The following is a 72,089-nucleotide window of genomic DNA, read 5'->3' as shown; positions in this document are numbered from 1 at the left end:
GAGAAATTAAGGTCCAGTAAGAATATAATCAGCACATCACCTCGTCTGGTTAATGTGACGAGACCTGTGACTGGGGGTGTTATTGGAGATATTACCTCAGCAGGAAAGTTTCAGTTGTCACTCCTCGAGGACGTCACACAGAAATAATCCACATCGCACAAAAACACCAAACTGTAGACATCTCCCAGTGTGGAATGAGTTGCAATGCCAAATGCGTCTGGGTTGTTTCACCAAACATTTTATACTAATTGTAATTCTACTGCGTGTTGATGATATCAACGTCTTTGTTTCTTAATCTTGCGCAGCGGCAACAGTGGCAACGCGATGCACATGGACCAATATTGACGAATTGTCCGGAAATGGATGATGGTCCATAGATAGATATGTACTAATACTTACATACGTAACGTGGATTATGTATTTGGGTAGGGCTACCGTTATATTCGATTAGCTAACTAATGGCGTTTAAATAACAGTTCTTCGCTCTGAACAATGTCCACCGGGTGGACTCACGTTCCAAGTAAGCAGGATACACTTACAAAAGAAACACCTTTAACACCAACTATGTGGATGACAACTTCTCCACTTCTCCGATGAGTGACAATCAACGACGTCGAGATTCCATATCTGTAAGCCACATACAAATCATCTAAGGCACCGCATTTCGCTGTGCAGAGTTGCATCCCTTGAGCACCCCAGACACCTGTGATCATGGGTTCGAATCCCGGTTCGCCCCGACCATGTTTCTAGGTTTGTCAGCATATCCGATGTATATTAATGCATATATTCGTTGTCTAAAATACTGGTTTAAAATTTTAGAAATGTACGGAGACTAAATTTGTATTCATGAATCTCTGTTGAACTCTAATGATGGAAAATAATTTTCTCAGGTTAGCACTATTTGTTCATCATGCACTTTCTCGGCGAGAGAGTTTGAAAGTATCGTGAAGCCACTTCTTTAAATCTCTGTGTACATCCACTTTGTAACATTATCTGCACAGATGTATTGTATGCAGCACGTCTCTATTGCCGTGTTGTACTCACTGATATTATCTCTTTGTACTCTCGTTTTGTATATGGGACAGAGGCCTTAAGTACATCTTGATCAGCACCATACCCGTGCTCATGGGTTTCACCGAAGGGGTAAACGTCTGAGACCAGCATCACTTCGGGCTTTCCGCTCACATAAGGTGACAAGCCGTGATATAACTGGAATACTGTTTAAAGCTGCGTGAACATCAACTCACTCACTCAGTGACAAATCTTACATTCTTGTGAGTTGTAATTACCATTTAGTTGTCAGGGACGTGTTGGCCGTGGAAACTGCAACAGTCCCGACGTCACCGACGATTCAGCTATGTTTATACTCAAATAACTCCTTACCACGCTCAGACCAGAACATTTCAGGGCTCTACACAACTTCCGGTGCTTTGAGCAGGAAGACGACCTTGGCGCTACACAAGTCGTAACTCTGCAACACTCCATCCGAGGCTTGCTGAGGTCGTGCACTAATGTCATTTTATGGAACAAGATCCGCCCATGAACGACTTGGCTCGCGATACAGACTAACGACGAGACAGCAAAAGCAGTTTGTCTTGGAAAGTAAATTTTCACACTTTCCAATTTATCCATAGCAAAGAAGATCTGTTGTAAATGTCAAGCAGGGTCCGCCATCCTACATCTTGTACTTGACACACTGTATTTAACCTACAGTATTGTGAACCACTAACCACCCATGCCAGCATTCCCTCTAGTGAATGAAGAACGTACTCTGAATTCATTTGAACGAAACAAAGAGTAAGGTTTAGTTGCAATACTTGTCACTTGACATTTCTGAACAGTTGACGAACTTGAAGACGTCCATGATTTCGTCATATGTGCCATTGCAGACACGTACATCGCAGCACGCAAGACTCTTAGTGCTCAGTGGTCAAAGATGTGGGTCACAGACGAACAGGAACAGTATCCCAAAAAAGGAGAAACTATTTTGCTTACCCCATACCTAAATTATACCATTGTGTTCAACTAAACGGAATATGACAGTGAGTGAGTGAGTTTGGTTTAACGCCGCTTTTAACAATATTCCAGTTATATCATGGCGTGTCAGCTAAATGTGGGAGGAAAGCTCGAAGTGATGTCTCAGACGTTTACCACTTCGGTGAATCCCACGAGCACGGGTAGGGTGCTGACAAACCTAGAAACATAATCGAGGCTAACCGGGATTCGAACCCACAATCATTGGTTTCCGGCGTGCCCAAGGTTACGACAGTGGTGTGATCAAAATAATATTATTCATCAGACACAAGCAGGATTCAGATCAAATCATTCCACTGCTGATCATATATTTTCACTCCATGCAATGATCCAGAAATATGCCTGCAAAAAGAAAGGTAGATTCTACTGTTTGTTTATTGATTTTTCAAATTAAAGCTTTTGATACTGTTAAACATGATGCATTACTGTCAAGTCTTAAAATGTTGGTATAAATGGAAAAATCTTCAATATTCTTTCATCAATGTATTCACAGCTATCAGCCTGTATAAGAACATCAAATGGATTGTCTCGTTACTTCCATTGTAATGTTGATACTTGTCAAGGGTGCATCCTGAGTCCCCAGATGTTTATAATTTTTATCAATCAACTTATTAGTATGATTGAAAATATGGTGGACAAGGTATACATATATATCTCCCGATGCAAATAATCTATTTGCACTCATGTTTGCTGATGATGTTTCTGCTGTCGCTGATACTGCATTACAGTTACAAGATAATTGGTTTGGAAAAACAATTGTGAATAAACTGGTATTACATTAAATTTGAAAAAGACTAAGGTTATGGTGTTTCGTAACAACGGCCCACTGCGACACTATGAGAATTGGTCTCTTCGCGGCCAGAAGCTTGAGGTGGTGTCACTTTATAGATATTTAGGTATAGTATTTACACCCAGACTAGTTTGGACTAAAGCACAGTCCTGTCTTGCATCACAAGGAAATAAAGCCATAATAGTAATATACAGGTATCAAAAGGGAGTATGTAATATTAATTGTACTGATCATTTAAGGATTTTTTATGCAATCGTTACACCAATATTGTGCCATGGGTAAAATATCTGGGGAACAACATATTCTAAAACTACTGAAAATGTTCAGATAGGAAAGTGCAAATATTTCCTGAATGTTGGTAAATATTCGAGGGGCGTTCAATAAGTTTTGCAACTTGGGCATTTGTGTCTACACAAACAATGTAAACTTGCGCTGTAATAAAGTTCCTTACCAAGGAGAGATGCAAAGCACAAGAAATCCATGATCGCATGTGTAAAGTGATGGGTAAGGATTCTCCTGACTATTCCACAGTTTGACGTTGGTCTCTACAGTTTAAAAGGGGTAGGAAGTCAATAGACGATGACCCACGGTCAGGCAGGCCTTCAGATGCCACCAAATCGGAAACCATTTCTGCTATAGAAAGAAGAACTTTGTCTGACCGATGAGTGAAAGTATCTAAATTTTCTAGGGAATTCCAAAAAAGTTGGAACTATTGTAACCATTATTTATGAGCATCTTGGTATGTCCAAGGTATCTGCAAGATGGGCACCTCCGAGCTCAAGATCGCTATCAGAGAACGAAAATTGTCGAGACCTCCTGGATCTCTTTACTTCTGATGAAGCCGGATTTCTTTCTCGTCTAGTTACAGGTAATGAAACATTGATACACCACTGGGACCCAGAAACTACATTGGAATCCATGCAATGGAAGAAGCACCCCAATTTCCCCGTCTCCGAGAAAGTTTGCCTCCGAAAAAGTTTCGCACTCAACCATCGGCTGGCCACCATATTTTGGGATGCAAGAGGCATACTACTGATTGATTACATGCCACCAAAAACTACAATCAATGGACAGTATTTTGCTAATGTATTGAAAGAATTGCGAAAATCTATTCGCCAGAAACGCCGTGGGATGTTAACACGTGGTATTCTACTTTTGCATGACAACGCTCCGTGGTTCACAAGTAGGGATTTGCACGTGCACATGTGAATGTGGATTCGAACAGTTAAATCACCACCCTACAACCCTACTGGTGTAGACTAATCACTCTAGATGGAAATAGGCTACCTCATCAATGTTATTTAATGTTAAAGTCTCTTGATCATGCTGGCAGAGTCACATCGGCTACATATGCAAACATATTGTATTTCAATTTAGGTTTTGTTTTGTATGGATTAGCCAGGATGTTGTAAATATTAACATTTTATCAGATAATTTAAAATAATACTTCTTGATAATTTTTAACAAAACTCGTATTCTACACTACACTCTTCTCATACATGTGCTAACTATGTGTTATGTAAGACACTTTTTCTTGTGGAAACATACTTATGCATTGCTATTCCTTTACATTTGAGAATCTGTTTCATAAGATTTAGATGTGGCAATTTCAGACTTATGACAGAAACAGGAAGATACACTAATATACCATAGCATTTAAGAGTATGTCCTCATTGTAGGCTAAATGACAAAATATACTAAGAAGACGAGAATCACATTTTACTTGTATGTGATGCATATACCTATATTAGAAAAAAGTATATTAGTAAATACATCAGAAATGACAGTGCAGTAAACATATTCATAAATATTATGAACACACAAAATAAACAAACAATAAAGGATCTCTGTTTATATCTATTCAATGTGCAAAAAATAAGAAATATGTTCAATACCACTGAACATACCTATTTTCCAAGAATGCTACATACGATATGTGTATATGTGTGTATGTATATGTATATTTGTGTGTGTGTGTGGGTGTGTGTGTATGTTTATGTGTGTATGAATGTAAAATAGCGCAAAGAAATGAAACCTTTATATGTCTGTATTTAGGCCACTGGTCTCTCTACTGACTAAAATTGTCTTGTTTTTGCCAAGGGACGTAACTCTGCAAAGCGCCTCGTGGTGCCTCAGACGACTGGCTCAGTAACTCTGTATTGTGGTAAAGATCAAGTTTGTAGATTTGAAAACAGCATCCATCTAAACTTACGGAGTGTTGTTGATATTATTGTTATGAACAAGAGTATATCGGCTCGAGAACATTTCTACTGAAGAGAATGTTGGTCATAACTATAATCTCCCCAACTCTGAAAGTTTAACGGAAAAAGTTTGAAATTAGTTCTGCTTTTCAATCATTGCTGTCCTTTTTAAATGGTGTTTTCTCGTATCAGGCAGAGCGTGAAATAAAGACTATGTGTCATTGCCACAACACCGGCACCTCATTTACCATCTATCGCCATCACATGGAGATAACATTGCGAGTTCTGACAATCACTTCTCTGGAATAACATACTTTTCAAATTCAAGATTGAGCCAAACGATTGATTGCAAACAGACTGAAAGGCGAGAAGCCAGGAGGTCATTCACGCAGTGAAATAGTCTGTCGCCGGATGAAGCTCTGAATTACCATTTTAAAGTTTTGATTTAATATATCTCTTCGATAGAAAGCCTTCACCTTCTGGGTGATGGAATAAAAAGTCTTAACTGTCGCCGTTATGTATTTGAAAAACAAGACTTAAAGATATGACACAAAGATTCGTTTCATTTGTAAAAATGGATATCCAGATTATATGCTTTCGTGACGGTTACTTTGAAAATGACAATAAATATTGATTGTAGCAATATCGTCGTGTCAACCAGCATTATTGTCTCCGTGCACTGGCAGGGGGAAACAACTGTAGTGCCAGACGACATTTTATTGTTGTGCAACAACAAGAACGTTAACATTAAGGCAGCCAAATTCCAGCACAGTGGGGCATGGTGTCACATTTAAGTAGACCCGTGAAGATCCGAGTTAGAATAGGTCTTCAGCAACCCATGATTGCCGTAAAAGGTGTCGATGCTCGTCGTAAGAGGCATCATCGTATCCCAATTGCGTGCTCATGATGTCCATCAATGGATTATCTGGCCCAGACTCAATTATTTATAGAGCGCCGTCATATAGCTGGAATATTGCTCAGTGCAGCGTTAAACAACAAACAAACACATCAAGTAAACATCGCTTGTGGGGCGGTCCCTTGTAAAAAGACCATATATGCAGGTAGTCAAATCTGACCCAGAAAACAATCTTGGCGTTGTAGGAAAAGTCCATGGGAAGAGCGGTGGAAGTATTGTTTGATGTTACCATATTCTGATGACGATGAGGATAGAGTCTACTTATGGTTTCCGTGTCACGTGTCTTTTCACTAGCTATTAAGCTCGCATCATCTGTACAGATTAACGCCACAATGATCGGATGAAACAAGGTGAACTTTGTTCAAGTATGGCGCCAGGCGCCGCGCCTTAATTGATGTGGGTTTGGGAAAATTACACGGGGCCATGGGGATCATTATCGTTGGAAAGATGTAACGAAACTTTTAAAAGAAACTTCACTTTGTCTCAGATGTGTACAATGTGATATGCGTACATACAAAAAACATAAATAATTATACAAATATTTTTTTTATCTTTTCTAAATGTAAATTATTAGTCTAAATATGTTTTTGGTATTCACCAAGAGGACGGATGCAGGCCTACAGCAATCGCTGTGCGGGAAACGTTGATTCATTTCCGTGTAACGAGGTCTGCCTGTCGAGAGGGTCGGGAACAGGCTCATACAGCAGGGAACAGCGATATCATAGCAGATTACAACTCAATCTCATTAAAATCTTATCTTAGTTCTCGCTATCGCTGAACAAAGATCTGAGGATGAGGACATCCCATTCAGGGTCACGTCAGAACGACCTTTCATCCAACCAATCAGAGCGTTGCTTACCAGATCATGAAAGTGACAGTCGGAATGTGTTTTCTAATCATGCAACCACGAAATATTTAACACGGGGTATTCCGAACGACAAGTACGGGTTTTATGATTATATCCATACTATCTAGGTCATCTATAAGCCATTCCAGAATGTTCTTATCAGTTTTAATTTTTTTAATTGAGAATACGTAAAAAATCGAAGCGTAGTCGCCAGTTTGAAACTTGTGTCGTAGAGCTCGAAAAAGCTGCCTTCTGATTGGCTAATGTCGATTTCTTGTCAGTCATTTCATTGGTCAGTCAAATTTCGCGAAAGGTCGTTCTGATCTTTGTTTAGCTGTAGCGAAAACTAAGATCTGATTTTAATGAGATTGGTTACAACTATGATACAGCAGGGGACAGCAATAGCTCATCTGCAGTTATTTCGGTACTCAATATCACAAAAGGGAACATCGCTACCACAGCGGGGACTAACGATATCACAGCAGGGAACATCGATATAACAGCAGGGAGCATTGATATCAAAGCAGGAAACATCGATATCACAGTCGGGAACATCAATGCAGGGACGAACTCTTGCCATGGTCGTAATGCGCAAACGCTTCAAATACACTGACCCACCATCGCCTACAAACGTAAACGACTGATAATAAAAGACAACCAATGGTTACATATCTTCATGAGTACATTATGTTTCCTCTTTGAACACAATAAAGATAAAACTAGAAGACCAGCAATAGTCACTCACACAAGCAGGCCACCGAGCGGCAAGTAGTTTCATATCAATAATATAAGCCAAGCTACTTTTATATTCTTTACGTTGACTAAACTGTAAACTTAATCAAAAAATGTCGAATCTTATGTATATATAATGCACGTGAAACCGCGCCCTGGGTACGTTTGGGAAGTCGGGATGAGAAGTGTATCGAATTCAAATTAGGCGAGCATCGAAGCAGCTCCTAAATCTCTCGCCAACCAAAGGGACACCGTTGCTTTGATAACGTTTGCTATAATGGGGCAGGGTGAGGACAAGATGTAGATAACTTTATGGATTAAACATTATAAGATTAGAAACATCAACAAATTAAGGCCTTGAATTTGGTTCAGCGGAAATCCAGCCTTGGGCATAGTATTGGATTCCTTCAAAGTTTCCAGTTGGATATCCTTTTGAAGGTAATAGTGCAGTGGTTGTGTGTGCAGTGGTTGTGTCTGCAGTGGTTGTGTGTGGAGTGGTTGTTGTGTGTGCAGTGGGTGCTGTGTGTGCAGTGGTTGTGTGTGCAGTGGTTGTTGTGTGTGCAGTGGTTGTTGTGTGTGCAGTGGTTGTGTGTGGAGTGGTTATTGCGTGTGCAGTGGCTGCTGTGTTTGCAGTGGTTGCTGTGTGTGCAGTGGCTGCTGTGTGTGCAGTGGTTGTTGTGTGTGCAGTGGTTGCTGTGTGTGCAGTGGTTGCTGTGTTTGCAGTGGTTGTTGTGTTTGCAGTGGTTGCTGTGTGTGCAGTGGTTGTTGTGTGTGCAGTGGTTGCTGTGTGTGCAGTGGTGGCTGTGTGTGCAGTGGTTGTTGTGTTTGCAGTGGTTGCTGTGTTTGCAGTGGCTGCTGTGTGTGCAGTGGTTGCTGTGTGTGCAGTGGTTGCTGTGTGTGCAGTGGTTGCTGTGTGTGCAGTGGTTGTTGTGTGTGCAGTGGTTGTTGTGTGTGCAGTGGTTGTGTGTATAGTGGCTTTTGTGTGTGCAGTGGTTGTTGTGTGTGCAGTGGTTGTTGTGTGTGCAGTGGCTGCTGTGTGTGCAGTGGTTGTTGTGTGTGCAGTGGTTGTGTGTATAGTGGCTTCTGTGTGTGCAGTGGTTGTTTTGTGTGTGCATTGCTTGCTGTGTTTGCAGTGGCTGCTGTGTGTGCAGTGGTTGTTGTGTGTGCAGTGACTGCTGTGTGTGCAGTGGTTGTTGTGTGTGCAGTGGCTGCTGTGTGTGCAGTGGTTGTTGTGTGTGCAGTAGTTGTCGTGTGTGCAGTGGTTGCTGTGTGTGCAGTGGTTGCTGTGTGTGCAGTGGTTGCTGTGTGTGCAGTGGCTGTTGTGTGTGCAGTGGCTGCTGTGTGTGCAGTGGCTGCTGTGTGTGCAGTGGCTGCTGTGTGTGCAGTGGTTGTTGTGTGTGCAGTGGTTGTTGTGTGTGCAGTGGTTGTTGTGTGTACAACGGCTTCTGTGTGTGCAGTGGTGTGTGTGCAGTGGTTGTTGTGTGTGCAGTGGTTGTTGTGTGTGCAGTGGTCGCTGTGTGTGCAGTGGTGGCTGTGTGTGCAGTGGTTGTTGTGTGTGCAGTGGTTGTGTGTGCAGTGGTTGTCATATGTGCAGTGACTGTTTTGTTGAATTGCTTGCTGTGTGTGCAGTGGCTGCTGTGTATGCAGTGGTTGTTGTGTGTGCAGTGGTTGTGGTGTGTGCATTGCTTGCTGTGTGTGCAGTGGTTGTTGTGTGTGCAGTGGTTGTTGTGTGTGCAGTGGTTGTTGTGTGTACCGTAGTTGTTGTGTGTGCAGTGGTCGCTGTGTGTGCAGTGGTTGTGTGTGCAGTGGTTGTCGTATGTGCAGGGACTCTTTTGTGTGCATTGCTTGCTGTGTTTGCAGTGGCTGCTGTGTGTGCAGTTGTTGTTGTGTGTGCATTGCTTGCTGTCTTTTTCTGTCCCTGTTTCTGTTTTTGTTCTTCTGTTGTAAACAATGCAAGACATGTAATGACCGCGTTGCGAGAGCTTGCTTAGATAGTCTTCACATCCTCGAATAAAATAGATTCAATACAAATACAGTTTAGATCATGAAGAGTGCAAGATTGCCATTGCAGATTGAAGACAACATTACCCCAAGCACACTTGAGTACGGACTCTACACACGGTATTCACATACCTTGGAACCATCAGCTCTTATCGCCAAGTCTATCGAACTCAGCGCAGCGCCTATACACGCTACAGGTTGCGATTATCAGGAAGTTAGTTAATGGATCGTCCTGAAGATGGCGCTGTAACCCTGAAGTAACCGCCATCTTGAGTCCGATGGAGTCACTTATCAAGTGTGTGATGGGGCGGTGTTGCAATATCCGGGTCCTCCTTAAGCTGGACAGCTACAGATGCAGGGAGCATTCTTCACCAACGCGCTGAGAAGCACTTGAGTTAGTCAGCGTTGTGAAATGACAACTTTGAATATGAATATACACGACCTCATTAATGACTGTTTGAGACATCAAGCGTACTGTTGTTCACATAATGCCCGAGCTGCTGAATTGTATCTATAGCAGACATTAAAATACATTTTGAATCCAATTATGACATAAATGTATTGTACTCAAGCAAATCAATGTCCCCATTAACGAATATTCAATAGAAGCATATTCCTTTTAAAAAAATATTGAAGTTGAGGTTGGCTTGGTGTACACAATACAATATCGACTTCCAGTTTTTCGACTTTGTTGTTTTATACACTGACACTGACGTGATCTGGACGCGTGGTCGGTATATCCCTGGAGCAGGATCGAACACATGTAAATATTGGTCTTTTTTAAACCTGTGTTCCGACTCCCAGATCCTGGAGAATAAATTCAAAAAGTCAAACCTCAGGTGGAGAATGATTGGGCAAGTCTGAATTTAGCATTTTCAGGGATCCATTTGAATTTTATTTGTTTTATTTATTAGATATGTAGTTCTAAATATGAGAACTTATTTCTAGGACAAAATGTTGTTTAGGAAATCTGAGGGTGATTATCTCGTGGTGACGTTGACGTGTTGACGTTAGTTTTAAACATGAATACTGGCGTATTGTTTTCTGACAGATTTAAATTACTTGATTATTCTTTTTTTAGGCACACTCCAGCAGAAATAAAGAAACGTCTCCTGTTTCTAATCGCAAAAAATGGCCGTCGTTTTCCTATTCAGGCAATATCATGTTTTGTTTTGTAAAAATATTTCTTATGATATATTTGATAGGCATTTACTTTTTGGAACATGAATACATGCCACTTTTATTGATAGCAACTTCTTTTATTCACTTACTGTGTTCATCTGATGATGCAGCATGACGTAGTTCCTAAATGTCGTGCCAATCATAATAAAAGATAATGATATTCATAACAAGTGTCATGTATTCAAAATATTTCTCAGACAGGTATTTCCACTGCGCTAGAACATTTTTGAAGCAGTATTTAATCTTATCATTACTCATCCCTATTTCAGGGTAAACGTGATGAAAGAAACATTCGAAGTATAAATAGATCTGTATAAATGAACTTACTGACGTTTGACACACTTCTGTTAACGTGGGAAAGTTGGAGAAAGTGTACTACATAATGTACAGCGATATATAAGATATACTGGAGATTGGGGCAGTGAGAAATCCTCAAGGTTCCTGTTCCAGTAGCTTAAACTGCTAAGGGTGAACTTGATAATGCAATGGACTGAGCTCGAGGCCAGGATCTCAGATTGTGCTGGTCAGATGGAGTATTTACTGTATTCCTGACTATCTCCATCATCTGAACTCATCAAACACCCGTGTATTAAACAGGTCATAGAAATAACTAGTCACATCGCCTTCGTCACACTAAACTTCACTCGTAAACACTTTCATCATAAATTCGTCGGTCCAATTACATTAAACAATTCTTTAGAGATAGGTGTAACTAAAGTTCACAACAACTTTATCAACAATTTAGTAAGAAAATTATATTATCTGCAAAATCTAGAATAGGTATAAATACAGACGGTGGTCGGTCACACATCCCTCTGCAGCTGAGGTGAGGTGAAGGTGAGGTGAAATGGGGTTTAACGTCGTGTTCAAGATTATTACACTTATATAGCGACGTGCATGCACGTGTATAGGTGTTGGTGGCTGCTTGAACTAGACCGGACAAATGCCGAGTTTATAATGCTTGCACACTGAGATGCGATGCCGCAGTTTAACATGAATAACCCACACATGCGCAGTATACTGACTCTGAGCCGACCAGTCCTGGGTTTAGCCCCGCCAGACAAGGTTACAATTGCCATCTTTTAACGTCTTTTGAAATGACGCGCCGGGGATCGAACCCGTGACCTTCCCCTCTTCGGTCAGATGCTCTGTCCCCTAGGCCATGGAGGCGGTCAGTTGACTAATGAAACTGATGTTTACTTAGTAATACTAAGATAAGCAGCGTTTATTAATGCTGCTACAACCAGTAAAGTTAAGCAAGATTTAATCTTAAGTATGTTATTACTTATACCAATACCTGCAAGATATCATGGTTATCCGAACATATCCTTCTTTGCGTATAGTCTAGATAGTCTCTTTATAATAGGGGACACGGGTGGCCCAGTCGTCAAAGGCGCCGCGATTCGCTGTGCAGAGTTTCGTCCCTCGGGCACGCCAGAAACCTATGATTATGGGTTCGAATCTAGGTTCGCCCCGATTATGTGTCTAGGTTTGTCAGCACCATACCCGTGCTCATGGGTTTCACCGAAGTGGTAAACGTCCTAGACCTGCATCACTTCGGGCTTTCCTCCCACATTAAGGTGACACGCCGTCATATAACTGGAATAATGTTAAAAGCGGCGTTAAACCCAACTCACTCACTCACTCACTCACTCACTCACTCTTTCTAATAGTGTTGTGTCATTTCTGTTCAACTGTTGTTTCAGGTTGGAATATGTTTGTTTGTGTTTGTTATTGTTTAACACCACACTCATCAATATTCCAGTTCTATGACGGCGGTCTCTATGACGGTGATCCACTCAAATGGGATACGATGACATGCAACAACCAAGTCAGTGAATATCCCAGGCCATGTCATGCCGCAGTGTCAAGGGTTTTGCATCCCTGCTGTTTCCAGCCCTTGTAACCACCACAACAAACACACCTAGTTGTGTGTGAACGACGCAGATTTCTTGAAACTGACTGACAGGTCAGATCTATACAGGTAAATATACACATATGTACATGTATTACCATTTACCTAGTATTGACAGTTCACATTAACTAGCATGTTTCCGCACTGAAAACCTTCGCTCTGGGAAGGCGTAAGACAACTAAAATGTCTTTGTGACTTTCCATCATGTTATATGGCAGTGTATTTGATTGTTGAACAATGATTGTAACTGTGTTACATTGATTCTGTTGAATATATATTATTATCACCGAGTTTTGCTATCACCACTTTATTTTTGTGTTCGATACTGACCACTGCCATCATATTATGTTTTGCCATTGATTATTCTCCAATTTCTTATGTACTGCCATTGTAACTGAAACCCTAGATAATAATTGTAATATTTGCTTGTTGTTTTCACACTAAGTTCTTTTTCGTACATATTTCTGGGTTAACATATTGTTTCAATTTAGGACTCAACAGGTAACAATTAATGTACCCCAATTAAACCGTTGTTACAATACTATCATTAATAATAATATACCAATAATCTGTGAACATTTCTTTCTAAATTGTGTATTCTATAGAATGTTAATTAATACATTTTATCAAAATTTTGAACAGTGTGCTTTCTGCTCGTAGACTGAATACCTCTCCCCACTCTACCCTTCACAGAGCCCATCCCTGCATCCGTTCCCACAGAAGCCACCTTGTGTCCAGCATCCATCACCTCCCACCTGTAAACATGTTTCACAAGTCGGGAACCTCAGAACCATCATCCTCCGTCTAATCGAAGGAACCCCAGAAGGTATGTCTTTAAACAGTACGTCATATGTCACCATGTCGAAAGTGCATACACTTGATGATGTAAGATCATTGGCGCTGCCGGTTGAGCTAGCAGACACACTAATTAGCAGATTTTCTACCTATGTCTACCAGGTCATTGCATTTATCAAAGACCATGTTGTGCATGTGTGTATATCATAACATTCCATCATATTTAGCAACCATCTTCTAATGTATAAGACACTATCATGGTATCTACTCGTGGCATCACGTGATCAGTTACTAGTTGCAGAGTGCTTCCAGTAGGAATGGTCTATCCAAATACGTGACCCATCACCTAACTTATCTCTTCCATGGGGAAACCTACGCTTAACAAAACATCAAATATTGTGTTGTTTTATGAATCAATGAAAATACTTCCCGCCACCATACTGACTTCCATATAAGAGAGAGTTGAGTCTTTCTCTCAGTTTAGTCCTATTAGCAAACGGCTGGTGGCAGCAGGACTTAGTCTACTTATGACATTTGTGCGTGCTGAAATGTTGCTTGTTGCTGTGATAATTCCTTTGTATAGGCCTCGCCCAGACACCAACGCTACAGGGAGTCGGCGTTTTTGAATTCCGAAGGCTGGACTAATCGTTTTAGTAATAATTCTAATGCGATCATGCGTTGTTTCCAATTAATTACCTTCGTTTGCTAACGGATGCTGTTCAGGTCAAAGCCGAAAATGGGAACTAGCAGGAAGCTGTGGCTTTACTTCCTGTCATGCGCACACCTCCCCCTCCCGCTGACAGACCGAGCCTATTCACAGCGGCTCACCATAACCTTATCACTGAGGGTCAACATTACCTCACCTTAACACACGTAACCTCCTTACGCCTCCGTGATCTTGTGGTAGAGCGTCCGCCCGGAGAGTGGAAGGTCCGGGGTTCGATCCCCGGCTGCGTCATACCAATAGACGTTAAAAGATGGTACTTGCTGTTACCCTATCTGGCGCTCGGCATTAAGGGGCTTAAACAAGGACTGGTCGGCTTGGAGTCAGTATACTGTTTTTGAGTGGGGGTATTCATGTTATACTGCGGCATGGTATCTCAGTGAGCTAGCACTATGAATCTAGCACTAGCATCAGTCCGGACCAGTACAAGCAACCACACACACACATACACGTCGCTATATAAGTGCAATAGTCTTGAACGCAACGTTAAACCCAATTTCACCTCACTTCACCTTACGGCGGATCCACAGTTCTTAACACGCGTTACCTCCTCACACTGGAATAACGGTAATTTATGCTGAGACACGTTACCTCCTTACAACGGGTCAACAGTAATTAACGTTGACACACGGTACCTTCTTACAGCGGGACAACTGTACTTAACGCTGACACACGGTACCTTCTTACAGCGGGACAACTGTACTTAACGTTGACACACGGTACCTTCTTACAGCGGGACAACTGTACTTAACGCTGACACCAGTTACCTCCTCACAGCGGGTCAACAATACTTAACGCTGACACCAGTTACCTCCTCACATCGGATCAACAGTTCTTAACGCTGACACCAGTTACCTACTTCCAGTGGGTGAACAGTACTTAACGTTGACACTTGGTACCTTCTTACAGCGGGACAACTGTACTTAACCCTAACACAGGGTATCTCCTCACAGCGGGTCAACAGTTTTTTAAGCTGACATAAGTAACTAACTCATAATTGTTAACAGATAACGTTAAGTTAGCCGGAGACTGGAGGGGAGTAATTATAGGCTGCCATCAATGCGCAGAGAGAGAGATGTCCCTGAGAACGGGAAACCTTATTTACGCCGCCATGTTTGTTTGCCGCTTCGCCTATTCATTTGGTTTTCTGAGGACAATACAGATGCACCAATAAACATAACTGTAGATACTTACCATTACAGTGCAAAATCATTTGTTATTTCGGTCATTTGTAATGTTTGTGAACCTCTGTGTAGGGACCGTTTCAACGCCACCAACGACGAGTTTTCAAAGCGGAGCGAATGCTTCACGGCCAAGTGATGAAAGCCTTCACCTATTTGACACGTGAATGGTCATCAGCAGCCACTAATGATGGTTATGCCAGGTTTAATATGCTTCACCATTATTGCAATCAGAGATTCTGAACTTATGCTGGCCACACATTCGAAGAAGCACGTTTTACTTCCCCGTTCAGTACCCCGAACACCCATTGCTCTTCGACACGTTTACCTTTTTTGTATTTTCTTTTCCCAAATTTTGATTCATCTATCTGAACTGTTTTTCCAATTCAACGAATCTGCTCACTGTCTTCATCCAATATTACGACAGACATTAAACCAGTCAACCTAAGGGTGAGAAGATGAAGTTTCTAGTTCTCTCCGCACAAATTCCTGGGGTGAGTAACACACGGAGCGCTGGGTGATCAGAAGTATAGGCAGAAGTATAGGCAGAAGTATAGGCAGAAGTATAGGCAGAAGTATAGGCAGAAGTATAGGCAGAAGTATAGGCAGAAGTATAGGCAGAAGTATAGGCAGAAGTATAGGCAGAAGTATAGGGTGGTTACCAGGGAGTGACGAAATACACCTATCATAGTCACTTAGCTGTTCCGTTGCTCATCATGCTAAGCGTACAATTGTAAGGTAATATAGTGTTGTGTAAGACCTTTTTACAAAATCTTTACGTATTTCAACGAGAACTCTATTCGTAGTTTAGCTCAACAAAATCGGAAGAAATCCAAGGAATCCCATTTTCATGTCACTTTTTTTCAGAATACTGTTTTTGTTACCCACCTTCTGTCGCGTGCGATATGAAAGTAAGAAAGCATCACGTGACCTAAGTAATTATGGCGTCGAGGGGTCCGGTGTTGTGCATGTGTAGAGCACTGTTACCTTGCAGGCAATGCTCAGAAACGTAACAGGCTGTGGAAGATTTTATGATTATATTGCAAACATAAACTAACACTATTAATTACCCCTATGAACCAAAATGGGAAGATGGTTTAATAAGTAAAATAAACAATTCGGAATGGGAATTAACAAACAGAATTTTATTTAGTGCATTGCAAATTCGGACTAAAGATGGTTTCAACTTTCTATCTTTCTATCTTGTCATTACATTTTAAAGATGGGATATACAGACAATGATATGTGTTCTTTCTGTAAGTCAGAGATTGAAAGCATTACACTTCTTTCATGAGTGCAAGTTACAAGATAAACTGGATCGAAATTACAACTAGAATATATATTGTAATTGACACTAATCACTAGTCAAGGTTGTCACATACGTCCTTTTCAAAATAAGAACCTGTATTGATAGTCCTAGACTCGAATTGTTACAAAGGGAAAGTATTAAAACATATAACATAGATACAGCCAATGCTTTTATTGTTTGTTAAACAACCACATTCGTCTTAATCTGGTCTTTACGTCATATTCTATTTACATAACCATCTTCTATTTACATAACCATCTTCTATTTACATAACCATCTTCTATTTCTGTCATCCGTGATACTAAGGTAAATATAACGCTTTTACTGTTGCAACCAATGAAAGTAACACTTGTATAAATTCACTGATACATCTCAAGAAATGCACTTACGAAGTCCAAGCATTTTGTAACATGTCTCTATTATTTGTTCTACTGACTTCAGAATGAACTCAGTCCCTGTACAATATGATTATATATGTTGAAAGTATGTCTGGAACAAAAGAATGATCATCCCCCTGTGGAGAACGTTTGTCTTGGCTTGACACGCGAACACACTGACCACGAGACCAGCATGTCCAACCTTCCAACACACGGGCCTCAACTCCTTCCTGTGCAAGAGGACTGTGCTTGGCGTGTTCCTTGCTTTTGTCCTCATTGGTGCGAGGTGCCAATAAGTGTACTACACAAAATCAGCCCATTGCCAAACAACGTATGGCTTCCTTGAAATGTCGAATCAAATTGCTGAGTTTTAACCATCGAATATCGCAAATCAAATCTAAAATAACAAATCATGTGACTAGGCAAACATGCCCTTAAAAAGGGGAAATTGTTTTAGCTGACAAAACCTGTCCCTAGTTAGTAAACCCAAACCTGATAAACGTGTAATTTCCGAAAAGCACTTAAACAGGGTGAGTTGCGTGCAAGCAATGTGCAGTCCCTGTTCCTACTTCTGCTGAGTGGGATCGTGGCTGTGTTAACATCATTACCTCACTAACCCGAGCAACACATCAACTTGTGTATACACAGTATACACAGTGGACACTGCTCAAGTACTCACTTATGTTCACACAGCTACATAAACGAACTTGTATTGATAAAGCCATCAGCCGGACACAGGGGAACACCATTTATTAACTGTGCACTGAAGCGATGCAACACTCTTCCTCCCGCCACCAGTGTTGGTGAGTACTAAGACATAACGACAAACCGTCATACTGACTTTATGTACCAGCACCACGTGTACGCTCATTCGTTTAACGCAGCGTTCACTGTGCTTTGAAGTTTAATTAGTTTTTTATATAAATAATGAAAACCAGCTGTCAAACATCAGATATGCCAGTTAGTTCTGCGTTGCTCCTCAGCCACATATTGTGATAATTCGACATAGGGAATTTGTCCACGTCTTACTCTACGCGCTCCACAAACTACAGATGTGTCTACTGTTCATATGTTTCCCACACCCGTGGCCAGTTGTCTGTAGATGGTTGAACTGTCCATGTGTTTACCACACCGTTACACGATATCCATAGATGTGTGAACTGTCCATGTGTTTACCACACCGTTACACGATGTCCATAGATGTATGAACTGTCCATATTTTACCACACCGTTACACTATGTCCGTAGATGTATGAACTGTCCATGTGTTTACCACACCGTTACACGATGTCCGTAGATGTGTGAACTGTCCATGTGTTTACCACACCGTTACACGATGTCCGTAGATGTATGAACTGTCCATGTGTTTACCACACCGTTACACGATGTCCATAGATGTATGAACTGTCCATGTGTTTACCACACTGTTACACGATGTCCGTAGATGTATGAACTGTCCATGTGTTTACCACACCGTTACACGATGTCCATAGATGTATGAACTGTCCATGTGTTTACCACACTGTTACACGATGTCCGTAGATGTATGAACTGTCCATGTGTTTACCACACCGTTACACGATGTCCGTAGATGTATGAACTGTCCATGTGTTTACCACAACGTTACACGATGTCCGTAGATGTATGAACTGTCCATGTGTTTACCACACCGTTACACGATGTCCGTAGATGTATGAACTGTCCATGTGTTTACCACACCATTACACGATGTCCGTAGATGTATGAACTGTCCATGTGTTTACCACACCGTTACATGATGTCCGTAGATGTATGAACTGTCCATGTGTTTACCACACCATTACACGATGTCCGTAGATGTATGAACTGTCCATGTGTTTACCACACCGTTACACGATGTCCGTAGATGTGTGAACTGTCCATGTGTTTAACACACCGTTACACGATGTCCATAGATGTATGAACTGTCCATGTGTCTACCACACCGTTACACGATGTCCATAGATGTATGAACTGTCCATGTGTTTACCACACCGTTACATGATGTCCGTAGATGTATGAACTGTTAATGTGTTTACCACACCGTTACACGATGTCCATAGATGTATGAACTGTCCATGTATTTACCACACCGTTACACGATGTCCGTAGATGTATGAACTGTCCATGTGTTTACCACACCGTTACACGATGTCCATAGATGTGTGAACTGTTCATGTGTTTACCACACCGTTACACGATGACCATAGATGTGCGTAAACTGTCCATGTGTTTACCAGACCCCATATACAACCTAGAAATGTGTGGACTGTTCATGTATTTACCACACCATTACACGATGTCCATAGATGTGTGTAATATGTCCATGTGTTTACCACACCTTTACACGATGTCCATAGATGTACGCACCGTCCATGTGTTTACCACACCATTACACGATGTCCATAGATGTGTGTAAACTGTCCATGTGTTTACCACACCATTATACGATGTCCATAGATGTATGAACTGTCCATATTTTACCACACCGTTACACTATGTCCGTAGATGTATGAACTGTCCATGTGTTTACCACACCGTTACACGATGTCCGTAGATGTGTGAACTGTCCATGTGTTTACCACACCGTTACACGATGTGCATAGATGCGTGAACTGTTCATGCGTTTACCACACCCTTTATAGAACCTAGAAATGTGTGTACTGTTCATGTATTTACCACACCCGTTACACAACCTAGGGATATGTGTACTGTTCATGTATTTACCACACCCGTTACACAGAGTCCATAGGTGTTAGTATATGCCGAAACGAATATATGCCGAATATGCCATTGTAACACAAAGTAGTATATCAAAAGAACTACCTCCGTTGCATAGTGCATGTATGTTGTGCACTGTTTCCATACCCGTCAGTATGTACAGGCTACGCGTTGAATGAAGCCAACGACGATGTGATTCTGTATCTTAACATTGTAGCACTTGAGATTTCATTGCAGGCTTCTTTGTAGAGGGTTCCTCTACTTACCACTGTGTTATAATAAGGGTTTCATTATAAACCACTGTTGTAATAAGTGTTTCATTATATACCACTGTGTTGTAATAAGGGTTTCATTATATACCACTGTGTTGTAATAAGGGTTTCATTATATACCACTGTGTTATAATAAGGGTTTCATTATAAACCACTGTTGTAATAAGGGTTTCATTATATACCACTGTGTTGTAATAAGGGTTTCATTATATACCACTGTGTTCTTATAAGGGATTCATTATATACCACTGTGTTGTAATAAAGGTTTAATTATATACCACCGTGTTGTTATACGGGTGGTATTATATACCACTGTGTTGTTATAAAGGTTTAATTTTCAACCACTGTGTTGTAATAAGGGTTTCATCATATACCATTACGTTGTAATAAAGGTTTCATCATATACCATTGCGTTGTAATAAAGGTTTCATTATATACCACTACGTTGTAGTAGGGGTTTCATTATATACCACTGTGTTGTAATAAGTGTTTCATTATATACCACCTTGTTATAATAAGGGTTTCATCATATACCACTATGTTGCAATAAGGGTTTAACTATATACAACTGTGTTGTAATAAGGGTTTCATTAGATACCAATACGTTGTAGTAAAGGTTTCATTATATACCACTGTTGTAATACGGGTTTAATTATATACCACTACGTTGTAGTTAAGGTTTCATTATATACCACTGTGTTGTAATAAGGGTTTTATTATATCCCATTGTGTTGTAATAGGGGTTTCACTATATACCACTGTGTTATAATGAGGGTTCCATTATATCCCATTGTGTTGTAATAAGGGTTTCATCATATACCATTATGTTGTAATAAGGGTTTCATTATATACCACTACGTTGTAATAAGGGTTTTATGATATACCATTACGTTGTAATAAGGGTTTCATTATATACCACTACGTTGCAATAGGGGTTTCATTATATACCACTGTTGTAATAAGGGTTTCATTATATACCACTATGTTGTAATTAGGGTTTTATCATATACCATTATGTTGTAATAAGGGTTTCATTATATACCACTACGTTGTAATAAGGGTTTTATGACATACCATTACGTTGTAATAAGGGTTTCATTATATACCACTACGTTGCAATAGGGGTTTCATTATATACCACTACGTTGCAATAGGGGTTTCATTATATACCACTGTGTTGTAACAAGGGTTTCATTATATACCACTATGTTGTAATAAGGGTTTCATTATATACCACTTTGTTGTAATAAGTGTTTCATTATATACCATTACGTTGTAATAAGTGTTTCATTATATACCACTACGTTGTAATAGGGTTTTCATTATATACCACTGTTGTAATAAGGGTTTCATTATATACCACTGTGTTGTAATAGGGGTTTCATTATATACCACTGTGTTGTAATAAGTGTTTCATTATATACCACTATGTTGTAATAAAGGTTTCATTATACACCACTGTTGTAATAAGGGTTTCATTATATACCACTGTGTTGTAATAAGAGTTTCATTATATATCTCTACGTTGAAATAAGGGTTTCACTATATACCACTATAATGTAATTAAGGTTTCACTAGATATCACTGTTGTCATAAGGGTTTCATTATATACCACTGTGTTGTAATAAGGGTTTTATCGTATACCATTGTTTGCAGGTGTGTGAAGTACCACATAGTGTATGCAGGTGCGTAAAGTATCACACAGTGTTTGCAGGTGTGTGAGGAACCACATAGTGTATGCAGGTGCGTAAAGTACCACACAGTGTTTGCAGGTGCTTGAAGTACCACGTAGTGTTTGCAGGTGCGTGAAGTACCACATAGTGTTTGCAGGTGTGTGAAGTACCACACAGTGTTTGCAGGTGTGTGAGGAACCACATAGTGTATGCAGGTGCGTAAAGTACCACACAGTGTTTGCAGGTGCTTGAAGTACCACGTAGTGTTTGCAGGTGCGTGAAGTACCACATAGTGTTTGCAGGTGCGTGAAGTACCACATAGTGTTTGCAGGTGCGTGAAGTACCACATAGTGTTTGCAGGTGCGTGAAGTAACACATACAGGAACATCTGGGAGATGTTTGGTGTTTTACGTGGCTTGTACCTCTGAGTTAGAGGCCTCACTGAATGATCAGCTGGAGGAGATTTGAACCACACGAATGGACAGTATTTCCCAAATCTATGCATGCTAGGAAATGAAAGTGTCATCCGAGGCCCGTATGCCCAACGTTTGAAATGTACGTATCATCTGACCGCCAAATTTGCGTTTATTACTCAGTCATGAATCAAAAGAGCATCCAGGTGACGCTGAACATGTATGATAGAGATGTGTGAACATGGCCATGTATTTTCTAACGCGTGACATAACAGTATATGCTATTTATATATAACACAGATTTCATTACCCTTGACATCGTGTAAAACAAGGTTTACATTTATCCTATGTTTCATACGCTCCTAGATGTTCGGTCACAGGTAAATTGAAGATTACCATATCGACATAAATAAGAATATATTTCCATGGTTCATATAACTGCGTGATATTGTCAGCATTGGGTCGTTAGTGTGCAGCAACAACGTCAGTGACGTAATGGAGTAATTAGTCACATGGCGAGGAGATCCACTTTAATACAGACCAGAAATTCATAGTCTCACACAATGTAGTGGAGTTGAATAACTTGTCGTGAACGAACTTTTTAAAGGTTGGGTGATGTTCAGAATTAATATATATGTAAAGGTCAGTATTCATGTTCAGTTGAATATTATAACAAGTCTATAGTTTTTATTCTATGACTTTTCTCGAGTTTCAACCCCCACCCCAAAACACCTTTTTAAAAGTTTCTGACTTGTACAAACCTGAAACCCACACACGTTTGGAACTACATGTATTCTTAAAAGAGAGATATGTCCTTATTCCTTGAGGAATTTGGAACCTCGGAAATAACCATAACAATAATGCAAGTGTTGTTTCTATCTATTCCTCTAGATCACAATTACTATCATGCAATTGTCTTTTCTGATTCTCTTTCAGACTCACCTCTATACAACTAAGTCTCCTATTCAACAGAATGTAGGTGAATGTATTTTATCCAGTTGACTGTAGCTCATGAGTCTATTGTATGTTTTCCTTTCTTAGTCAAGTGTCATCTCCAATGTAGTTTGTCATTCCTGTTGATTCTTGCTTCACCCATTGTAGAAAATATATATTGTGTTGGAAAAACGATGATTATTTTTCAATATCTAAGAAATGTCTGCTGAAGATATTGGTATACTGAAAAAGAACATATTGAGTAATGCAAATAAACTACAACGTCATGCATTTCAAGAACTAATGTTCCGAAAAGTTGAAATCTAACAGTGAGGATATTTGCATATTGTAGTCGTTGAAGCTAGGGTCTCAGGCAGTGTTTCGTTTAGTAATTTATGACTGTGAGTTTAAATTAGTTCATGGTCTAATTATAAGCCCTATCAATTTCTCAGTTACTAATTGGTCATCTAATATGATCTTTCTCCTAATATTAGTGGTGGGAAACTTCCTCTCCCAGAAGATGTCTGATTGGTAACCAGGTTGTTAAACAAAGTTGTGTCCAATCCTTGTCCGATAAGTAAGTATGTTTGTATCCTAAACATGTTTAGAATCGTTTAGAATGAAAACATTTACATTTGTTTAGCAAAGCAGAACGATACAATATTCCTAGAATACTAAGGAATGACCCCATGACCTATATTACACAGTTTTCATAAACATGCTGAACGCTGAGATGATGGCATGTGTCATAGACGTGTGCCCTGTTTAATTAATCTATACAAAATCTGTGTTCCTGTTTTTTTACCTAACACTGTTATACAGAGTATAAATTGTTGTAATATCTTACTGACACGAATACCTCAGGAATTATCATTCATAGAAAAACTGTGTCTGTGACGCAACATTGCAAAATAGGTACATGATGCTTTTATGTCATGAGAAACTTTGTCTCGACTATGCACTATTTCCTTTCCTCTGGAAATAGAAATACAGTCCATTTGTTGTTACTTTTTAATACACCACCGTCTAGTCATACCAACATCAGCAACATGTTGTGAGTGAAGAGTGTACAAGACCCTAATACAGTTTTGAGCATACTTCATACCATTATGGATATACAGTAACATGTAATATCTCCGTCTCATGTCTGATTACATTTGGAGTGAACACTCGATATAGAGCACATAATCAATATGACATCCATTTCGTTATGTTGGTATACAAAATGAGTTTATCAATTTTAGCAGAAATGTGTTGTGAACACAACATGTCTACATAGACTCAACATTCTTGAAGTATTTCTTGGTCATACTTGTCACTTTGCTGTTTCCGTTGTAGTCTCTTTGCTCGGCGGCTCAGGTCATACTGAACAGTGCGCGTTTTCGCCAAATTGATCCACTGTCTTCATGAGGTCATGCATGCAGCGCGTGCACTAGTTAATGAGTGGAATGAGCAAGTCATTGTCATGAAGACTGACTTATATAACTGTAAATTTATTTTAATTATTCATCCTGATTAAAATTTATATCACCAGTTATACTTACAAAGAAAAGGGAGGGGGAAAGTCACATACAAACTTCATACCGCAATAATCATTCAAATTGACAGCGCGTGCTTTTGTGAATAACAAAAACACTGGAGACACTTAAGACAGTGTGTAGCTTCGAAAACTGTTATAAATACATACATGGCTGGCATATAGGACTCTTTCTTATGAGATGTACACACATTGCGGAAATAGGGTCCAATACAGAAAAAGGGTGGTCGACAATTATTGACAATGTTAAGCCCAATAGTTCATTTAGGAGTCAATGAGGTTCAAGCCCTTGACTTGTGATTGAGAACGTCGAGGGCAGGCAAGAGACAACTAGATTAAAGTCGTAACGAAACCTTTCTTTCAAACAAGTGCGTTATGCCAATCCAGTTTAGATAATCACCAGCTGTGATCAGCGCAGCGTGCGTTCGATGAAGGAAACAGTCTCTTCTTGCCCACATCTTTTTCTACTGAATGAACACACTGACCAATGTTAAGTGATGTAACTAATTAAGATACTGAATCTACAAGGACATGTTCGGGCTACTCTCCATGGGGTGTGACGGGCGGGTAGCCTAGTGGTTAAAGTGTTCGCTCGACACGCCGAAGACCCAGGTTCGATACGCGACATTGGTACAATGTGTGAAACCCATTTCTAGTGTTACCGGAAATGCGCTTTCATATGAAATGAACGCCCAAAGTTAGTTCATATCGGGTAGCATACGCAAATCCGGTCATCATAAGCATTTCGCTCAGTATTTGTGCTGTTTTCAAATGTGTAAAATCCGACATTTGGTCCTGTGATCATTTACAAACGACGTTCCACCAACATGCTCCATTTTATTCCTTTGGTTTCATTTAGAAATTATAACACATCTCTGATTTCAGATCCCATTTAACGATACTCTAATCAACTGATTCTATACATTGCCACGCAAAGGAGCCACCACCGTGTAATCCTGAGTGGATTATGCCATTATAGAATCATACACCATCAACATGACATCCAACACTAATGTCCATCTGTGCCTGTCGTCCAAGTCATTTGGACTTATCAACTTTTGAATTGGAAATGCTTCTTCACTGACGGATTGCCCACAAACTGTCTGGATTTGCATTAGGCTCTGTATATCAATATTGACTCTTTCACTTACCACTGATTACGGTATTTGTTCCCGATGACACATTGTACACCACATTTGTAGAGCATCAGCGCTATCTATTACGGAAATGTGATTTTGTGCAGTCTGAAGAAAAGTATGGTTGGGGGTCATTAGATTAGTAGCAGGCATTGGAATGCTGTTGGATCTGGATCTCTAGCTCCTCGGGCTCCACGACTGATGATGTGAAGTATCCATGCCTTTAGTCCCCTGCTTCAACAATCCGTCCTCGACAAGACGCCAATTTTCTCTTAGGTAGAGTGAGCTAATCACGGTAATAGGGGTACGGCGTGGCTAGGTTTTCTCATCAAAAGAGATGGTATACCACAAGGGCGTGATCGTCCTGATCTCACTGTAGACTCCAGCTCCCCGCTTTGTTGACCAGCGTTACACGGATTATTTTTATGATGCTCTGGAGGAGTTTCCTATGTTTTTGTATTCCTTCAAAGGCAAAATCAACTGGTGGTTCAGCTCCTCAGGGAACATCTTTCATGTCATCAGATGCCCCATTCGCTTCAATTGACACTCACCTACTTTCACATTTGTCCTCGAATTGAAATATGCTATCTCTTCAGCCGTTTTTTGTCTGTTATTTGTTACTTTTGGTTTAATTAAGTTTTTTAATCAGAAATTGGGTTACACGTTAACGAATGTTTGTTTGATATATCAGTTACTACTTCGGAGCATGTTCGGAAATCGGTAATAAAGGGATATTAGATTTCCTTCAAAACAAGGCCGTGCATAGCGTCATGTCCATGTTGTTAGTGTTATCGACAGCATCAAAAAGCGAATCACATTCCTTTTTAAAACGATTTTATTGGAAATAATCGTGAACGTGCATGATGAGTAACCACCCTTGAACTAAGCGACCTTTGTAAAAACTATTTAAACAACAACCTTGTACATTCTGCTTTTTGACTTCTCCTGCTGCAATCATTTCATAACAGGGTTAACTGATGATGTTTGCACATCTGATACCCCGACCCATCCCATAACGCCACACCCAGCCCGACAACCCCACACCCACAACACACGACCCTACGCCCACCCCAAATTCCTGCCCACACCCCGGCAACCCGGTGTTATAACAGACTGAGACACAACAACCAAGGACATATGACCACAACAAAGGATGGAAACACGTGAATGGCTTCAATCATGAGATAACCTACTTCTAGCAGTGTACAACTACAGTGATCCGCCATGGGCTTTGCTAATCTCAACACGCCAGTGGCGGGTGGGTTCCACAGACAGAAACACACGACATCAGGACATTACGACAGAAAGATCAAACGATAGGCAGTCTCATTTCCTCTTCTATCATTCTCAATATGAGATAAGCCGCGAGTTATCATCTGTCGCGTCCGCAACATGTAAACAAGGCATTTAAACCGTACCAAGGTAATTAGGCTTGGACGGTCCGGCATCCGTCTCAACGAGGTCATAGTTGGGGTCGTGCAGAGTTGCCCGGTAGCAATGATGTAACAGGCCAATATAGGAAGTAAACCCTCCACACCGGTCTGCTGAATTCAATATCCGAAAAAAAGGAAATTTTAGCATCCGCTCTTGCGTCAGATGTGGGTTCCACTTAAAAGGCCAAGCCAACCTGAATATCATTAAAGTAGGCTTTGTTCACAAAGCCAGGGGGAATTGGAAAATGGGGCACCCTGGAAAGTATACGTACTTATTCATTTGGTTTGGGTTCAGTTGCAGAACGACTTTAATACAGCCCGAGACCATAGATCGCGATATGGTCTCTGATAAAGCTAAGTGGGCGAGTATCAGTATATGTATGGTCCCTGATAAATCGAAATGGGCGAGTATCGGTACATGGTCTCTGATAAATCTTAGTGGGCGAGTATCGGTATAAGGTCTCTGATAAAACTAAATGGGCGAGTATCGGTATATGGTTGCTGATAAAGCTAAGTGGGCGAGTATCGTTATATGGTCTCTGACAAATCTAAATGGGCATGTAGTGGTATAAGGTCTCTGATAAATCTAAGTGGGCGAGTATCGGTAAATGGTCTCTGATAAAGCTAAGTGTGCGAGTGTCAGTATATTGCCTCTGATAAAGCTGAGAGAGCGAGTATCGGTAAATGGTCTCCGATAAATCCTAGTTGTCGAGTATCGGTTTATGGTCTCTGATAAATCTAAGTGGGCGAGTATCGGTATATGGTCTCTGATGAAGCTAACTGGGCGTAAATCGGTATATGGTCTGTGATAAAGCAAAGTAGGCGAGTATCGTTTATGGTCTCTGAAAAATCTTAGTGGGGGAGTATCGGTATATTGACTCTGATAAAGGTAAATGGGCGAGTATCGGTATATGGTCACTGAAAAAGCTTAGCGGGCGAGCATCAGTATACGGTCTGTGATGAAGCCAAGTGGGCGAATATTGGTGTATGGTCTCTCACAAAGCTAAGTGGGCGAGTATCGGTATATGTTCTTTGAAAAGCTTAGTGGGCGAATATCGGTATATGGTCGCCTATAAAGCTAAGCGGGTGAGTTCTGTTTTCACGACACAAATTCTAGTTACATTCCAGGCTGGTTCATACAATACAGGAAGAGATAGTGTGAACAACAGTCCACGCCACAGGGAAGCCCAAAGTCCAATAGGAGCCTCAGTATGGTACTAAGAACCGATTCTGCAAAAGCTTGGGCTACGTCTATGCACAGTGGTCCTTTTACCAATAGTCTGTAATGCCCTCTGCAACACGAGGTGCGGGTGATTGCTCTTGAAGGTCGTTATATCTACAGTTGTTCCTCTTACATCAGATCAGCTATCTTCTCCTTCGGATAATCTTACCTAAACCATCATACTTATGGCATCTCTAGAAGTCTCTATAAAAGTGCACATCGGGGGTGAATTGCATTATAATTAGCAAAGGCACGTTCATCAATTGGAAGACAATAACTTGTCGTTATCCTCGACAGACCTAATGACAAAGCTGAATATCCCATTTTCAGTGCACAATCTATCACGGCGGCCTGCTGTGTCGCAGGAATTACACATCACAGAAGCACATGATCGCCTCCATCACGCTATGGCCATTACATCAACACTGTCCTGCCTGTGTTTAACACTTCAATAATAGGAGCATACTTGTTCAGCATGTCATATTTTTTTTCTCAAATGTCAGCATGTACATTCTTTGTATCAGCAACACAGTTAAATCTGATTAAATTTATATGTCATTTTGACTTGTTCAAAGTTACCCAAAGCCATAAAACCAGGTATAGGTTGTGTGCAAGGAGCGCGAAATGGACTGGAGGTGTACAGGGACTCCCGCCATCAGAGTGATGTCACAGTAGCACGCCCATTGATCGACTCCACGGTAGTGACATTTCCATGTACATTCTAACACCTTTCTCTATGTAAATAGTTGTAATGAGTATCCTCTGAAAGGTCGTACGATAACACTGATCCCCGTTGGGGAAGAATGGGGGTAAGAATAATGAATTAAATAGATAATGAATTTATATCAAGCGCCCGCATCCCACCACATGCATGTGGGTGTTTTGTGGTGTATGCCTGGGGAATCAGAGAGAATATAAATACGTGTGTACAGTTAGCGCCATGTTACCTTTCTGCCACGCATTATGAGGCCCTCTTTACTGAAACTAAGCCCTATTATCCCCATCAATTGTTATATTTAAGTCACATGATATAGTCTACGCAATTAAAGTGCGATTAATATCAGCGAAATGTTGCACATGTCACAAGTAATGACTCATTATATGAGTATTATATGTTTACCTGTAATGGGAACAAAAACTTCACTACTTACCAGATTACACTAAATCACTTTAAGAAACTGTAACTTGATCACATGGAGAAACTATTACTTGATCACATGGAGAAACTCTTACCAGGATCCAATGTGAAACTCTTACTAGATTTTAATGAGAACTCTTACTAAATTACAATGATAAACTTTTACTAGATTCAAATGTAAAACTCTTTCTAGATTCCAATTAGAAACTCTTACCAGATTACAATCTTACTGTATTATGCAAGGCCAACGTATACATAGCTTTTATTTCTTCCTTCGAAGCTGAAGACATACCCGACTTTCCAAATTCCGTGCTCATCAGTTTCAGAGCGAGCTTGTTCCTGGACGCAAACTGATCAAATGTAGCTGGGGATAGAAGATGTTTCCGTACACGTGACCAGGTCGATAGATTGTTGTCGTTGTCAAGTACAAATATATAACTCACATGAGTGAAAAGCATTTGTAAATGTAATCCAAGGTGAATATATAACCAACTGTTTATGCTATGTTTAACTACATTACAAAGGAATATCAGATCGGGTTCAAAAACTTCAAAGCTTCATGGCAGCATATTAAAGCTGACGTTGTGACACGTTAGAGCCTAACGTAAACATGTAATTTTGGGAGAAGTTCAAAACGCAAGTATAGAGAGGAACAGTCTGATCTATTATTCAAATCTACACATAAGAAAACATAACGACTCACACACGTTTTGCTAATTTGTTAAACTATGTTCATACTTTGGGCCCAAACGGGTCCTAAACAGACCTTGTCCCTGGTGGTGCTCTACCCTCTGCTGACAGGTCCTGTTATCACCAGTTGAAATACGTGTGAACTTTCATCTAATATCGCTACAAGGCTGAAGAATGCTGACATAGTATACATCAGGATGTGTAACTTAGAGAGGCCCCCAGCAAATGCTATTGAAATCCATAACATATTCCTCTGCAGTTGGCGGGTATCCCCAGGTTATCAAAGGTTACAATATTGAACATCCTCTGTGTGCACAGGGGTGTACAAATTACAATACACGTCTTATGTTTCACAGTTTTAATACGTAATACGACGCCCCTATGGCTCGTCATCCTGCTCTCTACATGTGTAACTCAAGAAACGCTGTTGTGCCACCACCAATGGTTCTTTGAGATTACAGAGAGATTGTTTGACAGATATACGAGTACAGATATCTCTGAGGCTTTAACGTTGTAATCAGAACGGTCGTAACGTGTTTTTGATAACTGTAACATGACGAACTTCTCGCTCCCGCGGAATCCATATGCAGAACAGGTGTCAGCACTCTGACGTTTGATGATTTGAACGAGATCACGTGGCAACAGTGGCGACTGAATATTGGACTGTCGGACACATACACTCTTCAAAAAAAGAAACGCACAGGTAGATTTTTAGTAAATTTATTGTACATAATGAAGTCGATATATTTAATTTAATATCATAGGTACAAATGTGAAATTTTCGAGCTCGATATTCACATCATGTCGTTGTACAAAAGGCATTGAAAACTGTTCATTGTCATGTCACATAAGGCCACAAGGCTACGCTAAACTCAGTATCTCGAGTGACCGCCCTGGGCAGCAATCACGGCTCTGCATCTCCTCGACACTGGCTGGAGAAGTGTACGAACTCTGTCCTGCAGAATTTTGTGCTATTTTGCTTGTAACGCGTTGGCCAGTGTCTGCGGCGTGTTCTGACGTTGGAGTATTCACGTCGATCGAGTTCCTCCCAGAAGTGTTCGATTGGGTTGGGATCTGGAGATCTCGACGGCCAGGGTAAAACGTTGGTGTTGGCATTGTGAAGGTAGTCTACCGTGACACGAGCTGTCTGCGGTGGGGCGTTGTCCTGTTGAAACAGCTCCCTCTGGCGGTCAATGATTGGAACAAGGTCAGGTTGAAGAATATGATTCACGTAGCGGTAGCTGTTAAATTCCAAGGCTGTAAGGTATGGCATCAACGCAAGCGTCGCTGTCGATGGATCTGTTGCAAAACATAGATGATAAATGGTCTCCTGGGTTGGACTCAAGCCTCACAAAGATGGTTCCTGGTAGTCTGGCCCGATATCCTCCTCAAACAAGGGATGCGTCCTGCAGTCTCCGTAGCTGATGCATTGCGATGACGTAGGTGGAACAGTCGAATGTAGCGATCCTGTGCAGGGGTGATTACACTTAGTCGCTGAGTCTCGGCATTTTCGAGAAATGTTCACAATCGAATGACAAGTTATTGGCTTATGCTTTCCTTTTTATAGCCACTACCACGAGTTACGAATGCCATAACTTGCACGTGCATTTTGTTTTACTGTTTTCCTCCATGACATTATTTTGTGAAAACAATGCCGTTTAAGACATTGCCAATTTACAATGGCTATCATTTGACCCACAGTTTGTCGAATATCAGGCCATTAACATATATCCAATTTATATACCAGATTTTGTTTGAACAGTGTATATTATTCGGAAGAGCATTGTGTGGTCTCCATAACACACTATATGTCTAGCTCAACTTCAACATTTACAAACGACGTTTTGTGGAAAATGCAGGCAAATGTCATATGAAGTGTACACTGAACCCAGTGGTGTAAGTGCTGGGCTTCCTCGTGGCTGATATAGCTGTGGCATTTAGAGATAAACAATTCCATCATAGCAAGAGCAGACCTCCCTACGTTCAACAACTGCACTTCCATTCTTGCTCATCTTTTTCTTCTTGCGGTGAGAAATATGAGGAGCGGTCGGGTAGCCTAGTGGTTAAAGCGTTCGCTCGTCACGCCGAAGACTCGGGTTCAATTCCCGACATAGCCCGTGTGAAGCCCATTTCTGGTGTCCGCCGCCGTGATATTGCTGGAATATTGATAAAAACGGCGTAGAATGAAACTCACTCACTCACTCTTGCATATGAATCAGAATTTCTGCCCTGATTGCCAAAATCAAAATCAAGAAGTTGTCTCGATGATCTGATATTGTTCAAGAATGGTCGAATAGCCATTTCCCTTCCACTAGTCTGCACTCCTGAAATACAAATGAAAGGGACCAGTGAAACGGCCTCATCTGTTAACATTTAAATTTATGCATAACATAACATATGTATGAGTGTATGACAAGCGCCTAATCGCCAGCACACAAATTCAGCGATCTAACCCACTCAGCCACCTGGGCTTCCAAGCGGGACTCAACTAAAAAAGTACGAGAATCTGTACTTTACCAAGAAAGTGTTATCCCAAATATAACATTTGTTACATGTACCACTTTTTAAATGGCATTAAGTGATCATATTTACACATGATTATGATAAAGTCGGGGATCGTATAATGGAGTTTGTATTGCGAAACAAAAATGTTTATAACCTGAAACACGGGAACGTGGGACGAAGACGGCAAAGTAAAACGAGAATTATGAAATATATTTTAACATTCTGCGTTAATGCAAAATATGATTTCGAACAGGGTGCCTTTTCGAAACGAAAAAAATGCTAACATTGGAAACAATTGACTATTTCAGTCTGCATCATCCGGGTTGAGTTGAAGCTCTGGGACTTAAAAAGGATGTGATTCTCGCTCCGATTACCATTCAATTGGCTTCGGTAACCTCTGTTTGATGATTTGTATATGTTCGCCATTTGTTTAACCATAACAGGAAATGAATGTGTACTCTTATTGTAATGGAACAGAATAGGTCGCATTTTCTACATGTGGAAATGTGGAATGGCTGCGTTGAATTCATTCTGAAGCAATTAATAAGCATCCTCGGACACCACGTAGCCCTTTCCCAAGGTCATTTGAACAGACGAGCAACCAGGGAACGGTGTTTTCCCCATTCACTGGGCCGTGGGTGCCCTTCATGTTGTGTGCGCACGGTAATCCGCCGGAGGACCATCATACATATATTAACCCCATCAGCTGCATACTTCCCCCCAGACAACATTCACAAACACGCCAGGCATTGACATAGGAATGGGAGACGGATTAGACCAGCATTAAAGGTGTTAAAAACACAGTAATCATGCTGTATCTGCCTGCTAAGTGAATTAAATATAAATTTAGTTTATAAGTTAACAATGTTGGCATCTCAGGATAGGTTGAAAGGATGAAGTTTTACTTGAAACGAAGTAACAGAGGAAAAACACTGACGCATTGTGAGTTAAGACTAAGCCATGATTTGAGTACACGACCACGAAATACACCAGCTGCCATGTCCTATAATATACTAACATTTGTGAAAAGTATCTATTTAAAAAAATGAAGAGCGAACACAGTAGTTTTTACGCTCACTCGCCTTTGGCATCAAAACAATCTTAACCGCCTTTGGGGTCTAGTGGATAGCGGGACTGACCGTCGTACCAAAACACGTTAAGGGTGGTACTTGTTATCCTGTCTGGCGCTCAGCATGAAGAGTATATGTGTCTGTGTGGGGTATCCGTTGTTAACCCTCGGTATGGTATCTCAGTGCGCGCGCACAATAAAAGAAGCATGTGTAGAAAGAAGAGGAAGATACAAAGAAGAAGACTATCTAGTCCAAGTCTGAGTTGAATACCATTAACACATGTTATCTAGCAAAGTGATGAGTCTGAGTTGAATACCAGTAACACAGACTATCTAGAAACTTGATGAGTCTGATTTGAATACCATCAACACAAGCTATCTAGCAACGCGATGAGTCTGTTTTGAATACCATCAACACAGGGTATCTAGCAACGTGACGAGTCTGTTTTGAATACCATCAACACAAGCTATCTAGCAACGTGATGAGTCTGTTTTGAATATCATCAACACAGGGTATCTAGCAACGTGATGAGTCTGCTTTGAATATCATCAACACAGGGTATCTAGCAACGTGACGAGTCTGTTTTGAATACCATCAACACAGGCTATCTAGCAACGTCATGAGTCTGTTTTGAATATCATCAACACAGGCTATCTAGCAACGTGATGAGTCTGTTTTGAATATCATCAACACAGGGTATCTAGCAACGTGACGAGTCTGTTTTGAATACCATCAACACAAGCTATCTAGCAACGCCACGAGTCTGTTTTGAATACCATCAACACAAGCTATCTAGCAACGTGGTGAGTCTATTTTGAATACCATCAACACAGGGTATCTAGCAACGTGACGAGTCTGTTTTGAATACCATCAACACAGGCTATCTAGCAACGTGGTGAGTCTATTTTGAATACCATCAACACAGGCTATCTAGCAACGCCACGAGTCTGTTTTGAATACCATCAACACAAGCTATCTAGCAACGTGGTGAGTCTATTTTGAATACCATCAACACAGGCTATCTAGCAACACCATAAGTCTGATTTCAATACCATCAACACAGGCTATCTAGCAACGTGATGAGTCTGAGTTGAATACCACCAACACAGGCTATCTAGTAACGGGATGAATCTGTTTTGAATACATCAACACAGGCTATCTAGCAACGTAATCAGTTTAAGTTAATTTCTTAGGCCTACGGTTGTCATAAACTATTACTAGGAATCATTTTTAAGCAAACCTCTGGGATCCCAATATGCACCGTGCTGCATCACCTACCATTGGTTCATTTCGTCAACATTCTACCGTTTGACATCAATAATAAAAACAATATAGTTTATTACAGTGTCATGTGTTACAAAGCAATACAACATTTAGCACACACTTAACATACAAACACCAGGCCTCAGAGGGCCGAAATGACACCTTAAGATATTACAAATATTAAAATACAATTAGATAAAAAAAAAAGTAATCATGCTCATTCTTAATATCTACATATACACATATTCACTAACACAATCACATAATGCATTCATGCATACACACACATATACATACGCACTCAATCAATCATTCTAATATTCTCCCGCACATACTAAACAGACACCCAAACACATTCAGATATCCCCCACCCCCTCACTCGAGACATACACGCACCCCCCACACACACTCAACCTCACTCACAAATACACCCATATCCAAATTCATGCATCTACACACACTCCATATCCTTTCTTATGACCGTACCAACATCCATATCCCCTCCACACACACCCATGACCCATAACCTCACACACTCAATTACACTTTTCATCAATGCACATCGATGGTCTCTTTTCAAACAGCCGCTGATGTTATGTTATTTGTCCCCAGACAACGACCCATTCATAAATCCTACACCCAACACAACCACAACACAACCAGTCCAGCAGCGGTTTCAGTAACACACTCACCATTTCCATCAGTTCTCAAAATGACAACGATGTCATTAGCAAGCGGATGCAGGAGAGCATAACGGACGGTGAAATATTTATGATCAATTCGCGTAATCCTCTTAGGAACAGGCATCTTTGCATTAGGGATTACACGTGTATGCATGTTTTCTCGACAGTTTCAGTGTTTATTGCAGGTTTATGACAGTAAACAGAGTGATTGTGTCTATTATCCCTCATAAAGAAATACATTAATATAATGGGCGAGTGGGGAGCTCTCCCCCGTGTGCACTAACGACTACTCATTGCCTGTTACGTACGAGCTACACACCACAATGCTCTAAACATGCTTCTCCTCGAATGGATTCGGAAATGAGGTAAAATTCCGTCTGTATTATCTGCAATGTTCCAAATTATAAAGTCGATGATGTTTTGTCACTGATGTTGCATGTTCAGCTTCATCAACGTCATCACCACCATTGCTGATGCGACACCTTTTCGCATTCGGTCCGTGTAACCCTCTCAACGTGATCTGTGTATCTGTGACTCACGAAATGATTCACACAACACTTACATGTTCTACAGTTGCCACTATTTTTGTCAATAACGCCATTTATTGTGAGAAAGAGATTAGTAGACCTTTTGGCATTCACACCCAGTACACCTAACATATTATCATTTACATGAAAATAAAAGCGTATTTGGTCATCTTATATATTGTGTAACCATAGAAGATTATTTAACTCACCGAAACCAAAAGTCCGGTGGGCCAAGGACACTGTGTTTTTGTCTTTAGTCCGTCGTCATGTATAAACATATATTCTCTAAGCCCTGCATCACCCGCCAACGGATGAAGCATAACCTTGTTACCACTACAACATGACATGCTCTCCCTTTTTTCACAACTGATCTTCAGTCATCCATTCATATAGTTTTCACCGCTGTTTTGCCGTCTCCGCGCAAAAGGATCTGTTTCGTCGGTTAATCGAGCCTGGTTAGTCTCTGGGCTGACGTTTGCTATTGACATGGATATGGATACACAGTATTATACCAAGATTTGTTCAAGAGGCTTCGATCCGAATTAAAAACTGACGCCGCGGTCGCCATTTACAAATAAATGTGTAATGAATAGAAAATCGGCATTTATGTTCCGTTTTTAGCGAAACGTGGTTTGTTACAAGATGTTTGAATTTCACGTTTTCGATAGGGCCGCCAGGGCAGAAATATTGGAAAAAGACACATTTACATTACTCAGCTAGTTTTGTTCACACTGTAATTCTATTTGTTGTAATTCCATAGTAGGAACCAACACATCGCGTTCTTTTCTTATGATATCCCGACACGTGACTTTCATACTCAGACAATGTGGCAAACACAAGTTCATTTTTCTCTGAAATTGATAAAAAGAAAATTGATACGTATTTTGTTGAGTTTAGATTAAAAGGTATTGCACCTTGCTTTATAGTATCAACTAGTCATCATTTTCTATGGAGGACATAATAATGTTGGATATCAATGCTGTTGGCAATTTTTATTAAGTGGCTGACATTCTGAATTGTTGACGACATATCCAGGTGAGCTTCAGCGCCGTGATACTGTTTGTATATATTTCCTGAAGCAATGTTAAATGCCAGAAGCATTCACCTTTGATGTCGTTTAACCTTACGATAGCATGTACTTTCTTTATGTCGGACAGGCAGTCTGAAATATCAATAGACACCACACGCCATTAAGTAGCTAAAACGTTCCACTCCAGTCGGAAAGCCTGCCATCATCTCAGTTGAAGTAGCTCCAACCTTGTAAAGGTGACACGCGATATCCATACGCTAGTTGGTGATGTTGGGATGGTACTTCCGGTTTGCCATACATCTTCACCCGCCACTGAGCGGCTGGAGTACCTTGTGTCTGTCAGTAACTACTAATCGTGCAAAATAGGTGGTGATTCACACACCATCTTCACTGACAGCCTGATGATCGCTTGAATGAAGAACGCCAGGATGTTCTTGAACAATCGGCTCAGACATTAACACTTACCGTTTTCACTTCAGTACTCGCTGGACATACGCCGAGGGCCTGTGTTAGTTGTTTATGTTACACTCGAATAATGGCCGGGGCTGTAAGGAGACGAGATGCATTTGTCAGTTGACAACAGATGCGTGCAAGATACAGCAGGGCCCTAAGTGGTGCCTTCCATTTTCGTATAGGTGTTAAGTACATTATAAACAGTGTTATGTTTTCAAAAGGATATGATGTTTACCATTTGATTAATGACGGTATTTGTGTCCCGTCGGGGTAAAGCCTACACATCAGCTTTAAACGCATCGCTGTAGGTTTGGGCTACATCTGCGCATGCGGCATGATGAGCTGCCAGCGCCGAAAACTACAGTGTGTCGATACTGAGGCGCACCTATCCCCATTGTCCGACCAATAGCTACTATCTGAACGGCACATCTTTCACCGCAAGTCACCAAGTATTAAGAATTCCCAATCACTTTGTTTACCGGAGGACAAACCGTCAAACAGATAAAATCTATTCTGTACATCGAAGGATGTAGACACATTTCAATTTTGCACGCGTGACTTCATGTTTACAGACAACCAGTTGCTTCAAGCAGCATCGCGAAATGAAAAAGTTCCTGAAAACGAAAGATGACATGGGTGAATAAACGTTGAAATTGCTCCACATTAAAATGTTTTCTGTCTTAGTTTAAGCAAACAAATTTAGATAATATCGACATTAGATGAGGAATGTCTGTCAAGAACTACCCATCTTTAGAAGTCCGCCACTGTGCGTACTTCAAGCATAGGACGTGAATATGGTCGACACGATCAAGACTCTCGAAGTTGTCAATGAACCTGTGGCGATTAGGCGTCAGTCATCATTGATCAAATGGCCGATTAAAAAGATGCGAAAGTTAATTACTGGCTCATCTCCCCACTTTGTTCACTGGGTTAGGGTTAGGGTTGACGATAGTCGATCGCGACCTGCAGTCAAACACTCGGACATTTTCCAATATATGCAAAACACAAGAGTTGAAGATTAACGTATCTTAATGATCAGAACCAGCCATGCTGTGTGTATTCATGTAAGGGAATGCCCAGGGTCTTCCCAAGTATTGTGGAAGTAGTCCGTCAGTGTTTACGTCATTCCAAAAATTCAGTCTCATGCACGAATTATGAACGTCATAATGCGTCATCCATACGCTTGTGAACGTCAATGTCGCTGTTAGGTGACCCACCAGTCGTCCTCAACATGAGCCGTATATCTCACATCAACCGTACATCTCACATCCACCGTATATCTCACATGCACTGTATATCTCACATCAACCGTATATCTCACATTCACTGTATAGCTCACATCCACTGTATATCTTGCATCAACAGTATATCTCACATCAACCGTATATCTCACACCACCGTATATCTCACATCCACTGTATATATCACTCCAACTGCATATCTCACATCAACCGTATATCTCACACCAACCGTATATCTCACATCCACCGTATATCTCACATCAACCGTATATCTCACATCCACCGTATATCTCACATCCACTGTATGTCTCACATCAACCGTATATCTTACATTTACTGTATATCTCACATCAACCCTATATCTCACATCAACCGTATATCTCACACCAACCGTATATCTCACATCAACCGTATATCTCACATCAACCGTATATCATACATCCACTGTATATCTCACATCCTCTGTATATCTCACATCCACTGTATATCTCACATCCACCGTATATCTCACATCAACCGTATATCTCACACCAACCGTATATCTCACATCAACCGTATATCTCACATCAACCGTATATCATACATCCACTGTATATCTCACATCCTCTGTATATCTCACATCCACTGTATATCTCACATCCACCGTGTATCTCACATCCACCATATATCTCACATCCACTGTATATCATACATCAACTGTATATCATACATCCACCGTATATCTCACATCCATCGTATATCTCACATCCACTGTATATCTCACATCAACCGTATATCTCATATCAGTCGTATATCTCACATCCGCTGTATATCTCGCATCAACCGTATATCTCACATTAACCGTATATCTCACATCAACCGTATATCTCACATCAACCGTATATTTCACATCCACTGTATATCTCACATCAACCGTATATCTCACACCCACTGTATATCTCACATCCACTGTATATCTCACATCAACCGTATATCTCACATCCATCGTATATCTCACATCCATTGTATATCTAGCATCAACCGTATATCTCACATCCATCGTATATCTCACATCCACTGTATATCTCAGATCCACCGTATATCTCACATCAACCGTATATCTCACACCAACCGTATATCTCACATCCACTGTATATCTCATGCCAACCGTATATCTCACATCCACCGTATATCTCACATCAACCGTATATCTCACATCAACTGTATATCTCACATCAACCGTACATCTCACATCCGCCGCATATCTCACATCAACCGTATATCTCACATCCAGCGTATATCTCACATCCACTGTATATCTCACATCAACCGTATATCTCACATCAACCGTATATCTCACATCCACTGTATATCTCACATCCAGCGTATATCACACATCCACTGTATATCTCACATCAACCGTATATCGTGTCAACTTCAAATTAAAGTAGGGCGGCTCAGGGACAATAAGAACACCGGCGGTTTGAAACTCAACTTAATACCAGAGACGGTGTCTAGCCGGGAGAGCCACATTTCAGAAATGGCTATTGCCGGTAGAGCCACATTTTCAGCTGAGTGCATTTCACCTATTCTAGCGGGTAATCAATTAATCCGATTACCGATACCTTTATATGAGTGTCCCACATTTAAATTACTAAGCGTGGTGTTCTTTAGAGATACCTTTAAATGAGTGTACTGCAGACATTGTATTTTGTGATGGTACATTTTATGCCTGTCCCAAGTTGTTTGATCAGATTTATTGTTTACATGCTGAGGTGTTTGGCCATATGTTTCCATTAGTTTACTGTTTGTTGTCCAATCGAAAAAAAAGAGTGTTATGTCAACATGTTTCAGTACCTATGCGATTTTGCTAGTAGAGGAGGTCTAGAGTTTGCCCCACTTACAATTCAGTTGGACTTTAAACGTGCAGCTCACAATGCCGTGACTGATGTATTTCCTGGGACATTAGTTAGAGGGTGTTTCTTTCACTTCACCCAATGTATCTAGAGGAGGGTGCAGAAAGAAGGTCTGGTGATGGACTTTAAGGAAGATGAGGAGGTGAAGAAGCTGGTGAGAAGAGCTGCTGCCCTCCCTCTAGTACCTCGTGACAAAGTGGATGATGTGTGGCTTGATGCCATTGCTGACTCTCCTGCTGGCCCTAAAGTGACTGCCTTCATGGACTACGTGACAACCAGTTGGGTTCAAGGAGGGGCCTTCATGCCAGAGATTTGGAACCATTTCGAAAACCAAGGCCACCGTACCAACAATCACCTGGAAGGGTGGCACAATAAGATAAAGAAACTTGCCAAGAAGTGCCACCCGAACATCTACGAGGTAGTGAAGCTATTTCAGCGAGAGCAGTCACTCAAAGAGGTTGCAGTCCTGAGACTCTCTCACCAGTGGTCAGAACCTTCACGAAGAAAGAAGTACAAGGCAATCGATGCACGTATTGCGTCCCTCAAGATCCAGTTCCTGAACCAACACCTGAGTGAGATGGAATATGCTGACCACGTGGGCTCCCTCCTTCATCTGCAGTAATGCCATTAAATCCATTATGATATTCATATGCTATTCATCAATATAAAGTTTTGATGAATGTGTTATCCTTGTTGAATAAAAAATGAGAAAACGAGACTTGTTTTGTTATATACGGTAACCTGTTAGAATCACAAAGCATGTTTTGACAGCATAGCCGCGAGAGCCACATTATACAATCACGCAACCATAACCATTGCCGCGAGAGCCACGTCAATTTGGGCTATCTATTTTCGAAATGTGGCTTTGCCGGCCTGTAACCCCAGAGACCATATACCGACAATACACACTTCATTTACATGGAGTCAATACACCATTGAGTCACATCGTGACAAAATACACTTCAGTCACATCGTGAAAATATACACTTCAGTCATATCGTGACAATATACACTTCAGTCACATAGTGACAATATACACTTCAGTCACATAGTGACAATATACACTTCAGTAACATCGTGAAAATATACACTTCAGTCACATCGTGACAATATACACTTCAGTCACATCGTGACTATATTCACTTCAGTCACATCGTGGCAATATAAACTTCATCCACATAGTGGCAATATTCACTTCAGTCACATCGTGACAATATACACTTCAGTAACATCGTGGCAATATACACTTCAGTAACATCGTGGCAATATACACTTCAGTCACATAGTGACAATATACACTTCAGTCACATCGTGAAAATATACACTTCAGTCACATCGTGAAAATATACACTTCAGTCACATCGTGACGATATACATTTCAGTCACATCGTGGCAATATACATTTCAGTCACATCGTGGCAATGATGTACGGTGGGGATCCCCTACATGTTTCGCACACCTGTGACAATGGCCTCGGTGTCCTTGCCTCGGTCAAACTGATGTCAATAACACTTTGTTTACCGCACATGGTGTCCATGCTCTCGGGAGTGTCACGTAACACACATTGACGTAACGTTGTTCCGTGTGTGTTCGATCGTACACCGGTAAACATCAGAATGTTTTTCTAGTGTAATGGCACGTGAACTACTTTCTACGTTGTTTACATGTATCTGCTCGGACAGGTTAGCGCCACAGCAAGAGTTAATGGGCCTGCAAGTCCGCCACTGTGTTCACACCAGCCCCGACACCCGCCCCCTCTTACTGCCGGCTTGTCTCTCGCACACATGGATCTCTTTATTGAAAGGTAACAACATGACTTCGGGTCACAAGTTCAACACTTTATACCAAAATGGATCTGAAATCTAGCCGAGGTGTAAAAACACCTACATGGCCTGATGGGTTTATTTACTTTGGCCTCCTATCAAGGTTGCTTCTGTTGAAAACACAAATAACTTCACAACAGAGTTACTTTGTGAAACAGTTTTACTGCTACCTCATTACGTTATCGTTGTACTAGGGAGTTGTATTAGTAAATCTGCTATCATAACAGGGTTATGGCCAAACATTCTCCCAGAACAAGCAGCAAACACGGCGGATTTATATTCTCAGTGCAACACATTCACCTCTCCATTGTGGGCGAGGACAGTCAACTGCAGGGACTGACGAGCTTGTCAAGGGTGTCGCAATTCACTATGAGTTGCACGGAAACCACGACCCACATCCCTGCTTACTGTCCTCGCATATTAAATTATCATGTTGTGATGTCACTGTTAGGTTACAATAAGTACTTTCGATGACACTTCGAGAATCTTGGGCCCTCATTACAACCTTCGATCTGTTTTCGATTTTAAACATTTCAAAAGTAATTACACAAAGACAGTTGATAAGAAGATTATGTCACAGACTCAGCAAAACATTGGATTAGTCTCCCTTCGAACAAGGCTGTGACCTCTATGATGTCAGTCGATACAATCTCGTATCGCACATGGCGTAACATATACCTAAAGATTCTTTCTGAAATATGTCAAAACAATCACGACTATATGCTTGGGCAGGTAAAAAGATATACTCCACTGACACATGGGGACGCCACGCCGTCACCGTCCGCCACGGTCTTAGACTAACACCTTGTCTCTGAAATGAACATATTTTACAGAAATAAAACAGTTGTTATATTATAGTTGTACAATGTAATAAAAAAGCGCCAAGAGACTTTCTTCATTTCCTGATACTGCAGTAATCTAGACTTTCCAAACATTATTGACTTGCATGGGCTATATATTTGTTACAGGGTCTGTATCACAGACTACCCCGGCCTGTAATTCACTGCTAACACAATTTCTCGTTTCACCGAATACAGGTGTTTTGTAATTGATGGTTTTCTCGCTATATAAATTTGATCAAAATGTGTTGTATCAGTTCTCTTTAAAATGACTTTAATCACTGGTCGTAATGTAGGCGGGAAAATCACCAGTTACCAATTTGCATACGCCATTCTTTCACAAGTAAAATTTTGTTCTTGCAGTATATGAGTAATATACCACACTACTTCCGCTGAGGAATATACTCAAACAATTGTGCGCTATATCCGTTGTATTGCAATCCGTATTCGCATGCTCCGTTCGTTGTATACGCTTTGAAAAGCTCGTTCATGTCGATGAGCAAATCTATTTCCAATTGTGTCTACCAACATTTCAATTTTGAAAATCACTCAGTCTCTTTCCTACAAGTTACGACATTAAAGAAAATATACCATCCATCTACTAACCTTAAAGACCATATAGAATGTCCATTCAACTGGTTGTGTACAGCATTTCATATGGATGTAATCATACATTTAAAGACGTTGTTAATCTTCTAACCACTGATCAGCCACAGCCCATGTATTGGGTCCCTTCAGATGCCGCCACCAGAAAGCTCGCAGGCCAAATACCAGTGATTTAGAAGATAGGTTGCATCACCGCCAGTAACCACAGGGACTGAACAAAGTAAGAACAAGACTGTATCTCTGTCGTTGATAGAAATCAAACGACTTCAGCAGCTTGTGTTGATGGATAGGTCTACAAACGGTAAAAGCCCACAGTATCGAATACACAGTACAATTCTTGATATAGCTTTGAAAGGTTTGGCCAAACTAAACTCCACTAAATCCGAAAAAGACGACATAATCCTGAATTTGAAATTTACGAACAAGACAGCTGCGGCTTTAAACTTACATGTAAGTAACATTCTCAGAGAAAACTTTCCCTAAATGTCTCACTATATTTTTGATTTCAGGAACCACCAACAGTTTCATTTCCTGTCAGTTGTACACGCGTGAAGCTGGACATGGACGTGACAGCTCATGATGTTATTCTTGGCTGCCAAGACTCATCATACTGCTACCAACTTGTTAGTCATATACTCACAGGTGACTTCAGCGTTGTTGACAATAACGACTTCGTCGGTTATTGAAAAATATGATAATTAGAATAATTATGGTTGGTATGGAAGCCTATGTCAAAGAGGTGGCCAAGAGTGAAGGTGAGCTATTGAATGTCTTTAAGAAGGAATTACGTGCGTGATGTTCGCATTGGTAAAATGCACACAAAGTGGAAACAGTATCGGAATACATCGATTCTGTCCCAACCAGTTCTCATCCACAGTTTGGTTGCCTTACATAAACAGTTAGTAGTTGTTCCCACTGGCAAGGCCTCAAATAAGAAAACCGTTATAGTGAGCATCATTGCCTAAATTGTCTGATGTAAGTGATATGTTGCATACTTATTCAGTCCTAACACATGAAGAATAAATAAAATGGCAAGTGCCACGGCGCTATGTGTCCCCACGAGGACAGACGAATCTGTACCTGGATGGTTCATTGCAGTAGAAGAAATTATTTGGTGAGAATCGATTGTTGATGCTTTTCCGTACACTGCTATTGGTCCCAGATGGCCGATAGACAGGGACTCAGTACATGTTATAAGTTCTGTATGGATCGTCAGCCTCGTGATGACCCCTGAAGGTCACGGCCGTGCTGCGTTATGCACCGATTAACGATAATTGCTCCAATCATACACGCGCGCACTCATTAGCTACACTGTTACATTATGAAGCTTATCTACAGACGCGCAGACAGCAGCAGTCGTTGGGGAGGAAATTGGGACTCTCTGTGGTGTAATATATAATGTTTAGGCCCTGAACTGTTAGTGATATCGCTATGGCTGTTCCATGATCCTGATTACCCTAACCCCGTCATATGCATATAAAAATAATAATATATCCATGATAATGACCCATCTGTGAACGGATGCATCACATCGCAATGACATGCAGACTATGTACCTTTCTTAATGGCTGAAATGTCACTCTTTTGCGAATAGAAGTTCAGCAATACATTTACCGAATCGATCTTGCAGCGACGTGACTATAAAACGTCTGTATGCTACAAGGCTATCCTAATCTACGCTGTGCCAAGGTCTGACTCACTCAGACCCGAGACCGCCTCCATGGTCTAGTGGTAGAGCGTCCGCCCGGAGAGCGGAAGGTCCGGGCTTCGATCCCCGGCCGCGTCATACCAAACGACGTTAAAAGACGGTACCCTGTTAAGGGACTAAAACAAGGACTAGTCGGCTCGGAGTCAGTATACTTAGTGGGGTATTCGTGTTAAACTGCGGCATGGTATCTCAGTGGGCTAGCACTATACATCGGCATCAGTCCGGTAGTACAAGCAGTCACACACACACACACACACACACACACACACACACACGCCATGCACGTCGCTATATAAGTGCAATAATCTTGGACGCGTGGTAAATGCCATTTCACCCTACCTCAGACCAGAGCATCTATATGAAGCTGTCAAACAAGGGCGTCTTGCCTTTGCGTGTGTTTGTGACGAGTAGCACCGGTTTTGCAAGGATACGTTCACCATTGTGCGTCATCACAATGTTATAGAGACTCATGAACACATGCTGAGGATATGGCGAGACTTGTACACTGGGCTCTGGTTACTGGGAAAAGACCTTGGAGCGCATTTTAACCTCCACATCTATGCCAGTTGGTTCAAGATGTGCACGGGTCGAAATCTTCCTTTCCAAGAGCGATAGTGACAGATGGGACCTGACTTGTGTTGGCTCAAGTTGCCTTGGATTGCCGTGCAGTGTGTGTCTGTATGGTGACTAGCAGGATGTCAGCATGTACTCACAGATTTCGATAAGGTGGAAGGTTTTTAATGTTGTTAAAGGCAGGACACCCGTTTGCTCTGTGTATGTATGCGGCACCTTGTTGTTGATAATGTCATGTAGCTTCTCAGTATCAGATTGTAAAGAACATAGCATGACTGTCTCTATAAAGTCCGGGTTGTTAAATCTCTTTCGTAGCTCAAGCCCAATTCACTCACCTATTGGTATAACAAACTAACCGAACTAAACAGCTTCTCGAATGTTATATGAGATACCGTCATCATCCTTCTGAGAACAACACTCACACTGTGATACAAACAATCGATTTAAAGAATTCTTATACAACTGGAGAGTTCCGGTTCAACAAATAAATACCAAAGAGAGTGGTTGTTTCAATGTGAGAGCCACTCGATGCCAACCAGTTGCCAGTATTGTTATTATAATGAAGTTCAAACTCTCGGAGAAACGTAAATTATGAAACAAACAGCACTCAGCATGCATAAAGTCGCAGTCTAACTGGACTTATCTCTCCTCCAAAAACAACATCTTACGTGCAGCCAATCTTCCTTCAATTTGAGACAGAAATATCAGACTCGCTGCAAGCAGCTTGTTAATTTAATACAGACCATACGCTTTCTGCTCGAAGTAGTCTTTTTTATGTGTAAAGTACTGCTCAAAGTAAAATTTAAATTTGTTGGTGTGAAATATAGCCTAAACGAAAAGATTGGAATGCCTCAACGTGTCGGATGAGAAGCCCTTTTTTAATCATTAATTTAAAAAAAATGGACGAGGGACGAACAAATCAAGGTCAGTCCTCGGTTTTAAATTGATTTATTTAAAATAATGTAAACGTATCCGGTTAAATATATACAACCGAGGATCATTAAACGAGGTCTACTCTGCAAACGACATTTCATGAGATTGATAATATTATTACACTTCAGCCTTCAAAACCAACTGATGCATTAAAATATATGAAAGGTCCATTTTAAGACAAAATCCAAAGCTCTATTCAGAATGCCAAACATTGAACCAAACACAAGGGAACTGTTGTAACGATGAACAAACCCCTAACGTAAGCCAAACACAGCACAATTCACGATTTATGCCCATGACATTCTTGCATGGGCCCAGTGGTCTGTGGTGAGGTGTACACTGTGTGGTTCCGAAATATTATTATGATGCTTAGCTTGTCAACACCAACCATCCCCTGGGATACATTGCACATGGCCATGACCTCAACTGGGGCTTTTGACATTGTTTCCAGGCGGTAGTGCCACCGTAATTGGACAGTGTATCTAACCTTATAACTCACTGTACACAGCAATTATAAAGTTTTGTCGTGAACCAAAACCATCATAAACCCTGTCACTGCCATCTTGTACAATCTGTAGAGCCTCCTGGAAGTTACCGGTACACATAATGCCTCTCTCTGTTACAATGTTCCTGTGATGAGACTTTTGTTTGCCTCTCTCTGTTACAATGTTCCTGTGATGAGACTTTTGTTTGCCTCTCTCTGTTACAATGTTCCTGGGATAAGACTCGTGTTTGCCACTCTCTGTTATAATGTTCCTGTGGTGATACTCATGTTTGACTCTCTCTGTTATAATGTTCCTGTGATGAGACTCGTGTCTGCCGCTCTCTGTTATAATGTTCCTGATGAGACTCGTGTTTGACTCTCTCTGTTACAATGTTCCTGTGATAAGACTCGTGTTTGCCTCTCTCTGTTACAATGTTCCTGTGGTGAGACTTTTGTTTGCCGCTCTCTGTTACAATGTTCCTGTGATGAGACTTTTGTTTGCCTCTCCCTGTTACAATGTTCCTGCGATGAGACTTTTATTTGCCGCCCTCTGTTATAATGTTCCTGTGATGAGACTTATGTTTGCCTCTCTCTGTTACAATGTTCATGTGATGAGACTTATGTTTGCCTCTCTCTGTTATAATGTTCCTGTGTTGAGACTCGTGTTTGCCGCTCTCTGTTATAATGTTCCTGTGATGAGACTTTTGTTTGCCTCTCTCTGTTATAATGTTCCTGTGTTGAGACTCGTGTTTGCCACTCTCTGTTATAATGTTCCTGTGTTGAGACTCGTGTTTGCCGCTCTCTGTTATAATGTTCCTGTGTTGAGACTCGTGTTTGCCGCTCTCTGTTGTAATGTTCCTGTGATGAGACTCGTGTTTGCCGCTCTCTGTTAAAATGTTCCTGTGATGAGACTTTTGTTTGCCACTCTCTGTTATAATGTTCATGTGATGAGACTCGTGTCTGCCGCTCTGTTATAATGTTCCTGATGCGACTCGTGTTTGTCGCTCTCTGTTGTAATGTTCCTGTGATGAGACTCGTGTTTGCCACTCTCTGTTATAATGTTCCTGATGAGACTTGTGTTATGTAGAGTACCAAATGACGCTGAATCCCCTGCCTTACTGCGGCTGAACGTCAGGAAGTTTTTAGATGTGGCTAGCGCATTGCGAATATTTCTGGTTAATCTGCTTTGTGACTTTGTGCATGCTGACAATGTGTAACGCAATCTCTCTGCTTTAATGAGCCACATCGATTAAGATTGCAATGATATACTCATATTAGCATAAATGAAATAGCTTGATGTACGAGGAAATTCAGATTATTGTTAAACAGTTTAACAAATGATGTTTACAAATTCAATTACTCGTTTACAATCCCTCCTTGCCAGTAGCATAGTCAGCGTACATTTAGAGGACTCAACCACTTTACATGAAGTAGTGGAATATTTTATGACGACAATGAGTGCCCATAAAATATGAGTTGTACATTTCCAGTTTGTCATCACAACATGAGAGATACGCCATTCCACTTGCAACATTCTAAATACTATAATCCAGATGTCAACAATAAATGTTTAGAGAGCTATTTAATATCTTATTATTGGTCGATGGCATTATCGAGAAAAAGACCTCCATGTAAAGGAGGTCCTCCCCTAAACCGTGTTGATAGGAATACAGGACACTGTGGACATCCCACAAAGATAAATGCGACCCTTGTTGTAACTCATGTTGATCAGTCTAATCAGTCCTTAATGATTCTTTGCCACTTGAAGTGATCAGTTAAAGCCAATGAAAAACGTCTTTAGCTTTAACATTGACACGGCCCTCTTTAGATGTACCTTTATTCACCATTTATCCGGCTATACCTTTGAGACCACTAATATAGACCACTCCATGTCACAGAGCTAGGAGTGCCTTTTTATAGACCACTCCATGTCCCTCATCCAGAAGTGGCTTTGTACAGACCAAGCCATGTCACATAACCAAAAGTGCCCTCGTAAAAACCAGGCCATGTAAAGGAGTGGGTTCAAAGTAGTGATCTAGCATAGATCTTGTACAGACCACCCCATGTCACATAGCTAGAAGTACTAGTGACCTTGTACAGACCATGCCATGTCACACAGCTAGAAGTGCCCTCATATAGACCATGCCATGTCACACAGCCAGAAGTGCCCTAATATAGACCATGCCATGTCACACAGCTAGAAGTGCCCTAATATAGACCATGCCATGTCACACAGCCAGAAGTGCCCTAATATAGACCATACCATGTCACACAGCCAGAAGTGCCCTAATATAGACCATACCATGTCACACAGCCAGAAGTGCCCTCATATAGACCATGCCATGTCACACAGCCAGAAGTTCCCTAATATAGACCATACCATGTCACACAGCCAGAAGTGCCCTCATATAGACCATACCATGTCACACAGCTAGAAGTGCCCTAATATAGACCATACCATGTCACACAGCCAGAAGTGCCCTCATATAGACCATGCCATGTCACACAGCTAGAAGTGCCCTAATATAGACCATACCATGTCACACAGCCAGAAGTGCCCTAATATAGACCATGCCATGTCACACAGCTGGAAGTGCCCTAATATAGACCACTCCATGTCACAGAGCTAGGAGTGCCCTTTTATAGACCACTCCATGTCACTCATCCAGAAGTGGCCTTGTACAGACCAAGCCATGTCACACAACCAAAAGTGCCCTCGTAAAAACCAGGCCATGTAAAGGAGTGGGTTCAAAGTAGTGATCTAGCATAGATCTTGTACAGACCACACCATGTCACACAGCTAGAAGTACTTGTGACCTTGTACAGACCATGTCATGTCACATAGCTAGAAGTGCCCTTGTACAGACAACGCCATGTCACATAGCTAGAAGTGCCCTAATATAGACCATACCATGTCACACAGCCAGAAGTGCCCTAATATAGACCATACCATGTCACACAGCCAGAAGTGCCCTCATATAGACCACTCCATGTCACACAGCCAGAAGTTCCCTAATATAGACCATACCATGTCACACAGCCAGAAGTGCCCTCATATAGACCATACTATGTCACACAGCTAGAAGTGCCCTAATATAGACCATACCATGTCACACAGCCAGAAGTGCCCTCATATAGACCATGCCATGTCACACAGCTAGAAGTGCCCTAATATAGACCATACCATGTCACACAGCCAGAAGTGCCCTAATATAGACCATGCCATGTCACACAGCTGGAAGTGCCCTAATATAGACCACTCCATGTCACAGAGCTAGGAGTGCCCTTTTATAGACCACTCCATGTCACTCATCCAGAAGTGGCCTTGTACAGACCAAGCCATGTCACACAACCAAAAGTGCCCTCGTAAAAACCAGGCCATGTAAAGGAGTGGGTTCAAAGTAGTGATCTAGCATAGATCTTGTACAGACCACACCATGTCACACAGCTAGAAGTACTTGTGACCTTGTACAGACCATGTCATGTCACATAGCTAGAAGTGCCCTTGTACAGACAACGCCATGTCACATAGCTAGAAGTGCCCTAATATAGACCACTACATGTCACAGAGCTAGGAGTGCCCTTTTATAGACCACTCCATGTCACTCATCCAGAAGTGGCCTTGTACAGACCACTCCATGTCATACAACCAAAAGTGCCCTCGTAAAAACCAGGCCATGTCACATAGTTGAAGTGCCCTAGTATAGATCTCACCATGTCACACAACCAGAAGTGCCCGAGTATAGACCATGCCATGTCACACAGCTATAAGTCCCCCAGTAGAGACCATGCCATGTCACACAGCAAGAAGTACTACAGAATAGACCAAGCCATGTCACACAGCTAGAAGTATTACAGTATAGAACACGCCATGTCACACAGCCAGAAGTGCCCTTGTATAGACCACGCCATCTCACACAGCAAGAGGTGCTACAGAAAAGACCACGGCATGTCACACAGCTAGAAGTTCCCTCGTATAAGCCACTCCATATCACACAACCAGAAGTTCCCCCGTACAGACCACTCCATGTCACACAGCTGGAAGTGCCCTAGTATAGACCACACCATGTCACACAGCTGGTGTATAGACCACACACCGAGAGGTGCCCTATAGACTACGTCATGTCACACAGCTAGAAGTGCCCCGGTATAGACCACGCCATGCCACATAGCTGGAACTGCCCTAGTATAGACTACGTCATGTCACACAGCTAGAAGTGCCCTTGTATATACCCCGCCATGCCGAAAAGCTAGATGTGTCCTTATATGAACCACGCCATGTCACACAGATAGATGTGCCCTGGTATAGACCACGCCATGTAAAACAGCTAGAAGTGCCCTGGTTTAGACCACGTTATGTCACACAGCTAGAGGTGCCCTTGTACAGACCACGCCATGCCACACAGATAGATGTGCCCTCATATAGACCACTCCATGTCACACAGCTAGACGTGCCCTCATATGACCACGCCATGCCACACAGCCAGATATGCCCACATATAGACCACACCATGTCACACAGCTAGACGTGCCCTCATATAGACCACGCCATGCCACACAGCCAGACATGCCCTCATAAAGACCACACCATGCCACACAGCTAGACGTCCCATCATATAGACCACGCTGTGCCACACAGCTAGACGTGCCCTCATATAGACCACGCCATGCCACACAGCTAGACGTGCCCTCATATAGACCACGCCATGCCACACAGCTAGACGTGCCCTCATATAGACCACGCCATGCCACACAGCTAGACGTGCCCTCATATAGCCCACGCCATGCCACACAGCTAGGAGTGCCCTAGTATAGACCATGCCATGCCACACAGCTAGACGTGCCCTCATATAGACCACGCCATGTCACACAGCTAGACGTGCCCTCATATAGACCACGCCATGCCACACAGCTAGAAGTGCCCTCATATAGACCACACCATGTCACACAGCTGGAAGTGCCCTTGTATAAACCACGCCATATCATACAGCTAGAAGTGCACCAGTATAGACCACGCCATGTCACACAACTAGATGTGCTCCAAATAGACCACGCCATGCCACACAGCTAGACGTGCCCTAGTATAGACCACGGCATGCCACACAACTAGAAGTGCCCTAGTATAGACCACGCCATGCCACACAGCTAGACGTGCCATCATATAGACCACGCCATGCCACACAGCTAGACGTGCCCTCATATAGACCACGCCATGTCACACAGCTAGAAGTGCCCTCATATAGACCATGCTGTGCCACACAGCTAGACGTGCCCTCATATAGACCACGCCATGCCACACAGCTAGACGTGCCCTCAAATAGACCACGCCATGCCACACAGCTAGACGTGCCCTCATAAAGACCACGCCATGCCACACAGCTAGATGTGCCACCATATAGACCACGCCATGCCACACAGCTAGACGTGCCCTCATATAGACCATGCCATGCCACACAGCTAGACGTGCCCTCATATAGACCACGCCATGTCACACAGCTAGACGTGCCCTCATATAGACCACGCCATGCCACACAGCTAGATGTGCCCTCATATAGACCACGCCATGCCACACAGCTAGACGTGCCCTCATATAGACCACGCCATGTCACACAGCTAGATGTGCCCTCATATAGACCACGCCATGCCACACAGCTAGATGTGCCCTCATATAGACCACGCCATGCCACACAGCTAGACGTGTCCTCATATAGACCACGCCATGCCACACAGCTAGACGTGCCATCATATAGACCACGCCATGCCACACAGCTAGACGTGCCACCATATAGACCACGCCATGCCACACAGCTGGAAGTGCCCTCATATAGACCACGCCATGTCACACAGCTAGAAGTGCCCTTGTACAGACAACGCCAAAGTCAAGCAGATGGTTGTGCCACTCCATGGCACACAGTAATTTCATTATTTTACAACCTCCGGTTTTCCATCAGACTGAATAGGCCACTGCCTTTCTTGTAAGGTGGTTTGTGATAACGTCGATTAACCCCAAGAAGTCAGGTAAACCCCAATAACGAGGCATCCTGTTGGAATAATCAGCCAAATGAGCGGCTTCTCCAACCCCGTCACTAGATGACACGCTGACAAAAGATAGAGATTTGCCCTCTTCGATTTTTCAGCTTCGGATTACATTTAAGGGCATTTTCTATTCCCTTCAATGCTCAATCAGGTAGAAGCTGTGAAACCAGGACTCGGAGGATGTGTATCCTGGTTACCTAACTTCACATCCTATAAAGATTCATCGGCAGAAAACACTTGACTTTTACACACTGGCAGCTGATTGTGAAATCGTGAATTTCCATCGACTAATTTGGTGTTTGTCGACTCTTTAAATACAAAAACTGAAGCCTAGCCTGAGGCATGTACTGAACCGATTGCGCGGCTAATGACGAGAGATAGAGTAGGATCTATCTGCTGGATATATCTAAGATATTATCTCTCACGTATGTAAGCAGTTGCATCACGAATTGCTTTGAAAATCCACAATTGTAGTGTTTCATTGAAGCATGCCAAGCTGACTTTGTATTGATAAAAAAAATCATCTTTCTGGAAGCGAGACGGCATTCTGTGATACTGACCATATCAGATGTTATTTTAATCGAGTCAAACAGGTCATACGAGCATTAATGTATCAAGTGCAGTATTACACGGATCTTGAATGTCATTGTTGATGTGGTTTTTTTTCTGCTTCTGAACCTTTTTGCGAACATCAGTAACATCTGACTTATTCTATCTGATCTGGATTACAAGGTCTCAATAAAGCTTTCCAAAAATGATAGAGGATATTTGTTAATTTGACGCATCAGTGACAAAACTGATGTCCGAAGCAATTCCCTATTCTAACTTGTACCATTTGTTCCCGTGCCTTTTGGGGTGAGTAACTGACTTGCCTTTGCATGTGTTTATGACGAGTGCCATCGGTGGGTCAAGATACGTTCACATGAATTTTCGCCTGGTATCATCACTATTTGATGGTGATTCATACACACAAGCTCGTGATACAGTCGGAATCGTACAATGGACCCTGCTTTAAGCAGCGATTTCACATGAATATAGAAATGGTTTTACATTTCCGGTCTGTGAACAGTATATACAGCCTGTCAACATATGGACGGCATCCGGTTCTAAGTTTACAACTGTACATGTCAACAGTAGTGATGGTGTGACAGTAGACATCCATAACTTCTCTTCCTTATCCTTATACGGGTTCTATAAGGAGTTAGTTGCTGAATGGAATATACACTAAAACAGATCTCTGTAATTCTTACGGAATAATGCCTTTCGATGACATTCAAAGAAAATCAAAATTAAAGATACAATATTTTATCGTTACCAGATTATGTCAAACCATACCAAACCGGGGAACGATTGTATTGAGTTAATTCCATTATGTAACATAATCAACATTTACACAAACTCTCTTTCTCGTAGCACCTGCGTTATGTAAAAATATATTCATCGTATTGTACTACACAGACAGAACTGTTGAGGTAGAAAATATTTCTCATTCTGTGGACTATTTCCTAAACCCACGGACCTATATAATATACAAGTCCGTGCTAAACCTCGCTTCATGTATGTTGGGATTCCAGATCTATATAATATACAAGTCCGTGCTAAACCTCGCTTCATGTATGTTGGGATTCCAGACCTATATAATATACAAGTCCGTGCTAAACCTCGCGTCATGTATGTTGGGATTCCAGATCTATATAATATACAAGTCCGTGCTAAACCTCGCTTCATGTATGTTGGGATTCCAGATCTATATAATATACAAGTCCGCGCTAAACCTCGCGTCATGTATGTTGGGATTCCAGACCTATATAATATACAAGTCCGTGCTAAACCTCGCTTCATGTATGTTGGGATTCCAGATCTATATAATATACAAGTCCGCGCTAAACCTCGCTTCATGTATGTTGGGATTCCAGACCTATATAATATACAAGTCCGCGCTAAACCTCGCTTCATGTATGTTGGGATTCCAGACCTATATAATATACAAGTCCGTGCTAAACCTCGCTTCATGTATGTTGGGATTCCAGACCTATAAAGGAGTTTGTAATCAGAATGTTTCACGTTTTACTGTCGCTATAAATGAAGATTCTCACTATGAAAGCATCCTTCTGATACAGAAGCTGAACTAACATGGAACGTAATCTTAGACATGAAATATGTATTCAGAATTTGAAAGTCCCAATGTCTACACAGACATGATACACATATCAAGAACCACCACATGAATTATTCACAACTGCTGCTTTCTCATAAAACAGATACAACCATGTCGAAGACATACGCGCATCAAGCACTGATTCTATAGACGGGCAACGAATGTTATATCGCAATATCTGGCTAATGTATTCCGCATCAGGTCAGGCTAGAAGTTCCGGAGATAACATCTTCACTTCCCGCACTCCAGGTAGATTTCCCGTCATGATCTCCCGAGTCCAGCTGTCAGGAACTGGTCTTCATGCGATTCACATCAAACATGCCGGGACTAAATCTGTGTCATGTGATTCAAGTGAACCAGATTAAATTAAGCATGAACTATGCTCAATCACGCCGACCACTTAACATTGATACAATGAAAATGAGAGCTGAAAAAGGCCAGGGCTATCGATTCTGCATCACACGACAATAGCTTTCCGGATGGCCGGACGAAACAGTCAGGGCTGAATCTGTAGCCTTATTCCACCATAACAAATACTTGCCTTGAAATCTGTCACAATCATAAGCTGGGTAAATGAACTTGATTTCGTCGGATCGATATAAACAGATATTTCCACCTAACGAACCCGTTTCAAATATTGTACGTGTTGCTATCTGAGACACTTCACCAAACTGAGTACTGTCAAAATGCTCATATCGCATGTTGAACACCAAATGTATTCAACGCCAAAGAACATTACTTGGTTCTGAGAGTATTCGTGAGTGACATAACCGAATCTGGGACGTGTTCTTACAGTTGGGTGAACGTAGGCCGAAGATGAAAAACACTCACCTGCATGTACTCTCTTCGCAGTTTTACAAGTGTGTCAACATACTTCGCGACACACAGACGAAAGTGCGCGAGACACCTCGTTAATCGGGCAACCTCATTAATCCGGACGGTACAGTTCTCAGGAGAGTGGTTCTCACAAATACGTACCAGGTCCTTGATGGGCATGAAGAGAGAGAATTTGTGGCAGTCAACTTCTTTATTATGAGACACACAACGTGTCGGAGTATCAAGTTACTCCTTCATCAGGTGATGTTTGCTTTGTTCCTCGATATAAACAAGTTAACATCCATAAACTCTCTCTCTTACTTTCTTTACTGTTTGTAACGACGTTTCAGTTGCTACTTTTGCCACTTAATCAAGTAAACGACGTTCAGGACTACTCTTGCCCTTTCATTGAGTAAACGACATTTCAGTGCTGTACGTGCCCCTTCATCAGTTCATCTCAAGACTACTTCCTGTCCTCATTCACCCGATGAACAACGTTACAAAGACTATAGACCTGTATATGTATGTTTTAACACGTATCATGATTAGCGAATAGTATATTATTTGAATTGATAGGCATTACTTAGAGGTTGACGATTGACAAAGTAGACACAATTTATGGATAAAAACCTCTTTAATACTGCAAAAAGCGACGTTTCGGTAGGGATCCTTATACCGGTGTCAAGCAGGACTGAATGAGGGACATTGTACAGAAAATATATAGTAGGTGGAGGATGAACAGTATCAACAATTGCATAGATGAGTGGGATAACATGAGTAAGTAATGACAATAGAAGGATAATACTGTCACAACACGTTGGACAGAGAACACGTTGGTGCACGCCAAGGGGACATGAAGCCAATTAAACAGGATAAGTGATTATTGCTTAATGAGTTCATAGTAGGCGGATGGGATAAAATAGCCTTGATCTCTGTTGATTGGTGGCTTGCGGCGGCCAATGTGGACTGCTTCTGCTAGTTTTCTTATTAAAGAAGTTATCCACAAACAATGTATTATTTATGCCTCTTTCAGAATAGACGTTCACGGCACGATTCACTGCAAAGAGGGTTGATCGGACTAACCAGGTTTCTCTTTATTCAGACGAAGGAAAGAAGAAAATATGTCACGGTTAATCTTTAAACCACATTATTTCTACAGTGATTATGTTTAATGCAATATTTTCTCCTCAGCATTGATAGAAGGATCTGTTCATTGTACCGCAATACTTTTGAAATTGAAATAGTTAAACATTCGGTGCAGGCTACCAGCTGACTGTCAGCCAGAGCCTCCTTGTCATAGTGTGTGACATTCGATAGGTCTTCGGTAAATATTTGATGAGACACATGTATTGCTATCTAAACTTTAAAGTAATTATGACTTTTTTTAATGAGCGTAAGCACATATACACATGATGATATCATTAGAACTGAGCAGATATCATTTACCGAGGGGTTCTGTTATAATGCTGTTGATTTATGAAAGAGTAAACACCCTTTCCTTCACTGCTAAATATTCAGCATCAAAATATGTGCTCACATTTCGTCTCTTTTATAAAAAAAATATACATTTACAAAAACACATTCATGACTATGCGAATAGTATAAAAAAGTCCCTTTTGATTATACACTGATCCCTAAACAATCTACGAACATCCTTTTATTTGCAGTTTCTTGCGTTTTACTTTCACTAGACACTCTGCGCAGTAAATACAGTGTGAGTACAAGCCGTTCACCAGGCCTTCTGTCAACTGTAACCGTTCACAATTGTACCGATACATCTCCATTCGGTGTTGTATCATGATGTATCATGTTGTATGGTGTGTATTGATGTGACCTTTGTCAATTTAACAGTTGACTTGGCTTTGCATGTGTTTTCGTGAACACGTGGTATCACCCCTATTCTATTTTGATAGTGATTCATAAACACAAAACTTTCAATCTAGTGGCTATAGAATATGAAATTTGCTTTCAGCACAGCTTTCCCCTGATTAAGGATTGGGAGTGTTTTCCTTACATGCCTCGACTTTGATTTGTATCTCTCTGTGACTTCATCTTAACCTGTGTCGTATAACATTGTCAAATACAACTGTCGTCCATCTCTACAATCGTCGATTCACAGGCAATTCAATTTCCTGTACTGAAATCTGACATTTATGACAATATTCTCATTGTTACGGTGTTCCAAATTGTACATTGCTGAGTGGGAAGGATATCACTTACCTGGGCAAGTGAAAGCTTGGACGCTGGGAGGACAGTGTGGCGTGTGTGATGGGTGGCGACGTCACCGATGCTGTTGTTGTTGTTCATCGATTTCTCTCTCTGCTATAGATTAGCTGTCTGATCGCTCCGCATGTTTCCGAGAACTTCTATGTACACGATTTATGGAATATCTTGGTTGCCAATAATATTCTTGTATTAGCTTTTTTTCACGTTTTGCTTGGTCTTAAAATGTAAAACTGCTTAAGACTTTCCATTATTTTCCAGTGTACATTTCAGGGGGATAGTTGCAATCACCCTCATTAGCAATGTCAGTGTGTTTTACTTAACAGGAAACAACTGGAATATTAAAAGAACGCGGCCCTGGCGAATGTGTTCAGCGTGTTAATGTTGCAGTAGTTCAGTTCAATGACGGATCTTCGCTTGAGGTGGGAGTCGCTAACCATTCCACGACCACTGTACCGTGTATGGTGCAGACAAACCAGACACTGTGTGGAGCTGGGACTCGAACCTACGCCAGCGTTTCATGGCATGGCGACGGATTGGACCACTATACAAAATCAAAATGCATAAAATGTCATTGTCGTATGTACGTGTATACAGACAGTTGCTGCATCAACATTGAGTCTTATGTAAGTGTATACAGACAGTTGCTGCATCAACGTTGAGTCTTATGTAAGTGTATACAGACAGATGCTGCATCAGCGTTGAGTCTTATGGAAGTGTATACAGACAGATGCTGCATCAGCGTTGAGTCTTATGTAAGTGTATACAGACAGTTGCTGCATCAGCGTTGAGTCTTATGTAAGTGTATACAGACAGTTGCTGCATCAGCGTTGAGTCTTATGTAAGTGTATACAGACAACTGCTGCATCAACGTTGGGTCTTATGTAAGTGTATACAGACAGTTGCTGCATCAACGTTGGGTCTTATGTAAGTGTATACAGACAGTTAACCTTTAACTACGAGACTCTCCCACATCCTGGCATCAGGGCACTTACGTCCCGTGTACATTCCGTTACTCTTTCCATGCCGCTTTCTCTGTGTTGACCTAAGTGTTCCTTGCTTTATTTTGAATTCCACATTTTCTCTGTGCTGAATACTGCATACCCGGTGTGTACATGCTGAGTTGTCCATCAAACAATGGTAGATAAGTTTGATCCACTGCCGCAGGGCCGTTCGTCGTCTCAGTAAACTTTTATTGGAATAAAGTTTATTTGCGTTATTGAGCGTGTTATTGTTTATGTTTGTTCTGCACAGTTTGAACGAAGATAACATCTCCGAGATTTATCGCTGACACGAAAAGCAGAGAAACACTCGCTTGTCTGTCGATAACTTGACACGGGGAGGCGCGTCCAGCTGATGAACACACGATGAGCAGATGATGAACGTGGGAAGTATTTATTGTTCTCGTTTACCAGCAAACATTCTTTGAACGCCATCATTTTTCTGGGTAGAGTCGGACATATTCTTGTCTCCGAGTTCTTTTGTTTTATGTCGTGTTCTTCAGTACAGAAGCTGTTTGTGTTAATGATGGAGACCCTATGTAGCACAGACGGATGATAGATAGACATCAGGCGGTACCGGTGTGTCAAAAGCAGGGTTGAGTAGGATTGTTTTCAAAACTTAATTGTTACAATGCAAAGACGTTGCAACATTGGATTTTAAAATCTTAATTATTTTGTATTTCAGACACCAGAAAGACATCTTATTAACATTTAAAACAGTATTACTATTTTTCATATGTTGTTTGTTATGTCTTTTCGATTTGATATATTGATATCATGAACAAAGTCTTTGAAATCAGTGCTCACTGGTGACGAATAGCAGGTGCTTGACCCTTACAGAGAGACACCTGGATGTGAGACGAACACTGTTTAACACTGTAATCAATTACTATTAAATGAGAACAAACGTAGATTTCAGAAAGATGTACCACACATTATATTTAAACGCTTTGAGATTGTTTGCAAATGTATAGCGACCACTCACAATTTTATACGTTAATTTGAACGTAAAAGAAATGTTTGATTGTGCCTTCGGATACCAGATTGTATTTCTGATTATTTGTCTGGGGATATCAACACTATGTCCGTCAAGTGGTCAGCCTGCATTCCTTCGGCTGACACGCCTGGATATACGCCTGGATATAACTGCAATACTGTTGAACCAAAGTCACTCACTCACTCATTCACTGACTTTCCAACATGAATAGAGCGTTGTTCAGGTCTGGTCCCAGTGCGTACACTTGTACACATCTATATTTCACCATAATACGTCCAGGCAAGAACAATATTTGACCTTTACATTGTTATTGACAGAGTATTATCATAACACGCTCCGTGAGAAATATCATTACATCCACACTGCATCTACGTTTTCATAAACTCTCATTCCTGCTGATGTATATGATGAAGGAAAGTGATTGCTGGCAGTGATGTAAAAGGTTCAGACATTTTCGTTAGAATAACACATTCGACCTGTGTTTACGCGGCCCAGGACTTTCCATCAGTGAGTACTGGTTATAGCGTCATGGTCAACAGTACAACAGAAAGTGTGTTTACTTAACAGAATATTGTCCACGACTTCAATTCTTTATGATCCTAATCTCGCGTCATATCATGAATAATCATAACTCAAGTTAGTGATGATTAAAATAAATAAGGACTGACAAGATTTCTCTTTCAGTTGCATAGAGAGTTGATGTACGAGTCCACTGAGGCTTCGCAAACACAATTATTTGACATCTAGTCATGACGTCTTTGTCTTTACAGAAAACTGATTTATATGATATTGGAGAAACAAAAATGATCTCAAAATAGTTGTTCAACTGGAGCTGACTTTTTTAACTGACTACTCCTTGGAGTAATACAGCTAGCCAAAACAAATACCGCCTTCACAGAAAGTTCGAATCTCCAAACAAGATAATTCAAGAGTCCTCACGTTCGAGACTGAGGACGCAGTATAACTACTTAGAGGTACGCTGTCTGTTTGCCTGCTCCTACAGAGTCAATAGTATTATGAAGACAGTAAAGGTCTTATAACACAAGGGTAAGACGATATCCAAAATAGAGAGAGGAAATCGAATGTTTCCAGTGGTAATGTTTATCATACAGTTTCACGATAAAACTGTTTCATCATTGAAATAGTTGGATGGGTGGCCCAGCCATGAGAGAAGCCGTATGTGAGTGAGCATGTTTTTACGCCGCTTTTAGCAATATTTCGGCACTATTACGGCGTGGGAGCTCGAGTTTACACATTGTTCCCATGTGAGGAATAGAACCCGGACCTTCGGTGTGACGAGGAACCGTATGTTGCTGATGTATATCTTGCGTTCCTGCGATGTGTCGGTATTATACAGTTGCTGGATGGCGTCCCAGATTTGCGCTGATCACAATTCCTGGTTTGTCATGCTGTGGCTGGTGGGTTTCATCCACACTGGTAAACGTCTCAGACATTCGGACCGCCGCCGTGATCGAGTGGTAGAGCGTTCATCCGGAGAGCGGAAAGTCCGAGGTTCGATCCCCGGCCGCCTTGTACCAAAAGACGTACTTGTTGTTACCCTGTTTGGCACTCGGCATTAAGGGGCTAAAACAAGGACTTGTCGGCTCGGAGTCAGTATACTGTGTCTGAGCGGGGTATTCATGCTAAACTGCGGCATGGTAGATCAGTGAGCTAGCACTATAAATCGGCATCAGTCCGGACTAGTACTAGCAGCCACACACACACACACGCATGCACGCACGCACGCACACACACTCCGCTATATAAGGGCAATAATCTTGAACCTGACGTTTAATCCCATTTCGCCTCAACTCTAAGACATTCATCACTCCGGGCGTCCATCCCAAACTGTGATAGCTCGCAGTGATACACTTGAAATACGGCGATAAAACAAACTATCTCGCGCCCCAACCCCCGCCCCATCAAACAGACCCGCCGTAAAATATCAGAAAACCTGTTAAAAGCGGCGTGAAACCCAGCTCTCTCTCCCATCAAACAGGCCCCGTGATGCAACTCACTCACTCACTCACTCACTCACTCACTCACTCACTCACTCACTGGTGTTTTGGTCTATGCAGGTCGTCAACAAGGCATGCAGATGAGACGTCGCTCGTAGACTGAGGACATGAAAGAGACATTAGGCAGAACACACATGCCGTCTGAATGAAGGTGGGGATTGCGCCCAAACGACGGAATAATACCAGGCTACAACCCGGGAACAGAACACATGGGTCAATACAGCGGATCAGGAAATCTATTTCAATGTTTGTTGTGTGGCTGCCGGGATTGCATCTGTGACGAGATGCACCGATCTCTATCCCCATCCGCCATGTGTGTGGTGCTGCAGGAACACACAGGAAAGAAGTAAACATATTGTTATGCTTGTGAAGCAAAATATCTGTTGTAGATAAATATACACGCAACGTCATTACGTCAAGAGGTGACCTCATCAGTAAGAATACAATGGCTTAAGTAATAATTATGTCAATAATGATAACATTATTACGTAAGCTGTTAAGTGTTTATATTTAACAGTATTACGTCAGTTGTTTAGTATCGACATTTATTGATAAACGTATTACGTCAGCTGTTTAGTGTCGACATTTATTGATAATAGTACCACGTCACTTGTTTAGTGTCAACATTTAATGAAAACAATATTACGTCAGTTTTTTAGTATCGACATTTATTGATAATAGTACTACGTCAGCTTTTTGGCATCAACATTTAATGAAAACAATATTACGTCAGTTGTTTAGTATCGACATTTATTGATAATAGTACTACGTCAGTTGTTTAGTGTCCATATTTAATGATAACAGTATTACGTAAGCTGTTTAGCATCAACATTTATTGATAACTGTATTACGTCAGCTGTTTAGTATCGACATTATGTCAATAATGATATCAGAACTACGCCACTTGTTTAGTATCGACATTATGTCAATAATGATGACAATATTACGTCAGTTGCTTAGTATGGACATTTAATGATGACAATATTACGTCAGGTGTTTAGTATGGACATTTAATGATGACAATATTACGTCAGCTGTTTAGTATGGACATTTAATGATGACAATATTACGTCAGTTGTTTAGTTTGGACATTTAATGATGTCAATATTACGGCAGCTGTTTAGTATGGACATCTAATGATGACAATATTACGGCAGCTGTTTAGGATGGACATTTAATGATGACAAAATTACGGCAGCTGTAAGGATAAACATCGCGTGTACAATGTAAGGGGAAGCACGTCCCCGTTGTTCCCCAAGTGATTGATACGTCACGCTACTCTTATCACGTGAGGGGAGGTGGCATGGGGCTGAAGGTCGCGTTCAACATTATTCCACCTACACACCGACGTGCATCCACTTGTGCGTGGCAGCATGTACAAGCCCGGAATAATGCGGGACTTAAGAGTGCTAGATCACTGACATAACATGCCACAGTTAAACCTAGACGCTCCCCTCAGGCACAGTATACTTACTCCTTAATGCAGAACGCGAGGTTCTAAATTAAGATACGAGGAATCTAATTTACACTAGGAGTACATCAAAACAAGGGATACTGCTCATTTTTATGACTTATGATTGTGTGTCTCTAATGGCATTAGACAGATCATTTAAATCTTATTTTGACCAGTCACCGAGTCTGACCTCCAAGTCAGTTAGCAAAGTGGAACACGAGAAGAAACTAACTTACTTACTCCTTGCCCTTTGAGCACGATCGAGTTCTGTGAAATGTTCCCGAATCTAACGATTGAAGTTACACCAAATAAGTCGAAAAAAGGATTAAGACTCTCTGAATATTTCAAGTCATTCTAAATTGTCTTCTCTACATCCATCAGTTATCAAGTAAATGGGAAATCTGCTGTTGGTAACAAATCCAAACAAATGTTCCATATATCAAGGGTGTAAAATTCAGTCGATCAGTTAGTCAAATTTCAGGACTCAAAATGACAATACTTTTGCCCACATACAAACTCAGACCAATTTCTCTCAATCATGATCGTTTGATCGAACTTTATTGGTCATTGACAAATATATGTGTCTCCCACTGAGCCTCGGTATGCATTGTTTAACACTCAGTGCCACATAGGGTTTCCGCAGACGAATTATGCTGTCGTTCACGTTGCTGTGCTCACAGAAGCGGACTTCCAACTGGTAACAAGGTCGCGTTAATCAGGGAGGGCTTGGTGAGGGTAATGCGAAAATTGTACCTCGGTCTACTGGGACCGAGCAATGTCTTCCAATATCCCGCCGGGCCGTAACACAGGAGAGTAACGATGTCTGACCAACACGTCAGAAGGTAGAGCCAGCATGTGACAACTCACCTCATGTAGTAGGCGATGTGATCCGATTTATGAACGTTCATTAAAGGCTGTTTGCTGGTAGAGACTGGTTTAGATCGCTTACTTCCTGTATGTCGAGGCTGTGTTAGATCACTTACTTCCTGTGTATAGGCACTGGGTTAGATCACTTAGTTCCTGTATGTCGAGGCTGTGTTAGATCACTTAGTTCTTGTGTGTTGAGACTGAGTTCGATCACTTACTTCCTGTGCATAGACACTGGGTTTGATCGCTTACTTCCCGTGTTTTAAGATTGGGTTAGATCACTTACTTCCCGTGTGTAGACACTGGGTTAGATCACTTAGTTCCCGTGTGTAGACACTGGGTTAGATCACTTACTTCCCGTGTGTAGACACTGGATTAGATCACTTACTTCCTGTGTATAGACACTTGGTTAGATCACTTAGTTCCTGTGTATAGACACTGGGTTAGATCACTTAGTTCTTGTGTGTAGAGACTGGGTTAGATCACTTTTTTCCTGTGTGAAGAGGCTTGTTTAGATGACTTTCTTCCTGTGTGTAGAGGCTCGTCTAGATGACTTACTTCCTGTGTGTAGAGGCTCGTTTAGATGACTTACTTCCTGTGTGTAGAGGCTCGTTTAGATGACTAACTTCCTGTGTGTAGAGGGTTGTTTAGATCAATTACTTCCAAAGTTTAGATGATGGTTTAGTTAACATTCTTGCTGTGTGCAAACCACAATGTGATCTAGTTGATTGTGGGTAATAATCTCTAACAGGGGATGATTCTGGAAGATGTTTGTGTCTTTGTATTGCTCCTAACAAGGATGAAATACTATGAAAATTGTTCAAATGTTTGCCTGCAAAAACGTCCTTTGTGTTCCCCTTTCTACCCAAAGTTCTAGTATACGCTGTGAATGTGGCAGATACACATATATGTTTGCTACAAAACAATCAATTGTCGGGTTGTTATATATGTTGCCCAAGAAAATGTAACCACAAACAACAGGGAATGGCAAGATTGACTGGTCTCCTTAAATAAGTAAAACCCGTGTTAATTAACATGGCTACGGCTATATGTAGGAAAACAATATTTAAGTCATCCAATTTCATTTTTTATCAGAAAGTATTTGTCGTTGAAAATATTATTACAGAAGTGAACAGAATTGACATGATCAACCAGCGTGGAATCAATCAGTATCTTATTCAACGTCCCAAACCTATTTGGGTGCTGAATAAAACACTTAGTGTGTTCTTGCATTCGTGTTTTCACGACAATGCAATACATTTAATAAAGGTTGCTTGGATACGTTATAATTTTCTGTTAGTCGGTAGTATTTATAGTCATGTACCGAATACACATCCATTAAATATTTTCCAAATCCCACCAAGCACAGAAGTCAACGGGAAATTGCAATCTACTCCAGAACACATCTCTTTATTATCATTAATTATATCATACATTTATATACCACAGGTGTCCGGGGACTAGTATCTGCGTGTTGTTTTGTTCCCCGACCAGTGGATCCGTTTGCATTTCATATATCATCCTCATTTGAACTAAGGGCGAATCTACACGTTTTGACACTAGTGTTTCGGTTGTATGTACGTATTCGTGTTTCTACCATCGGACGAGTGAGTTCTATTTGAATGCACAGGGTGAATGTACTGTACACTAGGGGTAGTGACAACATTACCCTTCATAAAACAAGGTATTGTAAATTATAGCAATAACTGCAGAGGCATCACATTATTAAGGATACTTAGTAAAATATTCTTAGATACCATTAACAGAAGATGTAGTATTTTGGGCTGAATCATTTAAGAAAGTAGAAGAGGCACAAGCTTGTTTTAGAGATGATTACTCAACTATAGACAATGTTTTTGTGTTACATTCTTTAATTCAACGTTATTTATCAAGTAAAAGAGGGAAACTTTATGCCATTTTTTTTAAAAGCATTTGATTCCTTTAAACGTGATAAACTTTGGGCCTTGCTTAAATTACGAAGAGTAAGTAAGAAGAAGTTGAAACTTTTTACAAGTATCTATGAACAAGTAAAGCCTTGGGTAAGAAGTAATGGCAAATAAGATTTTGAATGTAATGTTGGTGTTCGACAAGTCCTTTTCTCTTTACTTTCTTTATAATTGAGCTGGCAGATATTGTTCAACTATTTTTATTTTTTTGCTTCTGTTTGCCGATGATGTAATGATTTCGAGTACTGTATTCGGATGTCAATGTCAGCAAATTGTACTGGATCAATTTGTCAGAAAAAGATTAACGTTATTGCATTGAAAGACTGCGGTATGTTATCCAAAAGGGAGAGAGAGATTTACAAAGACAGTTATCTGGACTCCAACTAGGGGGCAACAGAAACACCACCAAATAAATAATGGTCGTCAGTTTTCAACAAATATGCCAAACAGCACGAAAACAGTTGGGAACACATAGCTGGAATCCAACGCAGAATTCCATGTGAACATGTGCACGTGCTTCACGTGATTTGCGAGAAAAGTTACTTTTATCACAAAACAATACAAAATGTGCACACAGTTTCCCGTATGAAATCCTGGTATAAAACATCAACAGGATTGTACTCTCTCATCATATGAAGCGTTTAAAACAACGAAGATGCCTCGACTAACCGCAGGCCAGAGGGAGAGAGCCATCGGTATGTTGCAAATGGGAGCGACGCAGCAGCACGTTGCCAGGAACATGGGCTGCTTCAAGTGCACCAAACTGGCAGTGCTGCAGGCCGGTAACTATAAGCACATTGTTTTTTATCTTGTCATTTTCAAATACCGTTTTTGTATAAATGTTTTTCATTATAAAAGATCAACAGTTACTAAATTTTGCTTCTGTTTTGTTTTAGACCAGAAAAATTATTTGGTGGCGTTTCTTTTGCCAGTTAGTACAAGCTATAAATATTTGGTAGTATATTTTTCTATCAAATCATCGTGGAATCTTCATTCCATGCAATCTGCAACACAAGCAAGGAAAGATCTTTATGGGATACTAAACAGTCTTAGATCTATTGAGAGTGTAAATTTTAATTATTTATTTTTAAATCTTTGACACAAAAAAAGCCAATTTTATAATATGGGGGCTGAAATTTAGAGTGCATATCAGTTAGATTCGGTTGAAAGGATTCATGTTTATGCATGTAAACACTTCCAATGTAGCTGTAAAGGTGAATGTGCTAGGTTTTAGAGGGCACGGGTGGCCCAGTTGTCTAAGGCACCGCGATTCGCTGTGCAGAGTTGCGTCCCTTGGGTACGCCAGAAACCTATGAGTGCGGGTTCAAATGCCGGTTCGCCCCGATTTTGTCTCTAGGTTTGTCCGCACTTAACCCGTGCTCGTAGGTTTCACCGAAGTGATAAACGTCTAAGACCTGCATCACTACGGGCTTTCCTCCCACATTAAGCTGACACGCCGTAATATAACTGGAATACTGTGAAAAGCATTAAACCAAACTCACTCACCGTGGTAGGTTTCCATATATATATATATATGCACAAAGTAAGGTCATAAAGTATTGGTTGAGGTTATGAAGGATGCCAAATGATAGGGACCCAATAATGTGTTATAAAACTATGATATTGTTTGATAAAAAGTTCATTGATGATTTAGGCTCAATGATGCCTACCTACAAATGTAGTATTGTTTGTTAGCTTTATTGTCAAAATGTCAGTAGTTTAGTTTGTTTAAAACACAGTTTATAACTGCAGAATATCTTTTGAAACCACTCTTGTACAAATATAGAATTGCCATTTTAAGATTCAGATGCTCATCACATGAATTGAATGTTGAAACGGGAAGATATTCCAAAACCCCAAAGGTAATTAGATCATGTAGAATGTGTCATTTACAGCTAATAGACGATGAATACCATTTTGTTCCCATTTGTCCATTACAGAATTGACGAATTGCATACCTTCATCAATCAATGTTAGTTATTGAATTAATGTCTTCCATAAATATTAATGTACTGAAGCCTTTGACTGCGTATATATTCCATGCAATGAATTTTAGAAATGATAAAATGAGTGACCTAAACAAATAGAAATCACTATGTCTACCCCATAGCCACAAAGATATGTACTATAGGCCTAGGGCCTTTCAGTATTTCTGTAAAAAAGATTGATTGAGTGGGTTCTTCTGCACAGGGTGAATGTACTGTACACTAGGGGTAGTGACAACACTGTCAACACCAGTAAATATTGTTGGTCCCAAGGCTAAATTAGAACCCGGTCACAAGCGAGATACGATCTCAGCACCTGGCGCCTTTGACCGCTACCCTGCTGTATATCTACGCTGTGATCCAGAATGCCGCTGGCGTGTCCTGTGTTGTATCAGCAATAGTTTGCCCCTTTGGCCAACACTTCCCCAAGTAGTTGTGTATGTTGCCTTGCAATATAAGCATTCTACCTTGTACACGATGGCATCATAAAACTTTGGATGCTTACATTCCTAATGTGTCGTAATTTAAATTACTTAGTTTTTTTAATATCCGTATATCAGCTTTTGATATGGCGTTATGTGTATTAATGTCATACACAACACATGCGATAAATCGATATATCGACCACGACACCGTGCTATTACGTGGTCCCTAACAGAACGATGTTAATTTGTGTATATTTGATCTGAGTTATGGCGCTAAGACAACAGAGGAGTCCAATACAGCCTTGGTCATACACAAATACGTGTATATGTAGAAATTCGGAATACAAATCAACTAGGTCACTTCAGTTAGAACACTCACGCCACACAAGCACATGGCTTGTTTACCCAGGTCAGAACTACAACGTGCTTTCAAATGTTTTGCAGTTTTAACTTGACAAAAAAATGTTTTTGAAAAGACTTGGAAAATATCTATAAAAAATAAATAAATTCATATTATACTACAGCTTCGCCTCATTATGTAAACGTTTGAATAAATTAGAAAAAATCAGTTGTAAAAGCATTATTTCTAATGTACAGTGAAGTTTCATTTTTTCATAAGAATGTTGTTATAGTTATCGCTTCTGTGACCAATTAAACTGAAAGTGCGAGGGATTTCAAATACACGGTTGTCACTGAATGCTGAATCAGCAATTTACGAAACGAAGTCAATCCACAATATTCATTATTTGAGAAACCTAAGTAAGATTTGTCTGGAATACGTAGTTAAATCAGTTGTAAATTCGACAAATCAGATTCACAAAAGCTCTACTACATCCGTCGGACGTGAATGACTCTAACAAGCCGCGCGTGTTACAACCATGAGTGATGAGTCAATGTATGGGGACTGGTAACAGTGGTTACGGCTTCTGTAAGAGTGTATTGTGAATCTGTACAACTTTTCATCATACCATATAATCATTACTCAAATAATTTCGCCGTGTTACCAAATGACAGCAACACATACAATTCCAATGATGAAGAGGCAAATGAAGCCAGAACAACCAGGATTCGACCATTTACCACGGTTGACTCAATAAAAGAATTTGCCCATACAAAACTGCAAGCTCCTATGACAATATTGGCGTGAAATATACATCGATGTTCTCGACGCTGCCTATACATCAACTTTCGAATTGTCATATCAATACCTGCAAGGCTATTAATTATTCCACATGCCAATATATTTTATCTACATCTGGTTTCATATTCAGATTAATCTCATACGCCTGGCTGATATCGACACAATGTGACTGACATTATTTATCACCATCACTACAAGCAATCAATACAGCCTAAATTACGAATCCAACGTAACGTGTCATTAACAAAAACGACCTTGGATGGGAGGGACGCATGTTTTGCTGTGTAATATGCTTCATTTAGTCACTTCAAATCACAGGTGTCTATACAACTATAGGGCGTGTGCACGGTAACAGATGCAACAATGTACTGACACAGATCCATTAGGAGCTTCAATACAAATATACATTGCTGCAAATGTTGGTTTTCTTGATGTGTGATTTAGTAATTGCACCTGCACACAGTGACCTATTAGGGATCTATTTGTGCATGCTGTGTATCAACATACTAACTTCGATCAGAATAATCGCTAAACCAAGGGAATACAATTACAAAAAAATCGTGACAAAGGTTATAAAGTGTAAAAAAAGAACACTTCACCACTGGCTTTATTGTTGTCGACCATTGTACAACACTGCTGTTGAAGCAAGGTGGTTGTGGCAGTCTGTGAGACGAAGGACTGGACCTGGCACAGGTGGCGATGGAACATACATTAGGGAATTTATTTGCATTTTAAAATTACACTAGTCAAGGCTATATAAATGATATGCCATGATCGTATGATTTGTCAGAATATATATCACTGCGGATCAAAGAGCAATGGCTGTCAAGTTACAATATCAACCCACGGACATTGACAGGCAATATGGGCTCCTTCAGCTCTCGCCTGAACTGACATGCAGTTTCATCGACACAGATATTAACTTCTATATGCACACGTGAAATAAAAGTGTCAATATTACAAATCAATAGAAGAGGTTTGGGTCTTACTGGAATGCATGAATATTCAATGACACTTTGAGACTGAGAAAAAGGTGGTTTTCACCAGACCTAGAAGGTTTTTTTTATCCAATAACACAATTGTACAATCAACGTCTTGTGTATAAGCAAAACCTGTACAATGACATTTAATAAATACATACGAACTATATGGAATCGAAGGAACACCCATATAAAATAGTAATAATCAGTTCTGGACACA

Source organism: Haliotis cracherodii, unplaced genomic scaffold (genome assembly GCF_022045235.1).
Source record: "Haliotis cracherodii isolate W230 unplaced genomic scaffold, xgHalCrac1.p SCAF_18, whole genome shotgun sequence".
NCBI lineage: Eukaryota > Metazoa > Mollusca > Gastropoda > Lepetellida > Haliotidae > Haliotis > Haliotis cracherodii.
This window is presented reverse-complemented; position numbering follows the sequence as displayed.